Source organism: Sminthopsis crassicaudata, chromosome 4 (assembly GCF_048593235.1).
Source record: "Sminthopsis crassicaudata isolate SCR6 chromosome 4, ASM4859323v1, whole genome shotgun sequence".
Taxonomy (NCBI): domain Eukaryota; kingdom Metazoa; phylum Chordata; class Mammalia; order Dasyuromorphia; family Dasyuridae; genus Sminthopsis; species Sminthopsis crassicaudata.
In genome coordinates, this window is record NC_133620.1 from 167,995,936 (window position 1) to 168,068,024 (window position 72,089).

General features: G+C 35.1%; 1 long non-coding RNA gene across 1 annotated transcript; it reads right to left on the minus strand.

Annotated features, from left to right (window-relative positions):
• Positions 1 to 3,558: 3,558 nt before the first annotated feature.
• Positions 3,559 to 10,195, minus strand: LOC141541169 (uncharacterized). Its single transcript, XR_012481675.1, has 4 exons — positions 10,126 to 10,195; positions 8,139 to 8,245; positions 7,398 to 7,459; positions 3,559 to 3,675 (listed from the first exon to the last, which is right to left on the minus strand). It is a non-coding gene; the product is annotated as an uncharacterized LOC141541169 (long non-coding RNA).
• Between the last annotated feature and the right edge of the window lie 61,894 nt (positions 10,196 to 72,089).

Below are 72,089 nucleotides of genomic sequence, written 5' to 3' on the forward strand. Positions count from 1 at the left end.
CATCTTGATGATAAAGAACAAAGTACAGAGGTATTATAGTCTGCTTTGGTGGACATATAATATACCTATACTAATTAAGTAATGGGTCTTTATAGTTTGATTGTTTAATTCACTGGGGGGAAAATCCTTTTTAAAGATGAATACTACTTAGAGCTCAACTATATAGCAATTTTGTTAAAGAAATGTGATATCCATGGATCTATGAATCAATCCAGTAACATTTATTCCATTAGTGTATTTTACAATGAATTCCTTTTTTATTCTATACTACTTTTGTCTACATCGATACTCTATATAGGATCTAACTTGCCATCCAGAGGTCTTTGATCTACTTCATCATATTTTATAATCATCATTGTAGTAAAAAAAAGATGACACATTTGATGAAGTGTTGGATATATAGTCAAGGAGACCTGAGTTCAAATTCTGCTTTATGAGTTATGTGATCTTGGGCCCTGAAAATAGGGGTTTGTAAAGTCCCCTAGTTGTAAAATGAGTCTAGAACTTCTCTTGTCTCCCCCACACTACCTTCCTGGAACCCTCAGTAAAAGTATATGAGTGGATTGAATTGAAACTTTTTATTGAATTGGTCTAGTCTAGGCTCCAGGCTGGCCTTCCCAGAAAAAAATAACTACAACTTTTAAAAGTATACATCTAATTTTAAATATGCATTGGGAGAATCTGTAAGGATTGTATAAACATTTCATAAGGAACAGTCTTTCAATTCCAAATATACTCTTTTTTCTGCCTCATTGCTTCAATTAGCATAATTTACTAACACTAAAAATAATTTCTAGAACAAAAGTCCCTGAAAATAGATGCTAAGAGAGCATTTTCACTCTCCCCAACTCCCCAACTCTGTTATTTTTTTTTCTTCTCTAAGCTGCTTCTTTACTTTCTCTAGATAAACATAGGGTCTTGCTTAGAAAATATTTTAAAAGACACTACTTATGTGAGGACTCATGTAAGTATTAAAATGTATCTATTAATCAAATTCATTTTGAGATTCTGAAACATGTGACAAAATAAACAGTTATTTTTATTTTCTTTTTTTTCTGGTTCAACATTTTTATGATGGGCATATGGTATAATAACTGAAAATAGAATGATGCTATCAAGTAGTCTACTTTTAGAAATACTTAAAATAACTTCTCACTGGCTATTTCTTAGACTCAAAATGGAGAGACCAGGCAAAATTAATGCTGGCTAGTACCATGGACAGTGCAAGGGCCAAAGGATTTCAGGAACTAGTTTATTTTGACAATGGCAACTATGTTCTATGTCACAGAGCCTAAAAATAATAGATCTGGAGTAAAAGGACCCATGTAATAAGATATTTTGTAATCCAACTGTGTTAAATCATTGAACCTGAAAGAGACTTTTATAGTCATCTATTGCATTGCTCACATCTTATGGATGAGGAACTTAGAAAAGTGGCTTGCCCAAAGTCACAAAACAAGTTAGGGACAGAATGTGGAAAAAGACGTAAATCTTCTGACTACTGGGGTTGCCCATTGCTGTTAGTTCTATTTTATCTTTTACCACCAGACTACATTGTCTAAAAACTTTCAATCACGGCAGGCCAAAGATAAACTAATGGATAAGATGATAGTGTTGTAATGCTGTAGGGGCAGACTAGGGAACAGAATTAAATTAGCAAGCCTGCTTTCTATGTCCCAGAAACTATACTAAAGGTAAGCTAAAGGTTAAAACAGAGGTTTAAGCATATCTTATTGTATTCCCATATTCACTGCATTAGATATGAGCCTCGGTGTTTGCTCTGGAAAATAGAAATGATTATACTTCTCTGTCTTTCTCACAGAACTACAAGAAGTTACCAATGAAATTAATGAATACAAAAGTACTTTGAAAAAGTAAAACTATTTTACAAATATAAAAATCATCACCTTTATCTTTACATGTAATTGGAAAAAATAAAATATCATTTTAAAAGAGGGTCATTACTATGAAATAGTATTCAAGAAATATTCCAGTTTCTGAGAACTTGAAAATGAAATAATCTCCTAGGGAAAGCAAGGCTTTAAGATTGTATGCAACATGAAATATAGCATTTTCATGACCAGCAATTATGAGTGAAAAGAACCCTGGGATTTCAATGGGAAGACATGTGCTTTACTTACTGCTCTGCCACTAAATTGCTTTTTTCCTTTCCCTCTTTGGGCCTCCATTTTTTAATCTTCAAAATCGGAGTAATAGCACTTGTTAAGAAACTTGTACTCTATTTCACATGATTATTGGGGCGGGGAGAGGGAAAGTGCTTTGAAAAAGTGCTTAAAATATTATACAAATGTTTTTGGTTCTTTAATTTCAATTATGTTTGACTCTTCAAAAACATATTAAGAATGTACAAACATTTCCTCCTGAGAACTGAAGAATATACTCTCTCATACCAGTTCAGCCTGTAGGACAGTAGGCTCAAAACTTAGCAAGTTTTTACAAAGACTGGGACCTCCAAGTTCATGTCCAGACATGTGATAACTACTAGATGATTTTTTTCACTAAGCTCCAGTCCAAATGATCACCCCCCCAAAACATTTTTTGTTTCTTGGGCATTGGTGATGAAGTCAGATCAGATACCTATTGCAGGTTCCTGTGGTTCACTCTCTATGTCTTCACACCTTTCACTCTCTATGTCTTACTCCCATTCCCTGAACCTAGAATAGAAAAGAACAGACAAAAGATGAAGGATTTGGGCTCATTTCTCATATAGTCTCTTATTCATTGCTACTATACTATCAGAGTATTGCTGAAGACAATGAAATAAATGATAATAATAAGTAACATTTACATAGTGCTTACTATGTGCCAGGCACTATGCTAAGTGTTTTATATTTATTATTTTATTCTTACAAACATCCTGGGAAATAGGTACCTGTATTATCCCTATTATATATATGAAAAAACTGAGTCAAACAAAAGTTAAATGTCTAAGGCTGTATTTGAACTCTTCCTGACTTTAGGCCAAACACTATCCATTATGAACTAGCTGAAAATGACAGACCTTTTAAATACCACTCCTACATTATCAAACAGTCAGAACTATTTAATGTGTTCCAGTCTCTTCAAGATGCTTGCCATATATTCAACTTATTAGCACTCTCTTTGTGAGGTGACACTATCTATTCCCTAGAATGTTCATGTAGAGACACTATTAAGGCAAGTTGATGGGTCTGTGCATGTAGAGACCTCCATTGCAAGTGCCAACCTAGCACAGTAGATAGGGAACTGGCCTTAAAACTAAGAAGACCTTGGTGACTAAAATATTCGAGTCTGAGTAAGTCACTCCCCTGTATTTCAGACAACTTTTTGTATTGGCCTGCATTAGTAGAGGGAGCTTTCTCATCTGGGATTCAGAACAAATTGACATTTCTACATAAAATGTATTTTGACTTCCCTATAGAAACAGGAGATAAAAAGACCAGAAAATGCCTCTTTATTCTATAGCTTATCCAAAAATATAAAGGTATTTTAAGAATAGAGGAACATTTAAAAAGAAAAACAAAGGAAAAAAATCTGGAGGAAAAAAGGGAATCTAAAACTGTGCCAAATTTTTGAAGGAAAAAAGAATCCATATTGAAGATTTCAAACTTTCTCATCCTCATCCTCATCCTCATCCTCCTCATCTTTCCCCTTCTTAGCAGTAGCAGCAGCAACCTGTAGGAACAGTATGAAGAAATATTATAATATTTTGTATAAAGATAGGTATGAAGAGCATAAAGTGTATGAGTAGAAATAACAGATAATATACACTATCTCTTTACTGTAATATGTAGGGTGGATAGAAGTCAGTTATGAAGATTTTCAAATGCCAAACAGAAGAGGTTCTATTTGATTCTAGATGTAACAGATAGCCACTATTCATTGAGCAGGATACTGCCATGATCAGACCTGTGCTTTAGGAATATCATTCTGGTAGCAGTTATATGAATGATAAATTGGAGAGGGATAATATGATAAGGGCCTGAGCTTATGTGTATTAATGTGTATGGGGGGTAAGAAACAAGAGATGCTATAAAGTTAAAGTTGACAAGACTTGGTGACTACCACACCTATAGTATTATATTCAATTTGGGGTGTCAAAATTTAATCAGGCATTGACAAGCTGGAGCACAGCAGAAAAGAGGGTGATCAATGTTTATTGAAGGAATAAGAGTTGTTCATTTTAGAAAAAAATTGGGGAAAAGTATAATATCTATCTTTAAATAAAGGATTATTATTATATAGGATCAATTTCATTTGTTCATGATCCCAGAGGGCAGCATTTAGAAAGAAGTGATGAAATCTACTAAGAGACAGACTTTAGTTCAAAATGGGGAGAAAAATATGATCTTCCAAAAATTAAGCTGTCCAAAAGTGGAATCAGTCATTCTATGTGCCAGGCACTTTGATAGGTGCTGAGGTTATAAAGAAAGTTTAAAAAAATCATTATTGGAAGTTTTTAAGCAGAAGCTATATGATAACCTCTTAGGGATGTCCCACTTAGAAATGGGCTAAGTGAGATGATTTACATGGTCTCTTCCAACTCTGAAATTCGAAATCAAGCAAATTGGCACAAAGCAGAGTCATAAATGAGTATAAGCCTAGCACTGTTTTGTTAGAGAAATTTTATTTTACAATTTTGGTTAACTTAATTTCTATAAACTTAGGGAATATAAAGGACATTCATATTTTTATATTTAGGAAGCCACATTTCTTTAACATAACTATTTTGGCATTGGAAGAGGGAAAGGAGAAAGGTCCAGATGTATGATTCTATCATGTAAGAAACTCCCACCATGGAATCTTCTTCCATCAATGAAGATTAGCAACTCAGATTTGGTTTACAGTCTTAGAAAGATTTATAGTCTTAGAGGCACCTAGAGGTTGAGTGAATTCTCCAGAGTCATGTGATTAATTAGAATAGGTCTGAGACTTCAAGACCAGCTTTCTCTCTCTTATGCTACTATATTGTCTCTTACAAACATAACGTAGAATAATTACATAGAAGGCAGTGGGGTAGTACAACTGATAAAGTGATGGCCTTGGAATCATGAAGACTCTCTTTTCTGAGTTCAAATTTGACCTAGTCACTTTTTAAGCTATGTCACTTGACTCTGTTTGCCTCAGTTTCCTCATCTGTAAAATGAGCAGGAAAAGGAGTAGGAAATAGTTAGCTACTCCAGTATCTCTAAGAAAATCTCAAATGGGGTCATGAAGAGTCAGAAATGACTAACAACAATAAGTATTCAATCATGTATTTAATGTCAAAAATTTATGAATACTTTTATTTTAGGCATTTGATCAAATCTTTCTTTGACAATATGATGATGAGTCATCATTGCTTTTCTGACGTAGCAATGTGTAATCCATCAGGAACTCTTGGGAGATTGTAAAAATCATACTTGTATAGATACTTCCTCTGGATGAATCATAGTAATTCATAAAAACCATGGAGAGTTCTTGCCTGACAGTTTTAATGTGTTTTTTCTTTTCTTAGTCACTTGGTGTAAGATGCTAATTTGTAGCCTGCTCACTTGTTTAAAAAAAATTATTTACTGATTAGACATTCTCTCCCAGAATGTGCTGCTTTTTGACATGAAAATGACACTTTTACAGTTTTAGACCTGAAAAGGGCCTTAGAGACCATCTAGCCCCAAACTCTCCAGAATAATTTACCCATGGTCACATAGGTTGGAAGTAGAAGATTCAAAATTTGAACTCATATACTATCATTACAAGGACTGATACATGGCACAGTGGGTATAGTCTTGGAGTCAGGAAGATGAATCTTCCTGAGTTCAAATCTAGCCTAGATACAACCTATATGATCCTAGAAAAGTAATTTAGCCCTGTTTGCCTCAGTTTCCTCTTCCGTAAATGAGCTACAGAAGGAAATGGAAAAGCATTATAGCATCTTTGCCAAGAAAATCCCAAATTGGGTCACATAGAATTGGACACAACTGAAAAATAATTAAACAACAACAAAATTTATGAATATAAATTCATTGATTTTCCTTACATTGACCATGCTGCTTCACAGTAGCACCTGTGCTTTGAATGCTATTTTTTTTTTAGAAATAAGTGTAGATTGGCACATGTTAAGTGTCATCTGATGCCTTTTATGATATATGGCATGAGAAGTCTATAAATGTGAAACAGAGAAACTAACTAGATTCTACAGAGATAAACCCCTGATTCTATATTCATTAGCCTTATCCTCCAGTTTGTTGAACTTTGAGGGCACAGGAAACTTGGCTTAATAGAGGAGATTTTTTTTTTTTTACCATATTCCCCTAGGGTAAGAAGCTTAGTACTCACTATTCACTTTAGGTTAAAATATAAAGTGTTTGACACTTAAAGCCCTCCCTAAATGGGCTCCAGCCTACCTTTCCAGAATGAATACATCTTTTGGACAAATTTTCCATTTCAACGCAACTTGTCAATTTCCTGCTTTCTCTACATGGGATCAATCTCTTGTTTCATGACTTTGCATATACTCCCTCCTTGCTAGAATGTATTTTCTCTTATTCTCTGCTTAATAGAATCCCTAACTTTTCAAGCTACCTCCTATCTGAGCCCAATCCCATAGGTAGTAGTGTTGTTCAGATATTTCAATCACATCCAATTATTCATGAGTCCATTTGGTATTTTCTTGGCAAAAATACTGAAGTAGTTTGTCATTTTCTTCTCCCCATTATTTCACAGATAAGGAAATTGAGGCAAACTGGGTTAGTTGACTTCCCCAAGGTCACCTAGCAAGTAAGTGTCTCAAGTCACATTTGAACTCATATCTTTCTGACACCAGGCCCTGTGCTCCAGGGCATACTAGCTTCCCCTAGGCAGTAATATCCCCCAAATAATTTGTACCTAATTTGTATATATTTTATATTTTTCTTATATATATTTATTTTGTTGTTCTCCAGTAAAATATAAATTCCTTGAGGGCTAGATTTTTTTTTTTGTCTTTATATTTTCAACTCTTAGTATAAAACAACATAGTTCTTGTTTTATAAATGCTTGTAATATGAAGATTGGTTATCCCATCTTTCCTGTTATGGACTTCAGTGAAATAAAAGGGCAACAAAAGCTGTTATATATATACTTGGCTTAAACAACCAGATTTCTATTTATTAGCAAAAGATTCAGTTTTTAATGGAAAATCAAGTCATTCTTAATTACTCAAGACAATATTTTCTCCCAACTTCTTGGGAAAAAAGTATATTTTAATTGTCTTTTGTTATTGTTTCATATTAATTTCTGAACATATCTCTCTCTACCAGAAAGTAATTTATTGTAATAAAATTACATGAGATAGGAGAAAAATGACAATTCAACAAAACTAACATGACAAAAATGTGTGACATTAAATATAATAGTTTATACTCATGTTTTTTAACCTCTGCATTGAAGACGAGAGTAGATTCTTTTTTCAATTTTTCTCCACATTCAAGCTTTTTCACTGTAATTACATAGAGAAAAAGAAAGACAGATTGATAGATAGAAATATAAAACAACAAACTGACACACCAGGCCCAGTGCTAAGCAATAGGGAATCTAAATTCAAGACAATCTCTACCCACAAGAAATTTGCATTCAAATGAAGGAAATCAATATATAAAGAGGAGCTGAAAGACTGTGGATCAGAAGGCATACCTACTATATCACAAGGCTGTCAAGGATATAGAGAAGTCCAGAGAATGAGAAGTGAAGTCAGGAGCCAAAAGCATTCAGGTTTTTTTTTTTTTTTTTTTTTTTTTTTTTTTTTTTTACTGTGTCATTTTTTTTTAATTGTGCAATCATATTCCATTATTTCCAGTTAGCCATTCCCCAAACCAAATATCTTTGTTTCCAGTTTTTTGTTCACACACACACACACACACACACACACACACACACACACACACACTTGCTGTAATGGTGATGATACTTCTTAAGCATTTTCAATGTTTCATCTTTGTGGCTAAGTTGAAAAAGACTTAAAGATGGGGATTTGGGTGTTGGGGAAGATGTATTGGCTATGTTGCTTAAAATAAATTCTATAAGCTAATAATTGTAGTCATTGGGTAAACTAGATTTCCTAGATATGTGATATGAAAATACTGCAATTTGCTTCTGAATCATAGTGTACTTAGTTTTACCTTCCTTTTCCTCTTCCTCCTTCTCTTCCTCTTCCTTTTCTTCCTCTTCCTCCTCCTCCTTCTGTCTTCTGGTCCTGACAAATGAATTTTTCTTGAGTTGCACATGCCTTTTGGGAAGAAAACATAGACTTTCATTCACAGAAAACATTTAAGCTTTTGTTTTTGAACTAGAGGCCTTTCTTCAAGGTTCTTTGATGGCTAGAATAAATCTTGGGAGGTTTTCCTTTGAAGAGCAGGAGGATTGATTACATAGGATGCATATCAAAACCATTTTGTACTATGTTCTGCAACTCCCCAGATAAGACATGACAACCAATTACCAGAGTGGAAAATTTCTTAATAAATAGCTGCTTTTCAAGGGGGAAAAAAAAAGCACACATATCTTAATCATTTGGGAAGTCTATATGTGCAGCAATTTGACTCAGATTACTAGCTATTATGAAAAGTTGAGATGTAGAGTTTCATTTGAGGAAAGTTTTGTTTTCTTTTTAAATAGCAAAAAACAAACAAAAAACGCTCAACAAAACATTTAAATTAATTTAGGAATAAGAAAAAAAAAAGGAGTCCCAAAGATTTTAGTTAAAATTTGGGCCAGATAAGAATTTTGAGATGTCCACATCAAATTTTTGCTTTTGAGATCTTCTCTTATATTGCCAGGAAACATACTGGGGAGATTGTTCCTAAATTTTTCATGGCATTGCTCTTCTATGTAGTTATGTCCAGTAGCTTGTATTTTATAGAATCTTCCAATATGGAGAATTTATATCCTTTTTTTTCCTCTTTAAAGGAGTTAATTACACAGTGAATGAATGAATAAAGATATTTATTAACTACTTACTATGTACAAACCACATAATAATGTGAAGTGTTGAGAATGCAAATAGAAAAGCTTTTAGGGGTCTCTCATTCTAAGGAGAACAGCAAACAGGGAAAAGTTGATTGAATTTCCTAACAAATTTAGTTCATGTTATTCTGAAATTCTTTTTGACTAATGTTGTGCTTGGATTTTGTTTGTGTCTATTATTTGGGATGAGAGGTATTTTGCCTGGTTAGCTGGCCCAAAATTCATTGGATAATTGTATCCTCTTTATTTTGGCTGTACACTAGGGTTCTTTCTCTATTGCTGGGAAATGGTTTAGATATAAACCAAGTACCTCCCAAGTCACTTAGTCATTTTCCTGCCTTATCAAATGTATCTACAAAACTTCTTTGTTTCAGCAAAATATATTACATTAATGAGACTATCAAAAAATGCTTTACAACTATAAAGTGGTACATGAATATTAATTGATTTTATTATTTTCCTCTTTTGTATTTATTTTAAAGAGATGGGTATGCTTTATGAAATATAAAAAATATGTGAATAAATTTATGATATGGGCATATGAAAATGTGAATATATTATCTATTTATTTACAGAGCACAGATATATTAAAATATGTACACATGCATGGAGGAGAGAGAAAATCAATGAAAAAGTATTAATTAAATATATTAATAATATATTATTATTACTGTGTGCCAGTCACTGTACTAAGAGCTTGGCATACAAACAGAAAAATGTTTGCCCTCAAGGAGCTTACATTTTAATAAGGGAAATTAACATATGTGTGGAAGTGGTGGCTGGGGACTCAATTTGGTCTAAGGAGTCACAATGCTGGTGAGCTGATCCACTCCCTTTTAAAAACTCCCTCAGTTTCTCTCCCCTTCTCTCTCTTCTTCCTCTGTATATAGAGAATAGAATCATTGTGACATGGCAAGGATAATGGTAAGATAGTTGTGTAGACAAAAGGTGGGCTAAAAAAGAATGGCTAATTATTCTCTGTGCTAAGGGTTGTTTGTTTTTTTTGTTCTTGACATTCCAATAGTCTGATTACTAATTCAAAGTGAAGTGGAAATGGATGTGTGGTACTGTGTGTCAGATACTGTTCTGAATTCTGGGGTTATGGAGAAAAGCAAAGAGTACAGAGGCTATTTGTTGACTTACTCTAAATTTCCTCTTCTAGGATGAAGGCCCAGTTTTTCCTCTCTGGTTTCAACTTTGAGAGAGAATCAAGGGTAACATGAAATTAATACATAACCAATAACTGTATATTACTTAGATATATATATTTACTTCTATAGAAAAAAAGTTCTGCATCCCATTATTCTCCACTTTGTATAGTTCCATTAAGATGTCCTTTTAAGTAAAGTATTTTTATTAATAATTTTGTTTCAACTATTTCTTGATGCAAAGTAACAGGGAACCAATCTGTTTTTTTTTTTTTTTTTTTAACTTATCAAGACAAAGAGAATGGTTGCCTTAGCGATAAGATACATCAGAAAGCTCTCAGAAAGGCTTCTAACCTCTACAATTCTTTACCCCTTCCTTCCCCTCTTCCCTTCATTAGAAGCAGAGCTGAATATCTAGAGTGTGTATTTGGCAGTGCCTGCAGAGTATAATCAACTCCCATAAGCAGGGCTAGAAGCAAAGCTATGCAGCTGCTACTTGTTAGTGTAAACTATGCATAGATCCAAAGGAAAGGAAAAAAAAAAACCAGCTAGAAAAAGAGGGGAAAAAAGTCCCAGGAGGGGGGAAAGACAAACCAGTAGTATTCAGAAGTTAGGTCCATGTTAAGAATCGTGTGGCATTTAAGATATAAGCAATAAATACATATTGTGCTTCTAAAAACAACTATAATTTACTTTCTTACTTCAAAAGATTTCATCAGTGTGAGTACTCTCTCTCTACCAGCAAATTATCACTAATCCCAGATTTAGTAGGATTAGGGTTAAATTCTATCCCTGGGTAATTGCTGCTGGCCCATTTCAAAGATGAAAGATATCCCATTATATGAAGTGCTGAATAAAGAACTCTAAGTGAATATTAAGCTTTTCATGGTGCCATACATTTTAGCAGCTAGAGACTGACCCAGGAGAGTTAAGAGTTAAATCAGATTCCAGGTTGTGAATAAACTTTGGTATCTTTGTTTTTTTCAAGCTCATGATCACCTTGCAAAGGAGAGTTGCTGAGAGTATAGCCAAGGCCCTAAAAGATAGTCTTCTATCTCTATAAAAACTGACCTGAAGTTAGTCATGCAATGAATCAGAGTTTTTCTGTTTCTATTTCTTGCTCTTTTGATCAAAAATATATTTTTTAAAGTCCCCAAACCTATGTAATCTACATGTAGGGATATGGAGAGCAAAGTTAGTTGGCTAGTAGTCTCATCTTTGTATTCTCTTTTCCTTCTACTAAAAAAGAAGATCTGAATACTCTCAGACCATAACTATATCTGGTTGGCTTTGGGTAGAGCTGGATAGTTAAGTGGGTAGAGTGACAGGACTAGAGTCAGGAAGCCTCAGCTTTTTGAGTTCAAACCTGACCTGAAACAATTACTAGTTAGCTGTGTGACTCTCCCGCAAATCACTCTGTTTGCCTCACTTTGCTTATCTATAAAATGAGCTGAAGTCATAGATATTCTAGTATCTTTGCTAAGAAAACTGCAAAATAGGGTCAAGAAGAACTAGACATGACTGAAAAATGACTAAACAACAAAAAGTAGTGATTTCTCTCTGTGCATATCCCTTTCCTGCTTACCTTCTTTTTCTCTTGAGGGTTTGGGTGGGCAATAGAAATCGCCTATCCATAGGTACCTGTATTTAAAGCAAACTTGCTTTAACCAAATGAATGACTTGCTTAGCTCAGGGGCATAAAACAGCAACAACAACAACAACAACAACAACAACAACAACAACAACAACAACAACAACAACAACAACTCCAGTTTTGTCTTTATTCCACAGAGATATTTATAATTGAAATATCCAGCTGAGCGTTTTGAGCTCCAGACAGCGTCAATCAAGTCCCGGGAAAGTGAGCTGTCTACCTTGCCAATAGAGGGTGGGTGTTTATGTTACCTCATGAACAGTAAATCAGGAAGACTGAAATAGAGGCAAGAGCAATCAAACTATTGGAGTAGGTCTTTAGAGAGATGACATAATCAGTGGAGACAGCATCTTGATAAGATATTTCCATAGCTTGGGATGGGAGAGACATTCTGCTATTCTGAAACATAAGATCTTATCAAGTATTCTGATAAAGAGGCAGGAGGAGGTTTTGCAGAACTAAGAGGCAGGGAAACTGAGGCAGGACTGAGTCAGGATAATTAGGGAAACTGAGTCAGGACAATAAAACAAATAAACCAGACTAAAACTAGAAAATGCAAGGACTTGTAGCAAGGACCAGTTTCTCCCTGATAATCCCAGAATTATTAGCATCGAACAGCACTCCTCATGCAGGGAGACACACAAGCCTCCCTTTTTAAATCTCTGCAGTTGGGAGGCATCTCAGCCGGAGATGGACAGTCTTTAGGTCTGTGATCATTTGTGCATTTAACTCAGCCTCTGTTGAGTAGCAGTGCTCAAGGCAGTCCTGCTGCCCTAAGAGGGCACTTTACATCAGGAGCTCCAAGAAGGAAAAAAATGAGGTTGAGGGCTCCATTCTCTCTTTCTCTCTGGGACAGGACAGATTTGTGAGCAAATTATGCAATTAGATCAAGACAGGCCACCCCAAATCATTAGAGTTCTGATATCGAAATGCTGAAATAATAATTAAAGAACTGGGATAACAGGAGGGGAGAAACAGATCAGAGAGGCTGCCAGTCCTTGGACAGTGTCTGATTTTTGGTTGTTTCTAAAGAATAATCCCAAAGACTGAATAAGGGATTTCAAAGTTAAAACATAACCCAGCAAATCATAGTCTAGTAAATTTTAAGCAAGGAGTAAAATAGTTTCTAATTCAGACTAAACTTAATGAAATAATACATCAGTTTTTCCCAATTTCCTGACCAGCTGAAATCAGTTTTCCTTCCTCCCCTGTTTATCAGATTATACATAACAGACTAATAAATTTCCTGAATCAGCAATAGTCAGACAGTTTTATGCAGCAATAGTTAAACAGTTTTAGCAAGTCCCCTAGTTTTAATGAGTCTTTAAAAAATAGATCCATTACTTTGAAGGCGGACCTATCTCTGAGAACATTTTACAAAACCAAGCCTCTCTGCAAAAGGTAGGTGTGGAGAAATCCCACATGGGCCCTCCCTACTCTGTTAAAAGAAGCAGGGGGAGGGGGAGAAAGAGGGGAAGGCAGCTAGCATTTACCTCAAGCTAAGAGGTACTTAATGCAGAGAACTCACCCATCCTTTAGTGAGTAGGTTGTGGGGCATTTACCCTAATTGGAGATACATGACTCCTGAAAAGAAAGCTGGAGGTTGGGAGAGTAGAGAGAGATTGGAACTCTACATAGAATTCAAGTGTTAATTAAGTCATTCTCTAAAAGGCAGCTTGAGGGAGTATCTATTCTTGTTCTATATCCCTGGGCTTCCTGGACTGAAATGCCAGAGAAGTTGAGGCAAGAAAGAGACAGTTTAAAGAAACTAATTCAGTAAAAGAGAACTGTCAGAATAGAGAAAGATTCTAGAGAGGCGCCAAATTAAAAGTAGTTAAGGAGTGTTTTATTTAAATAGTTTCAATCTCTCTTTTAATTCACCTCCCATCTGCAGTTGGGATGAGAAAAAAAAAAAAGGAGAAAACAAAAGAAACTATTCTCACTCTCTTAACAATTAATTTTCCTTGATTTGGAATTTTATTCCCCAGCCATCATTCTAAAGATTTCTTTTTTTTCCAGTCTGGTCAGGACTGGGCTTAGAAATCTTTAATTGTTGGCAGGGGGCATAGAATGCCAATTGAAAAAAATAGGAGAGTGAGAGAGAGAGACATAGCTCAGTTCCAGGAGATAGTTAGGCTATTTATCTATCCAGGAGCAGGCGGCAAAGTACCATTTTAAAAGTTAGTGGGAAGCTTGAAAAGATTGAGTCCTCATTCTCCCCATTGTACTTCAAGAAGGGGACAGGATGGGAGCATTTACATGGCAGGTTGCCAAGCCACATGAGAGAGGTTCAAAAAGAGAGAGGATGGGGGAAGGGAGAGATGTTATCTTACCCAGTGCTTTACCGGTGGTGATGGTGAGGGCTCACACAGTCAGGTAGAGACACCTCTCCAAGTTCACCCCGATCCAGAGTTTTTCCTTGTGGCTACCACTATAGTAGAGTTTGAGAGGGGCTCAAACACAGATTAATCCCCCAGAAGAGATCAAGGAGACTGCTGGCTTGGGACCCCAGAAGGATGGGATCCTCAGAACAACCACGTGGTGGGGGGAGGAGTGAAGAAGAGACACTTTGTGTGTTGGAGTTCTGGCCTGAGGGTAGGCTTTCTGGTGAGATAAAGGGATTAGAAATGCCTTGGAAAAGAAGGTCTTTTGTCTCTGGAAGCAGCCTTCTCCAAATCTAGCATCTGCTAAGGAATGATTTTAGAGGCAGAGGTGTGTCTAGATTGTGTTTCTAGACAGGTAAAAATTTTTAGTTTTCCAAAATCTCGCAGCCTCTTTCTTATCTCTAGACAGAGAGTGAGACAAAAGGAGGCCTTTTTCCTGAAATGCAAGTCTCCACTGGAGACTTTTGCTCAAAGCCCAGGCCTGGTCTGGGTGCCCACTATGTTTTAGAGATAGACTGAGATGAGGGGAGGAACACAGATATTCTTCCCAGAAGCTGCTCGAACTGCTAAGGATAAAGATTGGCTCTGAGAGACCTGAAAAGGTTAAGGTTAGTTTTTGGGGTAACAATTTTTGGGGCCCCTGTATGTGGCCACCAAATGATGAGAGATAGGAAAGGGAGAACCCCATTGGTTGGTGCAAAGATAGTAAGATAGTCCCATGAGTTGCAGTGTCCCCTGTAAATGAATTTACAGGCCCGAAAACCTAGATTGATAAAAAGGTTTATTGTAGGGGTTTTAGAAGTAAAGTTTAGTTAGAAAGACACCAGGGCCAAAGGTGGCCACTGGGCAGGCAGGAACCCTTACATGGCCAGATACCATGTTTGGTGGGAAGGGCTCCTGCAAAGAGAGAGCTCCATCTTGGTTCTTTTATATCTAAAAGGGGCTTGTGGGTAATGCCCCAAGTTCTGGCAGGCTTTTCAATTAGCTCAGATCTGGTGAGGGCTGGGGAAAGCCTGAATATCATTGGAATTCAAAAGAGTGCTTTTTGATCAGGATTTGTGAATCAAAAGTCAGCCATGGGGGTTGGGAAATCAGAAAGGAATCTTAAAGGGACCTCAACCCCTATCAATAAGAACACCTGATAAAGACTTCTCATTAGGATTGTAATGTGCTGTTGTCCCCAGAGACTGCTGATTGCTCTCTGGGAGGAGATCTGCTGTGTCAACTCAAATCTCTAGGACAGATTCTTCTTCCTGTAGAGAGCCCTTGTCTCCAGATAGTTGCCTCCAACTCTGGTCCAGGGTAGAGAGTCTTCTTGCCACCTCAAGTCTGGCCCAGATAAGAGACTCTTCTTCTCTTGAGTGCCACCCCTCTTTTATCCTCCCAGAGAATGGGTGTGGGATAATGCAAGGGCTTTTGGGGAAAATTACTTCAACCAATGAACTTGCTCCTCCTAAGCATGCAAGCTCCTCCCCAGGAGTTCAAAGGGGTTAAACTCCTAGTAAAGACCAGAACTAGAGAATTGTTAAGTACCAACTTAGCACTTAGTAAGAACCTAATATCTCATTATCTCATTAGCACTTAGTAAGAACCTAACACAGGATAAGTTCTCCCTTTCTTACAAAGGTAAGACTAAATCCAGTCTCAACCCACAATCCTGATCACCTGAGCAATATTGTAGCTTTTCACTTGATTGTAATTTATGTTGTTTTTCTTCTTCTTACTCAATGCATTCTAAAAGCTACTTATTATGTTACCCATTCTATCAAAGTTTACTGCTCAGGATAGGAAAACTGTTCTTTAATACATTGGGCTACAAATCCCAAGATCTTTAGCTAGCTCCTGGTGACTCTTCTTTCATCTGCAAATGAATCCACCCATTTGGAATTGGGTTTATGAATAGGTGTGGAATGATTTTTAAGGTTTCTGGAAAAGGCTGGGTCTGAAATACTTTGGTTCCTCACAAATGAGTTCCAGAGCCTTGGAGACTGAGGGAAACTGATATGCCATTATTTTTCTATACAAAATGAAAAGCTGAGAAACCTCATATATGGTCAACCGCTATTTTCTTCTACAGGAGCAGCTGGATATAACAGTTGCTAATCAGTGGGACAGCTTCCAGTCCAGCTCAAAATGCAAAGTCTAGGAAACCAGGCTGTCTCCTAAAAAAAAGTAGGCAAAACTACCCCTTGCAAACACAAGGGACTTCTGTGCTCAAAGCCAAGGCTCAGAGCTGCACAGGAAGCTTATACCAGGTGCAGAGTTCAACCATAAAAGTAAAAAAAAGAAAAGGAAAGAAAATGAACAAGAAACAGAAAAGAACCTTGACTATAGAAAACTACTATGCTGACAGGGCAGACCAAAGCACAAACTCAGATGAGGAAACAATGTTCACAGAAGAAATCTCAAAGAGTGATACAAACTGATCTTATATCCATAAAAATGCCCACAAAATACTTTAAAAGGCAAATAAGAGAGGTAGAAGAGAAAAAATGAGAACGGAAATGAGAGGTATGTATGAGAGAGTCAACAGCTTGGAACAGGAAGGAAAAAAAAGTATCTGAAGAAAACAACAGTAGAATAAGCCAAATAGAAAAAAATATACAGAAGCTAACTGAAGAAAATCACACATTAAAACTAAAACAGGAAAAATGGAAGTTAATGACTTTGTGAGATAGCAAAAATCAGTCAAATAAACTAAAAAGATGAAAAACAGGAAGAAAATGTGAAATATCTCATTGAAAAAACAGCCAACCTGGAAAATAGATCCAGAAGAGACCTTTTAAAAATATTGGTTTACCTGTAGACCATGAGCCCCACCCCACCCCCCAAAAAAAGAAAAGAAAAAAAATGCCTCAATAGCATTGTACAAACAATCATTAAGGAAGATTGCCCCAATGTTCTAAAAACAGAAGAAGAAATACTGATTGAAAGAATCCATCTATCACCTTCAGAAGGAGATCCCACAAGGAAAACCCCAAGGGACATTGTTGTGAAACTCTAAAACTACAATCCCAAGGAAAAAATACTGCAAGCTGCAAGACAAAAATAATTCAAGTATTAAGGAGCAATTACGATGACCCAGAATCTGGCAACTGCTACAATAAAAGATCAGAGGGTATAGAATACCATATTCTGGAAGGCAAAGGACCTAGAGTTACAGCCAAGTATTAACTACCCAGTGAGATTCAGCATCAATTTTCAGGGGAGGCAATGGAACTTCAATGAAGTAAGAAACTTTCAATCATTTCTATTGAAAAAACCAGAACTAAGTAGAAATAGGAGATAAGTTAGTGGGTGGGGTGGACAAAAAACCAACAACAACAACCAAAAAAAACAAAAAACAAAAAACACTCCCACCAAGGACCAGGTGGAAAGAGAGGATAAAAGTGATATACAAAGGAGAAAGGAGGGAAATACAACTTTATGGCAACAAGTCTGATAATCTAACTGAAATAGATGAACATTTACAAAAATATAAGTTGCCCAGTTTAACAGAAAAGGAAATAAAATTACTTCAACAGTCCCATTTTAAAATAAAGAAATCGAACAAGTCTTTAACAAACTCCCTAAGAAAAAAATCTCCATGGCCAGATGAATTCACAAGTGAATTCTACAAAACATTTAAAGAGCAATTAATTCCAATACAATGTAAACCTATTTGGAAAAATAGGTAAAGAAGGAATACTGCCAAATTTCTTCTATGACACAAATATGATACTGATACCTAAAACAGGAAGAGTCAAAACAGAGAAAGAAAATTACAGACCAATCTCCCTAATGAATGCAAAAAAATTTTTTTAATAATATATTAGCAAAAAGTTTACAGCAATTTATCAGCAGGATAATATATGATGACCAAGTGGGATTTATAACAGGGATGCAGGGCTGGTTCAATATCAGGAAAACTATTATAATAATCAAACATATCAATAACAAAACCAACAGAAATCATATGACAATTTCAACAAATAAATACAGAAAAAGCTTTTGACAAAATATAGAACCTGTTCCTATTAAAAAAAACACACTAAAGAGCATAGGGATAAAGGGAGTTTCCTTAAAATAATATACAGTGTCTATCTAAAACCTACAGTAAGCATTATTTATAATGGAGAGAAGCTAGACACATTCCCAGTAAGATCAGGTGTGAAACAAAAATGCCCATTATCACGACTGTTATTCAACATTGTACTAAAAATGTTGGCTTTAGCAATAAGAAAAGAAAAAGAAATTAAAGAAATTAAAATAGGTAATGAGGAAATAAAACTATCACTCTTTAAAGATGATACAATGATATATTTAGAGATTCCTAGAAAATCATCCAAAAACCTACTGGAAACAATTCACAGCTTTAGCAAAGTTGCAGGATATGAAATAAACCCATACTAATCATCAGCATTTCTATATATTACTGACAAAGTCCATCTGCAAGAGATAAAAGGAGAAATTCCATTTAAAATTATTGTAGACAAAAGAAAATATTTAGGGTTCTACCTGCCAAGATAAACCCAAGAGCTACATGAACACTAATTGTTCATGGCTAAACTGAGTTTATATAATAAAAATGACAATTCTGCCTAAATTGGTGTACTTGTTCAGTGTCATATCAATCAAACTGCTATAACATTATTATGTAGAACTAGAAAAAATAATAACAAAGTTCATCTGGAAGAACAAAAGATCAAGAATATTAAGGGAATTAATGAAAAAAGTTATAAAGGCTTAGCAGTACCAAACCTAAAACTATATTATAAAGAAGCATACATCAAAACCATTGGGTACTGGTTAAGAAATAGAGCAGTGGATCAGCGGAATAGAATAGATATACATAACACAATAATCAAGACTTATAGAGATCTAATATTTGATAATCCCTCAAACTCTAGCTTCAGGAATAAGAACTCAGTATTTGACAAAAATTGCTGAGGGAAATGGAAAATAATATGTCAGAAACTCTGCATAGACCTACATTTCACACCCCATACCAAAATAAGATCAAAATGGATACACATGATTTGGGCATAAAGGATGATACCATAAACAAATGAGGAGAACAAAGGATTGTTTACCTATCCTATCTTTGGAGAAAAGAAGAGTTTATGATCAAAGATGAACTAGAGAAGATTATGAAAGGTAAAATGGACAACTTTGATTACATAAAATTTAAAAGATTCCCCCCCCCTCAGGAAATTGGGGTTAAGTGACTTGCCCAAGACCACACAGCCAGAACGTGTTAAATGTCTGAGGCCACATTTGAACTCAGGTCCTCCTGACTTCAGGGCTGATGCTCTATCCACTTTATCAACTAACTGTCCCCAAAAGATTTTGCACAAACAGAATTAGCAGAACAAGATTAAAAGGGAAGTACAAAGCTAAGAAAAATATCTTTACACCCAGTATTTCTGATAAAGGTCTCATTTCTAAAATATATTAAAAACTGGATCAAATTTATAGAATATAAGTCATTCTGCAACTGATAAATGGTCAAAGGATATGAATAATCAATTTTCAGATAATATAATTAAAGCCATTTATAGATATATAAAAAATGCTCTAGATCACTATTGATCAGAGACATGCAAATTAAAACAATTCTGAGATACTACTCATACATACTATTCAGATTGACTAAGATAACAGGAAACGATAATGATAAATGTTAAAGAGAATGTGGGGAAACTGGGACACTAATGCATTATTGATGGAGTTGTGAAATGATCCAACCAGTCTGAAGAGCAATCTGGAACTATGCCTAAAAAGTTATAAAACTGGCATACCTTTTGACCCAGAAGTGCCATTACTGGATCTGTATCCCAAGGAAATCATAAAGGAGGAAAAAGGATCAATAAGTACAAAAATTTTTTTTTTGTAGCAGCTCTTTTTGTGGTAGCAAATAATAATGATTAGATGTTTATCAATTGGGTAATGGCTAAACAAGTTCTGGCATATGAAGATAATGGAATATTATTGTTCTATAAAAATGATGAACAAGCAGATTTTAGAAAAGTCTGGAAAGATTTACATGAACTGATACTGAGTGAAACAAACAAAACCAGGTATCATTGTACACAATAGCAGCAAAAATATGTAATAATAAACCATGAAAGATTTGGTTCTTCTCATCCAACTCACTTCCAGTTGATCAATGATGGACAGAGGTAGATACACCCAGAGAAGAAACACTGGGAGGGGAATGTAAATTGTTAGCACTAATATCTGTCTGCCCAGGTTGCATGTACCTTCGGATTCTAATGTTTATTGTGCAACAAGAAAATGATATTCACACACATGTATTGTACTTAGACTATATTGTAACACATGTAAAATGTATGGTATTGCCTGTCGTCGGGGGGGAGGGAATAAGGGAGGGGGGGAAATTTGGAAAAATGAATACAAGGGATAATATTATAAAATATATATATATATATAATAAAAAAAATTTAAAAAAAAAAGTAATAAAATGGATAATATTACATTTTAAAACTAAATCAATAGGGAAATATGTATAGAAGAATTGCGCATGTTTAATATATATTGGATTACTTGCTGTCTAGGGAAGGGGTGGGGAGAAGGGAGGGAAAATGAATGTTGAAAATTATTTGTGCATGTATTTTGAAAATAAAAAGCTATTGTTAAAAAATTAAAAAAAAAAAAAAAAAAAAAAGATTTGGTTCTTCTCAATGATTCAGTGATTCAAAGCAATCCTAATAGAAGATGGACAGAAAATGTCATCTGCATCCAGAAAAAGAACTAAAGAGACACTGTAAATTAGAATCATGCTATGTTCATTTCTTTTTTCTGGTTTTTTTTTAATCTCTCTGATGATTTTTCCCTTTTTGTTCTGATTTACCTCTAATAACAAGATTCATAAATCAATGTGTTAGAAATAAAGTAAAAAAGAATAAAATTTTTCAAAAGTTTCTCTAATCTTAGCTAAATTGAGCAAAGTCTCTCTAGTCTAATGCTAGTGTTCCACTAATTCAATGCACTCATTTTATAGAGGTGAAAGCTGGCTCTAGAAAAGGAAAATAGCTAGTTTAAAGTCATATAGATAAGTAGAGAATCAAACCAACATTCTTTGAATTTTCATTAAAAATCTTTCAGCTGCACTTTGAAGACAGTCAGTCATACAGCATTTCACCAGGCTTATACTGAAAGCCTTATCAGGATATCAGAATAGAGGCTTTGAGGGCATCACTTTTAAGAACAGAGAGTCATTTTGGTGCTTCAGTGAGGCATAAGGATGGAACTTTGAGCAATGACATAGTAAACTCAGTAATTTATAAATCATACTGTTTTTCTTGTAAATGTAAAGAAATGATATCATCAATTGCCTCTCCAATATTTAGTTAGTCATGGTAGGTAAAATTTCCATCTGAAAGAAGGTTCTGAGTAATGTTCCAGGAGCATAAAAGATATTTAAATGTTTTCAGGTATTTACTTAGGACAGACAGGAAATAGCAATGGCAAGTAAAAATGCAAAAAAGGATGAAGAAAAAAAAAACCTAACCTTTCAGAAACTTCAGAAAACTATGTATATTTTATTTTGAAAAAGAGCAGTCAAGAGGCAGAGTTTTCCCCAAAATGGTATCAACAAACATAACCTTTAAATTTTAATTTTCCAAATAGCTACCGGGGACTAAAGAAAAGGTGAAAGGACACAGAAAGAATCAAGAAAGCTATGGGAAGCAAGGCTTCCATGGTGCACTTTGTGGCAAGCCTGAGAAATGTGATCATTTTTCCATTGCCATTTTAGGCCTTGTCAGTAATGAACAACAGTGTTCTTTGGCTGAATTTTTAAAGTAAAATGTTTTCATTTCAAATCTGTAATTTAAAAATATTTCCAATTGGTTGTCTTCCTTTTCATAATTTTCTTGATTTTCCTGAATTGTTTTTTCTTTCCCCTACCCCCACCTAATTTTTCCCAGAACTCTCTTATTTGATTTTCAGAATCCTTTTAAAGTTCTTCCTAAAACTTTTTGGGCTTAGGATCATTTGAAATTTCTCATTGAAAAAGAAGTGACTTTTTTTTTTTTTTTTTTTTTTTTTTTTAAGCTCCTCTATCTTCCTCTGAATAAGACCTTCTCCATTCCCATGGTAGCTGACTATGGTTGGGTTCTTTCTTTTTAACTTACTCACTTTTCTTTTTATTTTCTTTTTATCAGTTATTAATATAATCAAGTTCTATTCCTGAGGTATAGGAAATGATACCCCAAGACTCTACTGTTATTTTCTGAACTTTGTTCCCACCTTGGACAAGTTTATCTACTTCTATGTCTTAGTTGAGGACCCCGGCCACACTGTGGGAATAATGTCCTTGATCTGTGTGGTCCCACCCCAAAGCCCTCCAGTGTGTTGCAAACTATACCTGACCTCTCTGCCCTGGAACTGAAACCAGGGACTCTACTCTCCTACAAGTGACCAAGCAGAATCCCCATCCCTCTGCTACTGTACTCATCAGGGATATGCTAGTTTCTTCTCTGTAGACACAGCTTGGGACTACATCAGGTGCTTAGTATCTGTGGACAATAGAAAATTCTATCTTCTTCTACTCATTTATCTGACCTCTGCACTGCTCTCCCAACTTTAGCTGTCACACATCTGTAGAGGTGGCCAGGAGGTGTTTACACTCCCTGAAGCTAAACTTCTGTCCTTGGAAGCCTAGTATTTCCTGGGGTCTTCTCAGGTTGTCTAAGGAGGATAATTACTCTACCCCAATTTCTGTTTATTTCTTCTACTCTGTTTCCTTGAGAAGTTGTTTTGTATTTTTTGTGAAAGAAATCTGGAGGGCCAAAACTTTTCTAACTTACTCCTCCTTCTTCCCAGAATTCTCAAGACTATAAAAGATAAATCAAAGGCAAATTGTTGGCAACATAAGAAACATCATTTGATACTAATAAATCCAGGTATCAAGGTTCCAAGTATTTCTATCCATTCATTTTATAGAATCATAGAATCTCAGGATTGGAAAGGATCTTAGAGGCCAATCTTTTTTTGAACATGATTCTCTCTGGAATATACTTAGCAAGTGATCATACAATCTCTATTTTAAGAGTTGTAGGGGGCACTGTAGATAGTACACCAGCCCTGGAATCAGGAGGATCTATGTTCAAATCTGATCTCAGACATTTAACACTTTCTAGCTGTGTGTCCCTGGGCAAGTCATTTAACTCCAATTGCCTTGCAAAGAAAAGAAGGAAGAAAGAAGCCTTGTAGGAAAAAAAAAAAAAAAAGACTAGATTCCTACCCAGTCAATTCCATCTTTGTATGGTTCTAGTTATGAAATTCTTTTTTATATTGAAGTAAGGGTGTATAGAAAATAATTGTTCTCAATAACTCAAATATTAAAGCAGTAGTATTTTGATTTTTGATAACTAGAAAGCCTGCTTACTTAGGGTATATGTATAGAATGATATGTGTTTAGAATGTTAATCCTATAACAAAGAGATACTACTGCTTGCCACTGAGCCAACACTTCCACTCATAGTCTTGGTTATTCCCTCTGCTACCCCTATAATTGAAAGTCACCAACTACAATCCTTTCAATAAGGTGAACCTAACTATCCTCCCTGCTATTGCATCCTTATCAACTTCCCTTTTATTATACCTTTCAGACACAGGACAAACCAATGCATCCCCAGGTCCATGGGCTTTGCTATTTACTTTGCTGCTGAACTGTCTTTTTTACATGTTATCTCCCCCTAATTAGAATGTGAGCTGCTTGAGAAGAGGGATTGCTTTGCTTTTCTATATGTATCTCTGATGCATAGCACAGTCATTGGTACATAGTAATGCTTAATAATTGGTTTTACATTCATTCATTTTCACTGAAAAACACTTTACATATTTGAACTGTCCCCTTCCTTCCCCATGGACTGTCCATGTTTTTTTTATATTTTAAAATAATTCTAATAGGACAAAGTTTCTAGTGCTTGTTTCCATCTGGTTATTTTGTTCTGGATATGATCCAGCTCCTTAATATCCTTTCTAAAATAGGTCACCCAAAATAAAACACAATACTCTAGATGTGGTCTCAATAGAGCAAAGTCTGGAAAGCCATACTTTTGACAGACAGTGTCTATGTTTTAGACTCTGTTTCTATCATTGAAAGTAAAGTTCATATTCCTCCACTAAAGTCTTCATTTGATGACGTTTAGCATTGAAGTAACTCTGAGTTCCTTAAAACTTCCCAGTTAGAAATAAACTTTAGTAGGTTCTAAAAAGCTATTTAGGCTTTGTGTGTGTGTGTGTGTGTGTGTGTGTGTGTGTGTGTGTGTGTGTGCGTGTGTCTTCATTATATATATTATATATAAAGTGGGCTGATCTAGTTTAGTCTTCATAGGTTTATCAGTAGAAATTTGGCATTTAAAGGATGGTATTTTTGATTATAATAACTCATGAAGATCATCAATTAAGACCTAAGGTTTGCATTCCCTAGAGGAGGCACCAATACTGAAGAACTGTAGTATATTGAAATAAGATTAAATTAGCTTTTTTTAATTGCCATGTCATATTCTCCATTTTAGCACTTGTATTCTAGAAAAACTATAGTTTTCCCCTCCACACACAAATCGGGACTTTTTCTGAGGAAAGAAAGAAACATTTATCAAATGCCAACCATAAGGATATTCTTTCTCAGTTCACTCCCTCCCCCCAGTGGGCAAAGTAAGCTGGGTTCTTTTTGCCTCATCTCTTACTTAGCCTTAATCACTGAATGGATATTACCTCAGACAAACTGAGGTTTGGTGAAGACCTTAGTTTAAAAAGGCTAAAATCTCCCACTGCATCTAGGGACTATCTCTAGTCATTCTGATCTATGTCTTGCCACTAGTCTCAGATGATAAGGGTGAAGATAATGAGGTTGATGACTTTACATATCTTCATCTCACTTAATCCAATTCACTTGTAAGTCAAAACATCACCTTCCTGATGTCATTGAACCTCTTCAAGAATGAAGAACAAACAATAATCAGTGAGTAGAAGTAGCTGCCCCACTGGGGACAAGTGTCCCCATTCCAATTGGGTAATACTTTTTCCTTCCTTCCTTCCTTCCTTCCTTCCTTCCTTCCTTCCTTCCTTCCTTCCTTCCTTCCTTCCTTCCTTCCTTCCTTCCTTCCTTCCTTCCTTCCTTCCTTCCTTCCTTCCTTCCTTCCTTCCTTCCTTCCTTCCTTCCTTCCTTCCTTCCTTCCTTCCTTCCTTCCTTCCTTCCCTTCCTTCCTTTCCTTCTTTTCTTTCCTTCCTCCCTACTTTCCCTCTGTCCACATGAGGAATCATACCTTTACCTGTGGGTGCTCTGCTAAAGGAATATAAATTTTGATAACTAAAGCCTCATGAGATATCTTGAGACTTATGGGTTAGATTTTTTTTTCTATCCTTTTGCCTAATTATCTACTTTATCATTAAACACACACACACACACACACACACACGTACCTGGACAATTAACTCTTTTATGCCATGTAGTTTGATTTATGATTTCTTGAAATACAGATCTGGGAAATCAAACTTTGATAAACCACCTTGGGAATCAAATGGAGCTACTTGACTATGTGTTAAACCCAAATTATTTTGGTTTTCACTCTTTGGCCAACAATAGGTCTTAGCTCTAACCTTACTTGTTCATCAACCCCATGTGGGTTTTTATGGTTCAGAGTGAGTGTAAATAGCAATTATTTCTGTTCTGGTCAGAAACTCTGAGAAACTTCTCCTCCTAGTTAGATTTTTTTTTTTTTTCTTATAGGCAAAATAGGCTACTTTTTGCCTCATTTATTACTTAGTCTTAAATCACTGAATGGGTGTGTCCTCAGACAAAACGAGACTTGAGAAAGACTTTAGCTTAAAAAAGGCCAAGGTTTTCCAGTATGATTAGTTAGGGTTATCTCCAGTGGTCCTCATCTATATCTTGCCACTGAACTCGGATAACACTGGAAAAGTGAATGAGGTCTGCCTAATTTAAATCCAACTCACTTACTCTGGGACAGGGAGGAGGAAGAGATATATGAGAGAAAACATGATGACATATAAAATAAGACATCTCTGAAAACATGAAAACAAAATTTAAAACATATTTTTAGCTCTTAAAAAACAATAAAACTCTTCCTTCATCTTTTCAGGCATTCTGGTTACATTTATATTCAAGCTGTGTTTTTCTTTGAAGTTTAGTTTGTAGATGTTTGGGAGTCATTCCCTTTTTCTGGATTTAGGCCTTAAGAATTACTGTTCCTATAATAGCTCTTTATAATTCTTTTTTTTTTTTTTTTTTTTTTTTTTGCTTGTTTCTTTTTTTCAGATTATTTTTGGACTTTATGTTAAGGCTGGATTTTGTGCACTTCTGGGAGAAATATCTAAAGCTTTGTCTTCTTATGTCCTTGGGCTGCTTTGGGGGCTATTTAATGTTATGTTATTCCAGCTTCTCATGAACATCTCAAACTGAGAATCTGCTTGCTTTTTTATGCTCTCAAAGTGATCTGATCCAGGGCAATATCTAGTCACTTGCTTCCTGGTTTGAACTCTAGAGATTTCTGACCTATGTTTGAGTCTGTGTAACACTTCTGTTGTCTTACTCTTGTTTGGAAATTTTCAGTAGACTGTTGCTGGATTTAGTCACAATCAGCTAGCTGGGAAGTCTGTAAGTTCAGAGTAACAGAACTTTAGGATCCCATTTGGTCTTGGATTCCTGCCCTACTTATTCCATTGTAGATTTCAGCCTGGGCTGGAGGCTGGAACTAAGATACTTTTCTGTTTCTGGGACCAAAGCCACCACAGTTTCTGAAATTTGCTTCTGAAATTATTCCTAGCTCAGTTTTCACAGTACCACCAAAGACATTTCATCCTAGAACATCCTTCCTAGGTGTAGGTTTCCTCCTTCATCTGTTCTAGATCTGTGGCCTGAAATAAGATACCAAATAATAGATTTCAATTAGCACCTATTCCCACACCCTGAACAAGGTAACAATGCCCCATAAGGATCAAGGACCTTTTCTCTATCTTGGGAACAGCTTTGTTCTTTCACTTACTGAAATGCTTTGTGCGGTATGTTCCTAACTAGACCATGTATCCACAGACCTTAAAAACTGGATCCCAATGCTGATTTGTCCTAGAAAACTTACTATGTTTTGTTTTGTTTTTTCCTTGAATTTTCCAACCAGTGCCCATTCTGATATGTTTCCTAGATCTTGCTCCTACTCTATCTTGGCTATTCCTCCTCTTTTCTGTCTTCTTACACTTTAACCATGCATATTCTCTGTCCTTTAATGACTGACTTCCTATCTTTCCCTTTCAGAAGGGATCAAGCATTTTCACTGTGTGTTCTTCATGCCTGGAGTTTACTCCCTCCTCATCTCTGTCTCCTTACTTCTCTGACTTCCTTCAAGTCTCAGATAACAACTTATCTTTTTCAAGGAACTTTTCTCTTTTGGCCTTAATCTTAATTCCTTCCTTCTATTAGTTAGCTCTAATTTATTTTGTATGGGTCTCATTTCTATCTACTTGTTTGCATGTTATATCCCTGAATAGAATGCAACTTCCTTCAGATTAGAGACTGTCTTACCTTCCCTGATGTTTGCTTGAAGAAAAATAAGTGCTTAATAAATGCTTTGTTATAATACTGCTGCTGTTGATAAATCATGATTTTCTAGAAATTTGCAGAAAAGTGATCTGAGGATTTCAACTGGCAATAAATTTAGTACAAGTTAATGGGCAGTAATGTATCTGCTTAAATAATAACAAAATAAATGTAATTTTAGGCTACATTAATAGGATTACATGAATCTTTTTTGTTGCAAGTGATGACCAGACAATGTATCTGTTTATCTTGGCATTCCACTCAGGAAAACATAAAGTCATACCATAGTTTTGTTGGAATTGGTCCTTTGTAACCTAGTGGTTGCTAGTTGTGTAAGGCCTGGCTACATTGCTGTATAGTTGTAAAAACATACATTTAGATCTAGAAGATATTTCATAGGCTATTTGGCTTAATCCCTCATTTTATAATTAGGAAACTGGGGCCCATAGAGGTCACAAAGATAATGAATAACAGAGATAGAATTGAACTCAGTTCCTCTAGTATTACCCTGATTACATTTAATCTCTCTGTGACCCAATTTCCTCATGTATAAAATAGGCAGAGGTTGGAGAAAATAACCTCCAAATTCTCTAATAAATTTTTGCCTATGATACTATTATCCTCTCACAATAGAAAAAAGAGCCAGTGATCTGTCCACAGTAAAAGGAAAGCTCCATTAACATGTCTGAGTATTTTAATTTTTGTCATTGTTCTGTCTTTTCATTCATGCCCAACTCTTCTTGACTCCATTTGAAGTTTTCTTGGAAAAGATATTGAAGTCGGTTTCTTTTTCCAATTCATTTTATATATGAGTCAAACAGAGTTAAATGATCTGCTGAAGGTCCCACAGCTAGTAAGTATCTGAGGCTGAATTTGAACTTAGATCTTTCTAAGCCCGGTGCTCTATCCATGGTACCATTTAGTTGTTTTACCATTTGACAGATGTAAAGCAGCCATGTTATGTGTTAAACTCCTCCCAGTGAAGATCAGCAACTACTCCTAAATTTGAATTCATCGAGATTGCAGAGACCCTGAGAAGTTAAATCACTTGATGGGGGCCATACAGTCCATGTGTCAGAATTAGGACTACAAGGCCTTGCAGTCTCTTGATGGTAGATTCTAATAATACAAGTATAATATACAGACCCCTGGGAGGTGATTGTATGTTGTGTATGCAAGTTAGTAGAGCTGGGAAAACAACACTTCTATCTCAAGTTTTTATTTAGTTCTGGTTATCACTTTTTAAGAAGGACCTTTATAAATTAGAGTGAGTACAAAAGAGACTGAGCACATTGAATGAATAAATAAAACATTTATTAAGCACTTTCCATGTGAAAAACACTCTGCTAAGTGCTGAAGATACAAATAGAAAAGTAGGTCTGTGTTCTCAAAGAGCTCACATTTCATGGTGGAGATAACACATATAGAAATCAGTGGAAGAGAAGAATGAGAAGTGTGGGTATTGATATTAAGGAGATAGGGAAGGGACAAGATAGATGTCCTAAAATATCTAAAAGTCTTTACATATAAAAATTAATAAAATTGGTTTATATGATTCCAGAGGAAATATCTAGGTCCAATGAGTAGAAGTTGCAGGGATAGAGAGCTTGACTCAATTAAAAAAAAAAAAAACAATAACAACTAAAACAGTAAAACTGTGCTTCAAATCACCAATAAAAAGAAATTAAAAACAACTTTGAGATTTTATCTCATACCCAGAAAATTGGCAAAGAAGACAAAAAATAGGAATAGTAATGTTTGCTATATTGTAGAAAAAAAAGTATAATAACACATTGCTAGTAGAACTGTGAATTAATACAACCATTTTGGAAAGCAGTTAGAAAATAGACAAATAAAGTGACTGTGGTGTCCATGCTTTGACCTAGAGAGATTCCAAAGGTATATGCTCAAAGACTGTTGTGGACAAAAATAAAGTTTCCATATATACGAACATATTTATAGCATCACTTTTTTTTTTTTTGCATGTGGGAAAACATACAGTTGAAAGCAAATAGGGAATGCTTTAAATAATCTGTAGCATATGAATGTAGTGGACTATTTCTGAGGAATAGTACTAACATTACTATAATATTAAGATATTCATTTGACCCTACAATTTCTGCCCATTAGATCTAGTTTTCTTCTGGAACAATATGAGCCAAAAATATTTATGTATACAGTCCTTCAGATATTTGAAGGCATCTATCTTGTCTCTTCCCAATTCCCTTAATATAAGTCCCCACCCATTTACTGAATTTTCTCCTCCATTGGCTTCCATATGTATTCTTGCCACTATTACAATGTGAGCTCCTTGAAAATACAAACCAACTTTTCTATTTGTATCCCCAATACTTAATGAAATAATGAACATAAGAAATATAGAGAAATATGGAAAGACATGAACTGAAGAAAGCTAAATAAGTAAAGATAATACATGCAATGATTATAATATGAAATGGAAAGAATAACCACAATCACAATGAATAGTGGGAAACCATAGGGAATAAGCTTGGTTTTAAAGAAGAGAAGAAAATACCTTTCATTGCTTTGCAGATATGAATGCCTATAAGTATAGAACATTGCATATGTCAGATTTTTAAAAAAACTTTCTATCTTCTTCTTTTTTAAAATTCTTCTTATAAGGGATAGTTCTCTGGAAGGGCAAAGAGAAAGGCTACTGAGGGAAATGTAGGTGATACAAAAACAAAAATTTTCAACAAAAACATATTTTTTTTTAAATCAAGTAAAATGCCCTAAATGAAAGCATGTTGCCATGACTTCTGTATTAGTGCAAGTATTCAAGTAATTGTGGAATATATACTGTCTAGTCTTCTGTACTTGGATGGAAAGTTGAACTAGTTAATCTCTAATTCAGCTCTAGGACTTGTCTTTCCAATCTCAGGAGTTTTCTGATTTTAAGTCCCAATAGTCCAATTTGTGTAAACCTGTCTTAAGGTCATGGAGCTGACCCTTGCCTCTAATTTCTACTAATTAAAGAGGAAGTGTAATGTATTGGAAAGAGCACTACTTCTTGGTTCAAAGCCTAGCTCTACTACTAATTGCCCAAGTATCCTTGGGGAAGCCTCACACTCTCAAGATCTGTTTTGTCATCAAATCATGAGGTCGGATTAAATAATATCTATAGTTCTTTCTATCCTTTTATATATATCTATATAATTTGTTTATTTATTTTTCCAGTTACTGATGAAACAATAATATTAAAAAAAAAAACTTTGTTCTAGATTCTCTCCCTTTCTTCTTCCCCCCCCCCCATCTTTCAATCTTTTAAATTTAACTATTTAATTTCACTTAAGTTTAAATATTTAAACATATATCATCAGAATGAGTAGCTAGGTGGCATAGTGAATAGATTCTGAGGTCAGGAAATTTCATCTTCTTGAGTTCAAATGTGGCCTCAAACACTAGTTGTATCAACATGGGCAAGTCATTTAATTCTATTTGTCTCATAAGTGACATGAATGGAAGAAGGCAATGGCAAATTTCTCCAGTATCTTTGCCAAGAAACCCTAAATGAATTCAGAAAGAGTCAAACAAGACTGAAGCAACTGCACAACAAATTATATATCATCACTTTAATGACATGAAAAATCTAGTACTGTATTCTTGGTTTTAAATTTTCTAGTTGCATGTCAGTTCCCAGATTAAATATATGCACATGCACATAGATATAAGCACAAGTAACTTCATTTTGGACATGTCATCTATATAGCACTAAGCTTTTATTACCTGTGCATTCACTCACTTCATATATATATATATATATATATATATATATATATATATATATATATATATATATATATATATATATATACTAAATCTTCTAGATCTGGTCTTTGAGTTTGTGTACAATTTAAAGATGACCACCTAATAGTAATAGTTCATTTCCTTATACAAAGTGATTTGTAGACATTTCATTACTTGGTTATATGACACAATCTACTTGTAAATTGTGCAAGTATTATGAATTCCTGTTTTACATATTGTTAATTTACCAAAGCCCCACAGTTGCTGAGTTATGACTAAGAGCTGGAAAGGATCTTGTAGAACTCCTAGTCCAAATTCTTCATTTATAGCTTAGAAAAGTGAGGTCCAAAGAATTATGTTTTCTTGAAAGTTACACAATAATTAGTACAGTTGGAATTTGAAGTGAGGGTCTTTCTCCTCACCTAGTGATCTTACATTTACATCATGCTGCCTCTTATCTGTGGTTAATTTCTCACCAAATAGTTAAAACTGACCCTTTTAAAGTATTTTGGCTATCAGTATTTCCCTAAGAAGAAGCCTCTTTATCTCTGTGTTTTACTTCAGAGTTCAGTGAAGACCTACTTATAAATACAATAAGTAATTCTGTTGTAAATGCAAAAAATATTGGGGAATCTGTGTATATGCAGACTGCCTTAATGGATGTTATTTAATGTACCGCAATATCTATTCTTTTTTATCTTCAAAGAAGTAAGGAATTAGCTTGTGGAAGTCATATCATTTGGCAGATATCACTAACCAAAGAGGTTTTACTTTTGCAATTCTATAATCATTTTTGCTTATTTTTTCTTTTTAAATTATATGCCTGCCCTCCTATAATTCAAAGTTAACTATGTATTTCTGCAGAAAAAAGTCTGAGAAGATATATTATTCCCAAATATATTGGTACACTTGTAAATTTTTTTTTTCATGGAAAGTTGCTTGTCTGTGTAAACTGTGCAAATATTCCTGTCAACAAAAAAATTCCTGTCAACAAAAGGAAAGAGTTTCATTTTCCCCTAGAGCCCTGGTTTCAGTTATTCAAAAATTCATTATGAATATATATATATATATATATATATATATATATATATATATATATATATATATATATACATGAGGTTGATATTTCTCTGATCAAACCTCTAAATAACTAATGATACCCCAAGAAAGCACATTTTGTGAGGTCTCAAATAAGGAATGATTATACTTGCCTATGCAAAGAGTAACTGTGGTCTTGTTGACGTGTGATTTTCCTCTATTAAATTTGTTCCATTCAACATTATGAGTTTTTGACAAATGAGATAATGACTGCCCTGGGGAAGAATTGATATGCCCTAGAATGAATGCAGTTATTAGAATAATGGGAAAGAATATATAGTTTGAATTTACAAGAATGGAAACTATTTGAATTGAGTTTAATACTGATAACTATGTTATAGAATACCTGGGGAAATGAATTACATATCATTTAGAATAGGCAGACCAAATCCTAATGATAGAAGAATCATTGAAATGGAAAAATTCTCTGGGATTGTGGCCAAAAAATCAACCCCCCCAATTAAACATAATCCTGAATGAGAAAAGATGGATTTTCAATGAATTGCCAGATTTTTAGGATTTTGTTGCAAAAGACTAAGTTCCATTAACTTAGTAGAAAATTTGACATACAAGATCCAAGAAAAATATAAGGTAAACAAAAGACAATGTCTCTCTCTCTCTGTCTCTGCTCTGTCTCTGTCTCTCTCTTTCTCTCTCTCTCTCTCTCTCTCTCTCTCTCTCTCTCTCTCTCTTCTCTCTATATATATGTATACATATATATATATATATTTATGGAAATATAAAGCATATTATATGGAAATATAAAGCAAGTTTAAGATTGCTGTCAGTAATTGGATAGTTCAAAAGAAAGATTGGGCTGAGCTGTGTATGATGTGATTCTAAAAAGCAAAACTTGTAAGAAAAGGTAAAAAAAAATAATTATCTTATACTAATGAGATGAGAAAGAAAGAACTCAAACAGAGGAGTTGTATGAGAGGGAAATGATGATAGGAACCCTACTTGCCTTGGGAATAGGTTAAAGAGGAAACAATAAATGTATTGAAGAGTATAAAATTCTTTTAAATTCAAAAATATGTAAAAGGATAAGAGGATGATGAGGGGGAGAAGATAAGGGAGGGATTTTGGAGAGAACCTTATTTAGATCAATCTGGGTTAAATAGAGAACAACATTTATACATTTAGAAGGGAATAGAAATGTAAATTTATTAAGATATAAGACCCTGAGGAAATAAGTTGGAGGGTATAGAATGGTGTATAGATTAATAAGATGGGATAAAATGTGTAGATTAATGGGAATGGGATAAAGATGGAATGAGATATTTATTTGGAAGGCTAATTCAGATAGAAATAAGAGAGCAAGGGGAAAAGGTAAGGGAAGGAGAGGATAAGGAAGGGATCCTGGGAGGGAATAGGTTAAGTAATACACAGTCAAGGCACCAAGTAGAAATAAAGCAGAGAAGTCAGGAATGATAGGAAATGAGACGCACAAAAACATAAAATAAAGATCAGGAGTATAATTTATTATGGAAAAAAATCAGGATTAATAGTTATGATCTCAACACTATTAAAGCTAAAATAGTTTTAATCAAAAAAAGAAAATAGGGAAACTATACTACATGTCATCCATATTAATCAATATTGTTCTAGACAAGTTAAAATAACTATACAGTATAAAGTTGAATTCCAGTTGTGGTGTTGGAAATGATGATTTGGTGGAGTTAGAAAAATACGGAACGACTTGGATTTATGAAGGAAGATAATATCCACCTTCAGAAAAACAGAGGACAAACAAGTATAGTATAGTCTTAGACATATATGAATGTATATGTATATAATTATAGATTTACATATATGCATGTATATACTGGTAAGGTAAAAAAAAAAAAAAAGAGATAGTCTAAGATAAAAATAATTAACAGGAAATTCTTGTCTGAGGAGAGGTTAAAGGAGATAATTTGAGATACAAATGATTAAGAGAAATTCCTGTCTTATTTACAAATATCTCCAGAACCTCTTGGATAACATCTCTGTGCAAACGTTGTTTTGATGACCCTAGTTATGTATAAAAGGAAGTTCTGAAAAATGGAATCCTTGCACTCGATCTACACCAGCCTTGTGCCCGCCAACTGGCATCCCCTTGCCAGGCAGTTTGGCCTTCCTGGAGGCCAAATGTCTGTCTATCCCTTTACTATCAATAAAGACTTTGTTTTGATACAACATTGAGTAGCGAATTCATTTGCTACCAAACCCGCCCTTGGTTACTTTGGGGAAGGAGAGAGGTTAATCAGACCCAGGAGGAGAAGAGCTGATCCATCTCTGCTTAGAGCCCCAGTTTACTCCTCATCATATACATGCTTACATGTTTGTGTATGTATGTGTATATCTATATATCCTTACTTAATTATAACCTTCTTGTGGGTGAGGGGAAGAAAGGGGAAAAAAGAATAAAGAAAAAATTCCACAGCAGATAACAAAAAAATTCCTAAAAGGAAGCAAAGAAAAGATGAATAGCTCTGAACATAATGTGGAGTATTTATTATATAGGCTTTTTTTGAAATGGAAATGAAAATGAATTCTCTCATACTTTATCATGCATATGATAATTTCTTTTCTTTTTCTCTGTTGTATTTATTAAAGTAATTAATTAATTAGAAGAAGAAATAGAAAAATCCATAGGAAAGGCATTCAGGAAACCATTCTTAGGGTATTCAGATAATCAATTCAATTTATAATTCAAATCGATCAGAAATGGCACACTGGATTTTACAATTAAAGGTCAAAATTTGAATCTTGGCTCTCTCACTTGCCACTTCTGTGAACTTGTCTAAGTCAATCATTCTCTGGACCTTAGTTTCCTCATTTATGAGAAGATGATGCTGAACTAGATAAGCTTTTCATATTCCTTCCAACTCTAAAGCTAGAAGATCTGAATTTAAAAAGCTGTCATTCAGTATCTACTAGATGCCAAGCACCATGGTAGTCCCTAAGGATACAAAGACAAATGCAAAACTGTTCCTGTGTTCAAAGATACAAAAGAACATATATAGAGATAAATAAATAGGTAGCTAGGTTCCACAGAGCATAGAGAAGTAGGTCTGATGTCAGGAAAACCTAAGTTCAAATCCAGTCTTGGACATTTACTTACTGTGGAATTTTGGGAAAGCCAGTGAGCCTAGTCTATCTCCATTTATTCAACTGTAAAATAGGTTTGATAATAATAGGACCTATTCCCCAGAGTAGTTCTGAGGATCAACTGAGATAATATTTGTAAAGTTCTTGGCCCCATTTCTGGGATAAAGTAGGTATTATCTAAATGCTTCTCTCTCTCTTTTCCCAATGTGAAATACTCTGTATATACAGAATAAATAGGAAGTAATTCTAATTGTCAGGAAGAACTCTAACAATGTGTATAAGAGAAATAAGGAAAGGCCACATTTTGAGGTAGAACTTAAGCTGAGTTCTGAAGTTACCTATAGCATTCTCATCATGGGAGATCACATATATGAAGACAGGAAGTCTGAGAATTGGATGCTGGACATAAGGAACTGAAGAAAGAAATGTCAAATCACTATCTTTGCAAACAACAACAACAAAAAAAAAAAACTCCCCACAACAATCCAAATGGGGTCATGAAGGACATGTCTACCTACTGAACAACAACAAATGTGAGGAACCATAAATAGGCCACTTTAGCTGGAGTTCAACTGTAAAGGACTGTTCTGTAAAATCAGTCTAAAAAGATGAGCTAAGTTGTATTTGCATTTTGGCCTTTATGAATTTGGCAGTCATGTGGAAGATGGATTAGAAAGGGGAGAGAGAAAAATTAGAGAGAACAAATAAGAGGGCATAAATAAGGACCTAAACATTTTTGTTTAAATAATATAAAATTGTTTTGATGCAATAATGAAACTAACCAAAAAAATCATACCTTATTAAAATTGTGATTATACTCTGTCAGATTTCACAATCTAAGTATGTTATAATACAATAGATTTATTTCACTTTGCCTTACGCAAATTGATTTTTAGAAATCTTTGGATTTTACACAACACTGAAGCAAGATTTTGGTTTAGATGTCACCTTATGAACTCATACTTTTCTATTTTGTCACTTGATTGTCTTAGATTTTTTCCTCCTGGTAGATTTCATTTCTGTTGAAATCAACCCCAAGTTATTCATCATAAAGTTTCATGATTTCTCCTTATATTTTTTTCTTTCAAACAAATTTAAAAATTTTTGACATCACAATTATTTTCAAAGAGCTTTCCCTTATAACAGAATAGAAAAGAAAAAAATACCACAAAGATCATAGCTGAAATCATATGTAGTATTCCTTATCTATAGTGCCTCAATCTTTCCAGTGAAATTAAGGGATACATTTTCTCATCTCTTTACTGGGGACAGTATTAGTCAATGTTTAGCTTCATTTTGTTCTTTTTTATTTATGTTTTTGTAGTCATTGAATGAATTATTTTTCTAGTACTGCTTACTTCCATCTTTATCAGTTCACACAAATCTTATCATTTTAAATTTCATATTTTCATTGTTTTATAAATATATATATATATACATATATATATATATACATATATATATATACCATTACATTCATTTGTTTTGCCATTCCTCAAATAATGAGCACCTGTTTTATTTTGAGAATTTCATGACCACAAATATTATTCCTATGAATGTATTGGTTCATGTAAAATTTTTGTTTTATTCTTGACTTTCTTGTTCTAGTAGAGGAATCTTTCAATCCAAGAATAATAGTATTTCAATTTCTCCCTTAAACTATCCTCCCTTTTATCAAACACATCTGCCTCTTTTTTCCCTTTGCCCTCATATTTCCCTGCTGAGTAAAATAGTTCTATACCCAACCCAAACCAAACTCATTGAACAACTAAGTGTATATATATTTTTCTCTCTTTTGAATCAATCCCAATGAGAGTGATGTTTAAGTGTTCCCAATGCCACCCATATCCCATTGTAGAGGGCTGAAATTCCAAAAAGGTATGTTACAAATTGTTTAACAAAATAAATAGATCAATTCATGACTCCATCAATAATGCATTAGTGTTAGGGTAGAGCAAAGATGACAGAGAGAGAGAGGTAGTAATTCAATCAAACTCTCCCAATATTCCTCTCCCCAAATCCCTTAAAATAATGCCTATCATAAAATTCTGGAGCAATAGAACCAACAAAAGGTCAAGGTGAAACATTTTTCCAGCTTAAGACAATTTAGAAGATTAGCTAAAAAGATTTGTGATAGATACTGAGTTGGCCTAGAGGACATAAAGTGGAAATTATAGGGGGGTGTCTTAGAGGTGGTTGTAATATGTGTAGCAAGAGTTCCAGGAGCTCTCAGCACAGAGATTGCAAGTTCTGACAACTAGTTATATGATATAAGGGACTCTCTCTGGTTCTGGATAGGACCTGGCATTATTGGATAATTCTACTGTCCATGAACATTCCTTGGTCACATTTTCAGGGTAGAGAGGAGCAGGTGTGATCAATCACATAAGAACCAGGCCTTTAGGTGCAGTTCCAAGACAGGAGCAAAGGAAAACAGGAGATCTGGTCATAGTTCCATGGCCAAGAAGAGTCCTAGCACTTTTGGATGTGGAAGATCAATATCCTTTCAGGATAAAGATCAAAGCACAGATCTATTTGGGAAGATGATCCGTGTAACTCCTAAGAACTTTATCATTATTAGGATAGTTAGAAGAATCTACATAAACAGAAGGCATGAGTATGAGATGATTATGTTGAGATGATTTCAAGAAAATGAAAAGGTGAGAGAGATCTATTGGTGGAAAGGGGAAAAGGAGAGGAACAGTGGGGAAAATTATCTCACATAATGCAGGTATGCAAAGAAGAGTTTTTACAATAGAGGGGAATATTGGATGGAAAGTATGGGCAAACTCCCTGAAGGGCCTTGGGGTCAGCCAGAGTCAGGATAAATTAAAGTCCTTGGTCTTTAGGGGGAGAAGTGAAGGAGGCAAGCAAACTGCCACAAGGCTTGCCAAAGATGCATCCTGGATCCTGGAGTTCAGAGTCACCAGCCTCTCTCCTCTTGGACCTGCTGCCAAGTGACTCTGCCCTCTCTCCGTCCACCCTCCAATCCTTGCCTATGATTATCTTAACACCAAACATTCAGCAAGCACCAACTGTGAGAAGAGCCATTTATCCAAATATATGCTAACAGAGTCATGATCTCACATTGAATAAGTAATTAGCCATAAGTGCTCAGTTGTCTGATTCAAGCATACCTTTTTGGAATTTCAGCCCGCTACAATGGGATATGGCTGGCATAGGGAACACTTAAACATCGCTCTCATTGGGATTGATTCAAAAGAGAGAAAAATATATATACACTTAGTTGTACAATGAATTTGGATTGGATTGGGTATAGAACTATTTTACTCAGCAGGGAAATATGAGGGCAAAGGGAAAAAAGAGGCAGATGTGTTTGATAAAAGGGAGGACAGTTGAAGGAAGACAATGGTAAGAAACAAAATAGACTTTTGATGAAAAACAGGATAAAAAGAGAAAGATAAATAGAAGAAAATATTAAGGTAAGTACACAGTAATCATAACTGTGATTCATTAGTGTAAATGAGATTAACTCACACATAAAATGAAAGTAGATAGCAAAATGGATTAGAAACCAGAATCCAACAATATCTTGTTTGCAAGATACACATTTGAAACAGAAAGCCACACAGAGTTAAAATAAGGGCCTGGGGCAAAATCTATTATGCTTCAGGTGAAAAAAGCAGGGGAAGCAATCATGATCCCAGTGAAAGCAAAAATAGATTCAATTAAAAAGAGATAATCAGAAAAACTACATTTTGCTAAAAGTTATATAACCAATGAAGTGATATCAAACATTTTTAGAATTTCTTTTCATTTTTCAAATCTATAGGAACTAAGTAAAATTTATAAAAATAGCAGCCATTTACCAATTAATAAATGGTTCAAAGATATGAACAAGTAGTTTTCAGAAGAAAAAATCAAAATTATCTATAGACATTTGAAAAAAGGGTCTAAATCATTATTGATTAGAGAAATGCAAGTTAAAATAACTCTAAAGTACCATCTCACATTTATCAGAAATGGAAAATTCTGGAAGGGATATGGAAAAATAGGTATACTAATGAATTGTTGGTGTATTACTCTGGATAACAATTTAGAACTATGCCTTAAGGGCGATGAAGCTGTGTGTGCCTTTTGATATAGCGGCACCATTATAGATCTATGGCCCCAAAGAAATCAAAGAAAAAGGGAAAGTACCTCTAATATTTATAGCAGGTTTTTTCTTTGTATGGTGGGGGGGGAATGAAAATTGAAAGTGTCATCAATTGAGGAATGTTTGACCAAGTTTATTAAAATCTTGTGATAGAATATTCTGGGGCTATAAGAAATGATCTGGGAGAATGGCTTCAAAAATACCTGGGAAGACCTATATGAACTGACACAAAGAGAAGTGAGCAGAATCAGAATTCATTGTACAAAATTATAGCAATATTGTAATTATGATCAACTGTGAAAGACTTATTCTGATCAATGCAATGATCCATGTTGAAAAAATGGTATCCAAACCAGAGAGAGAACTGATGAATTCTGAATACAAATTAAATATAATTTTTTTTACTTTTTTTCTCATTACATAGTTAATATAGAAATATATTTTGCATGATTTCACATGTGTAAATGATATCATATTGCTTGGTTTTTCAGTGGGTGGGAGAAGGGATGAAGAGAGGGAGAGAATTTAGAAAACAATTTTTAAAAATTTAAAAATAAATAATAGTTTTTAAATGAACAGTGTATTAGAGTGTTATTATATCAACTATTTCCAAATTTGTTATCTTTATCGACTTACTGGCAAAAGAAACCTATATTTGTTATTAATAATTTAATAATAACTTGCATTTGTATAAGTTCTTTAAGATTTATAAAGTATTCTACATGCCACTTTTTCATACATCTATTAAGTTTATGAAATTTTTTTATAACTGTTTGTTTATACATTTTGGCTATTCATCTTTTGAGGAATGGTTTCTGGGCTTATGTATTTTGGTAAATTCCTTATATTTTTCATTTATTGGCCCTTTATCAGAGATGTATGATATGAATATTTTCCCCCGTTGACAATTTCTTTTAGTTATATTGATTTTTATTGAAATAATTAAATTAAATTAAAAATATCTGTTTTATCTATTCTATCTCCTGCTTAGTTAAGAAAGCCTAGCCATCCCATTTCTCCTTCCTGTTGGGAGTGTCTTAAATCTGTGCATATAGTCACTTTCTGAGACTTCTTGAACTTCCTATAGAAGTTGCACTTGGCACTAAAAGCCAGATCACTCAGGGTAAACAACTTATGTCCTGCTTGTTCACTTCTGATAACCATGGCTCACTATACCTTTTAGAGGTAGCAGGTACATGAGGAAGTGTGTGTGTGTGTGTGTGTGTGTGTGTGTGTGTGTGTGTGTGTGTGAGAGAGAGAGAGAGAGAGAGAGAGAGAGAGAGAGAGAGAGAGAGAGAGAGAGAGAGAGGGAGGGAGGGAGGGAGGGAGGGAGGGAGGGAGAGAGAGAGAGAGAGAGAGAGAGAGAGAGAGAGAGAGAGAGAGAGAGAGAGAGAGAGAGAGAGAAGCTGACTAAAAGTGACTGAGGTCTGTTGTCCCAGTCTTCTACCTCCTACTATGAGGGAGCTACCAAGTATACAAATTATTCTCCATATCCTTGCAAAAAAAAAATAATCCCATATTCTTATTAACTATAGGTCTGTGTGTGTCCTAGAGAACTCTCAACTTCATTAATGCTGGTATGAGGACTACGTCATCCTGGGCAGCTACGGGCAAAATCCTTCTCTTCAATCAGTGCTGTGGAGCTTAGTTGTTTATCCTGACCTAGTTTTAAATGACAAATATCTTTTCAGATGCCAAAGTTCAACTACTGCGCTAGAAAAATGAGGACATAGTATTATCTATTCTATTTCAAATACATGGCAGCCCCTGATACATAATACATATTTTACTTGTAAGGCTTACCTGAAAAATCATTGTAAACAATCATAGATCTCAGGGTAATTTAGAGAGTACTCTGGTACAACAGTAATTTAGTAGACATGCTTTCATTAGCTTATTCCCAATATCATAGACCAGAACCCTCCCTTGCCATCTTATCATTATATATGATTTTTGTCCAAGTTTTCCCACAAATTCTGGTGGAAGTAGGGATGAGTATTTAACAACGTGCTGGTATCTTCTCTCTTGGTAAATACATACATATATAAATATATATAATATATATATATATATATATTTGATTTTTAGTATCTGGGGAACATGGACGCTAATTGATACACCTAGCTGTTTTCCTTTCTTCATGTCTCTCAGCCCTCTAATCTATCCTTGACACAGCTACCAAACTGATATTACCAAAGCCTAGATATGACTATGCCATTCCCTTGCTCAATAAACTCCGATTACTGTCTATTTCTTTTAGTATCAAATACACATTTTTCTGTGTAGTATTTAAAGTCCATCATGATCTGGCTCAGTGTGATATGGTGAAAAGAGTCCTGAATTTGAAATCAAAGAACTTAAGTTCATACCCCATCTCTGCCTTTTGTTATCTCTATGACCATGGTAAATCATTTAATCTCTCTGGGAATTCAGCTTCCTTATTTATAAACTGAAAGAATTGGACCAGAAACCCTCTAAGTTTCTTTCTGAATCTAAATTGATGGTTCTAGGATCCTACGCATTGTATATGATAGTGATAATCTTCTCTTTCCAGTCTCATTATACATTATTCCCCATTCAGACAGTTTCATCCAACCAAACCAATCTTCATGTTGTTCCTCACATATTACTTTCCAACTTTCAATTCTGAGCTTTTCATAGACTGTCCCCCGGACTTGAGATGTACTTCCTCCTCATTTCTTAGTTTTAGAAACTGCTGGTTTTCTTCAAAGGAACTATGAACAAGAACTAAAGTAGGGATAGCTAGCTGTATTGTTTGGATTTAGGATAGATTTGAGTTCAAATATGGCCTCAGATATCCCTTAACAGTATGATGCTGGGTAAGTCACTTCACCTCTATTTGTCCTAATTTCCTCAACTGTAAAATGGGTATAACAGTAGCACCTATATACAAGTGAGGATAAAGTGCAATAATTTGTAAAGTGTTTTGTGAAACTTAAAGCACTATATATTGGGAAAATGCTTTATATGTTTGTATATATACAATCTATGTCACATTGCTTACCATTTCAAGGAAAAAGTAGAGGATAAAGAGAATTTGGAACTGAAAAATTTTAAAAAGTTAAAAATTTTGTTTATATGTAATTGGGAAATATTAAAAACCTTATGAAGGCTAATTATTCTTGTTAATAATAATAACTATTATCAGTTGGCCAAATAGATGAGTTATAATAAAAAAAAGAAAAGGCACATTTATATAGCTTTTAGTTTAATGTATTTAAACTATAATATGGACAATATATCGAGGTTAAGATGTCATTAATGAATTGTGGGAGTAAAGAGGCACTAAATTGGAGTAGTTGCTATGTGAAAGGATAAAAAGAATAGAAACAGAAAAGACAGAATACCTGGATTTATTTCTGCCTCTAATAGTAATTATTTTATGAGCTTGAAAAAGTCCCTTCATGATGACATTCCCCTCCTCATCTATAAAATGAAGGGCTTTGTGGTTGTTAAACAGTTAAAAATGACAAGAATAGAAAAAGGAGATGTGAGCAACTTAGACAGAAGTTGCTAATCCTAGCATAGGCCTCTAAAGTTTTAGAAATAATCAGGAGTGTGTTTGTAATGTTTAAATCAGGTCACACTTTTGAAAGAAATAATAATTAGTAATAGGGGATCCAGGATTTTTTTCTATTTCTATTTCCTCATTCTCTTCTATGTTAAAGCAGCCTTTGAAGGAAGGGGCTAATAATGAGAATGGGTTAATATTCTTCCTTAGTCTTGAGTGAGATACCACAGGATTGGAACAAAAGTGGCTTGGGTGGGGGTAGATACTTTTGTCTAGATTGCCCAATGCAGGGGTAATTTGGGACGGATGAATAAGAGTATCTTACTCAAAGTCACATCCTCCAGCCCTTCATTAAAATAAGTCCATTTTATTATAACATTCATTCTCTCATTAACAAATCAGATTTGCCTTCCACCTGTTGGAACTTCTGCTCTTTTAAGGGTATTTAATCTCTTAGCAGCCTCAAAATTTGTCTTTGGCTCCCAAGAGTGCCACTGACCTCATTTATATTAATTATTTGCTAGCCATAATTAATAAATTAAATACTAATTACCCAAAAGTATGTCTCTTGGACTTTTCATTTATCTCACTTTTACATTTAATCACATTATGAATAGTGTCTTTTTTACTGTCTTGAGTCTAGATGATCAGCAAAACTTCAAATAACAAAAAAATAAAGAGCAAAACATCAAAAAACACATTAAACCCTGATTTATATTTGCTGATTTCTGAGGTATAAATACTCACACTGAAAATTTAAGAATTAACTCTTTATCTGAGTATATAAACCCCTAGAAATAACTACTTTAATTCCTGTGACATCATGTAAAAAAAATAGGCACTCATTATTCCCTTCTAGCATTTATCTTAATGAATATGGAGGCAGAAAAGATAGAAGAGTACAACCTGAAAAAGAGGCACTTGGAAGGTCACATGAAAGCTAGACTATCAGGGTCTAAAGTAGGATACCACTGCAAGGAACTACTGAAAATACAGTAAGATGAAGCTAGCCTTTAAAAGTTTTATAAGACCCTATCAGTGATGTTATTGCCTGGGTAAGCAACAAAAGAGGAAGGGCTATGTGTGCTTGAGTCACATTTCAGGAGGGATGACAGATGAATGATGTCTTTCAGTTTCTGACAATAGGAAGAAAGATAAGATTTAGTGAACATAAAAGCCTGTATTTTGGGAGAGGAAGGGAAATTCTATCTATGTGGTGTACTTCATGATTGTTCTCCATATCTGATAATTGAACTATATAGACCAATAAGACACCTATATACATTCAGATTTCCATTATGGTATTCTAGACTATTGAAATTCTTTATATATGGCTAGGAATAAGAAATGGGTTGAATTTTCAAGTTTAATACCTTATATGTATACCTAACCCTTGTTAACAATTCCAGGGAATTTTTCTTAAGTGAGTTTTATTCTCACAATAGAAGTAACCAAAAATGTTTCTTAAGGGAAAAAAAAAAACAGTTAAAAAGGGGGATGAAGGTAGGGTAGAAACTAAAGTGCAGAGGGCAGTCCCAGGATAGTTCCCCTGAAAAATAAGTAGTCAGTCCTCTTGAGAATCCTTAGATATGGTTGCCCAGAGAGATATCAACTTGAGCCAGTGGAAGATTAGGAGGTGAATTTTAGATATAGAACTTTTCTGGGAGGCAAGTATATAGAGATGGATCCATCTCTTTCTTTTGGATATTGTTTTTCTGTGACAAAGCCTTATTTGTCATTTGCTAATTATGACTAATGCTTGCTATGGTCTAACTGAACATCAGAACTCCTAATATTTTTTCCCCTTGATTTTCTATATGAAAGTATTTCTAAAGTAGGCAATTTCTGAGATGAATACTAACTAGTTTTTAATGAAAACATGAAACACATTCTTTAAGCAGAAGTTTGTTGTTTTGTCTCAGGCAAAATAATAGTCTGAGTGAATTAATATTTTTAATTGGAGTAGGGCCATATTTCACTGTCAGTATAACTCTCTTAGTTTGGACTTTCTTCTCTGGGTTAAGGGCCTGATCTAACTGAACAATATTAGAGATTAAGTCAATCACCAAGTGAATGGGGTTTCAAAACTCCCTTTGAGTTTAAATCCTGAATACTGCCATCCCCCCCCATGCTTCAATCATTTCAATACCAGCCATTGTGTCTAATGAACCTTCTGAAGCTAGCAGAACCTAGCTTCTCATCCTTGACAAGAATGAATATATCAAATAGAAAATGTTACTGAATCAATGAAGAGACCCCTAGAGAGAGAGAAAGCATGCTGAGCCTTAGATAGCTGAGCAGATGAACTTGTCGGCTGATCAGTGAGTTAATCAATCTGAGAGAGTCCTTGAAATGCTGATCGGTATCAGCCCTACCTCACATTACTGGTTTGTGGAGATTCTGGGAATTGGTAGGCCAATGATGAGAACCAAAAGGATTACAGGATAAATTAATTTCCCTTGTACACTCTAAAAACATTTGGAAATGGGAAGTTAGGGAGTTGACACCAAAGGAAGATAAAATTAGAGAAACTGTTAAAATGAAAACTAGAAGCCATTGTATTTTGATCAGTTGTCCAAAAATAGGTAAAAGTGGACCCAATATTCACTTTGTCATTGAGCACCAAATAAGCCTGTTATTTGATTACTGACTGCAGATGTTCTGAATTACTTTGCTAAAGAGAAAGAGAGAGATGGACAAAATGAGATGGAAACAAAGGAAACATAGAGAAAGGCCCAGATATAGAGACAGGGACAGAGAAACGGGGAGGTAGAAGTGAGAGACAGGGTCAAAGATACAGGACAATAGAAGACAGAAGTCTTTTTCCCTAGTTCTGACTCTGCAAATACTTGCTTGATTTTAGGCAAATCAATTTACCAGGCCTCAGTTTCTTATCTCCAAAATGAAGATTTTTGGTAACATGACCTCTGATGGTTTTTTTAGTTCTAAAATTCTGTTAACTAGAAGAGTTGCTCCATTCTTAGATATCAATCAGGTTGGCTTTTTGACTATAATGGTTTCCCCACCAAAGTAGTTATCTCAGTAAATCTGTGTTTTTAGTGCATAGTAAAAGCATCCTCCTTCTTCTGATCATCTCCATTTCAGTTTATTGTAGAAGAGCTTTTTGGAAAGCCTTTTGGCTCTCATTCTCCTTACCAATCCAGATACTCATATGGTTAGTTGCCATGAAAATTGATTTGAGTTACATTAAATTGGCTAAGTTCTAGGAGGGAATTATTTGTCCTGGCATATGATAATAGACCATGGGAAAGGTACTACAGGTTTATATAAGATGTCAGGGAGTGCAAAGGTCTGGTCTAGCTCCTCTGAAAGGCTCAGAATAAGTCCTTATTAAATATGAAGGTCTGGGCTAGCTCCTCTGAAGGGTTCAGAATAAGTCCTTGTCAGGATAAGCAAAAGTCTTTACCCCACGTTGTGGGTGCCAGAATGTGATGTTCTGTTGTCTCTCTAAAATTGCGATTTTTCTCTGGGGACAGATTTCTTGGGGAGCTTCTGGAGAGGCAGCCTTGGCTTTAGTTCTGTATTGTGTTTTTCAAAGTCTTGAATCTTTTCCTGTCAGAATCTCTCCAGCCAGCTTCAGTCTCTAGCTCCCTCTGAATCCAAAGCCTCCAGTCAGCACCAAGGTAGAGTCTCGAATCCTCTTCTTCCTGGATCCTGGCTCTGAATCTCCTCCAGTTTCCCTGAAGTTCTCCCAGGAAGTCCTTCTTTTGACTCACTCCAGGCTGACCCTTTCAAACTTCTTCCTGACTGCCTCTTCCCACTGAGTGTTGGCTCCTTTTATCCTCCCAGAGAATAGGCATATGAGAACTCAATGGGGCATTGGGAAATACTTCCATCAATGAACTTCTCCTTTTAGAATTCCTAAGGTGTAAACTCCCTTTAAAGGCCCGAGCCAAAGGTCTGAGCCAGAGAACTGTCAAGTCAACCTGAGTTCTCATCTTGTCACTGTCCAGACAACCTGAGTTCTCACCTTGTAATCCTAACAAGGGAGAGACACTTAGACTTGTTAAATTTATCTTGTTTTTCAAATCATCCCTCTAACTCTAATTTGAATCTTTATGCACTTTCTAAGTTGGAAAGAGAATAGTTTCCCTGATGAGATTACTTGTAGAATTTTCTCCCATAAATAAATATTAATTGAAAGTCTTATATGCAAGAGAACAAGTTGTCTACTTTGGGGAATGTCAAGATACCTAAGATAAGATCATTACCATCAAAGAGCTTACAAAAAACATTAAAAACTAACACAAGACAACAGTACAATAGAGGTCACATTTTTTTTTTCTTTTCACCACTTCTAATTCCCTTTGTCTTTCTATCTTCACAGATTTCCTATTCACTGAAAGGGAAAAACAAAAAACACCTTAAAATAACAGAATTTCAGAGATGTGAGTTCAGTTGCCATCTAACTGACCCCATACCTAAAAGAAAATTTACTCTATACATATATTAATGTGTAGTTCTCTAGCCTTTGCTTAAAGACCGCCAATGAAGAGAATTGACTAGGCCCCACCAAGAGGCAAGTAATTTCTGGCTATGGTTGTGGTCATGGTCATTACTAGCAAACATTTAATAAGCATTTGCTATGTGCCAGATGTGACAAATTCAGTAAAGGTAAACTGAGTTACTTACTGTGAACATAATCAGTGTATCAACACACATATGTATAATTCTTAACAAAAGTGGTGGTTGTTAGACTTGTCATATCAGTAAAGCTGACAATCTCAATGAAAGAGACACAACTTTATTGAATTTATTGAATGCAAGAAAGAAAGAGTCTGAATTGACTACACCAGGGAAGGTTGGTTGATATTCAGATGTGGCCAATCAAGCCCCTCTCTGACATTAAGGAATGTTAATTGTTTTATGGCACACATTTGTCTTTTGTTATCTTGGCTAGGAGACCATAGTTATCAAGTTGGTTGTCTCATTAGGTAAGATCAAACTTCTCCTAATTATACCAGGACAGACAAGGACAGATGATTTGTCTTTTGTGATGATGGTATCAGATTAAGCTGGTTGGAGCTTACAGAAAACAACATGTTCCAGTGACAACCTTCCTTTGGAATAACACTTTGGCATATTCTTCAGAAGTTCTAATGATATAACTAACATGCCTATAGTGCTGTAAGGTTTGTAAAGTAGTTTACATATATTCTTTCTTTTGAGCACTCCCAATTCAAAAGTGATTTTTTTTTTGGTATGTGATTACCTGCTATTTTGTTTTCTGGAAGACATTTATAATATTTTAATTTTCACTATAATTAATTAAGTAACAAGCATTTGTTAAGTTTCTGGCACATAGTAAGCAATTAACAAATGCTTTATAAATATTATCTTATTTGATTCCCATTTTACAGTTTAAAATATTGACATAAACAAGGTTTGAGTGACTAGTCTAAGTTCATATCACTAGTTAGTAGATCCGAACAAATTTGAACTCAGGTCTTTTGACTCCAAGTCTAGCATTCTATCCAATGCACTGTCTAGCTGCCTCATATTTGTCTGTGTGTATGTATAAAAGATTGATCATACTTATGAGTTCCTTGAGAGCAGGGGCCATTCATATGATTTTTGTAGGAGAGTACATAGAACTGGACACATTGGAAAATGGCACATTGAAACGATCACAGCCTCTTGTTAGAGAACCTTGTTTTAAGTCTCATCTCTAACATTTCTTACCTTGATAATACTTGGCATAGCAACTTCTCTGGGATTTAGTTGTATCAACTGTAAGAGAAGAGAGATGGACTTTATGACCTCTTTGGTTCACTTTTAGATCTGTTTCCACAAATCTAGGTTACAAAGAAACAAATTTATGCTACATGTCAGAGGAAAAGATAACAACTTCCTAATAGATATGATGGGGGAACCCTGATATTGTCCTGATTGGGGGGGACCATGAGGTAAAGCACTTGAAAAACTCTCTGAAGGGGAGGAATTCTTCTTGAACTCTTGCCCCTGTGAGGGACCCTCCAGAGAATCAAAATAAGTAGTTTCATTCTATTATCCTGGAGGAGACCCACACCTTTGCCCAATAATAACACTTACTTCTGATTATGTCCTCTATTGAGTTGAAGATTAGTCTAGGATTACTCATTCAATTGGAAAATTTCTATTTAATTCAAAGATCTTGGTCTGATTTTGGCTCAAGCTGCCCCCAGCTCCCAGCCCCTAGCCTCCAGCTCCTAGCCCCCAGCCTCCAGCTCCCAGCCAAGATAAAGTAACCATCTGCTCTCTCAATTCTTTGCAGAGGGCCAAAGCAAGACAATGCCTTGTCAAGGAACCGCCCCCCCCGCTCCTTGGCATAGCTGTCTGTAAGGACCTCCCTGACTGCTGAGAAGACATTCTCTTTTCAGCATTAACCCCTCTTTAATCTTTCTGCCAGGATTTCTCTGCAAGGAACTTTATCTCTCTCTGACTTCTCAATGCCAATAAACTTCTTTTTGCCATTCTAACAGATATTGCTATCTAGAAGCTCCTTAGGAGCTAGTGAATTCTCCATCTTTGTATGTCTCTAAGCAAAGACTAAGACATCAGGATATGTAAAAGAAAAGATTCCTTTAAATATGAATTAGACTACATGACCATTTTCCAACTCTTAGATTCTATGAGTTTCTGATCTTTGTAGTATTCAATGTCACATTTAAGTGTATAAATATTGCTGAGTAAATCATGATTATCTTATTATCTACAAGAATCTCTGGATCCAAGTCAATTGGCACTTGTACATTGCCAGTTCATTTTCTATATCTTCCACATCTTCCCAATGTAGTTATGGATGTGTCATGTGAATAGAACTGAAAGAATGGACAAAATCAGGTCAGATTCATTTATTGTTTCCATCATTTTGTCAGCTCTGTCATTCCGACATGACAAGAAATCACTTAGGCAGCAATAATATATCATTAACAAAGGCTTTCTAGTTTATGATGGACTCCTCAAAAATTTGCAAAATCAGTTTATATCCATGGCTTACAAATATATTATATATTGTTTCTGAAACTGCATCATAAAACAGTTATTGGTAAAAAATATATGTTTCTATTGATTTTCAGGTATATCTTCTGACAGAAAATATCTTAATACTAAGACTTGAATGATAAAAATTTCACTTAGGAATTCCAAATTTAATACTCACTTTTAGAAATTTTCTCATTTTTTCTTTGTGTAAGCTATATGAATTCATTGCTTTAATGGAAAATGGACAAATGGACAATTGTTATATCACATGACTAATTCCAAATTCATCAGTAGCTCTCACCTACACCCACTAGCTCAGTCAGGCAAAAAGCATTTATCAAGCACTCACCTCTATGCCAGCTAGGATATTATTCTAAGTGCTTTGAAGAATCATGTAACTGGAAGGCAGATGGTTTTCAGATTGACCAAGCAATTAAAGTAGGGCAATTGTTAATGTCTCTTCAAGGTGAGTTCAACCTTAAAGCATTATATATGATATATTATTATTGAGAAAAATGTTTTAAATTTACAAAGGGAAACAGTATGATGACAAATGTAAAGCATTTTTTATTTAATGTTATTATTCTATTAAAAATTGAAAAAAAAGTGAAGTTCAGAAATTAATGCATTTACTAGGAACTATGTAGTAGGCTCTGTCCTAGGTGCTGAACATACAAAGATATTAAGGAAAAAGGATTAAGGAAAATATATTAAGTTTTGCCCTTCAAGGAGCATAGTCTATCAGGAAAAACATAAGCATGTGAATAAGTGCAATCTGTATTCAAAATAAAAACAAGGTAATTTATGAGTGAGGTATTAATATTTGGGGGCATCAGGGAAAACCTGACATAAGAGGTAGTGTTTAAACAGAATTCTGAAAAGAATTAGGATTTCTGTGGGGCAAAAATGTGGAGAGTACATCTCAGGTATGAGAGACAGCCTGTTCAAAGGCACAAGGGAAGTGATGGATTGTCATATGTGAAGAATAACAAAAAAATGTATGTTAAATAAGTTAAATATGTTAAGAAAAGTAGTCTTCAGCTTTGACTTCACTGAGAATGGACTTTAAATAACACCCAGTGAAGTGTGTATCCTATTTTAGTGAGCAGCTGGAGCTTTATGAGCAGGAGAATAGCAAGCTGAAATATGGGTTTTAGAAATATGTGCTTTAGAAAGGCTAAGAAATTTCTTGAAGTCACCTAGCTATTAGGGATAGGTAACAAAATTGGGTTTTCTGACACTAAAACCAGTGTAGTAAGTTTTTGCTATATCATAATGCTTAATAAAATATGTAGCATAATGGAAAGAGGGCTCAAAATAGAATCCTAGTTCTATTACTTAATAGTTCTATAGCAACAATTTCTGTGACAAAAGTTCTTTGTAAACCTAAGTTTCCCAGGAGTTAGAAGTAGAAGTGATTATAGAGGTCACCTAGTTCTATATCCCCTCATTTTACAAATGAGGAAATTGAGGCTCAGGGATTTTAAGGTCATATTGCTAAAATTCTAAGGAATTATGACATGCTATTATTATTATCATTATAATTGTTATGGGCCAGAAGAATACTTGAAATAAGGTGCTTAACTAAGTGGAATTAATAAGACAATGGTTATCTAGTTTAGCATGGTGATTGATAGTTCTCTAGTTTAGTACAAGTACTTAGTACTTAATATAGTTCTACAAGATTAACAACTACAATTATGTAATTATAATAGAGTATATAACAGCCAGCAGAGACTCAGAGACAGATTCATTCATCTCACACCACCTGGCTGGCCTCCTGCACATCCCCCACTGAGACCAAGGCCAGTCTGAAAGGCTCTCCAGAAAGCTATCCAGCCCCAGGCAAGGAGACAATAAAGAATTTGGACTTTATCCTTGGCTCTTCTCCTGGTAATTATTCAACTGAATAAGGCTGGTCCAGACACCTCCAGAAAACCAACAAGAACATTACAATAATTATATAATAAAGAGATAGGTCATATATATATATGTATATATATATATATATATATATATATATATATATAATAAGCTTATATCACTGTAAAATTCAAATCTAATGAATGAATTAAAACCTATTCTAAGTGAATATATTCAATAGAAGACTTTGGATTTAGAGCTAGTATCATTCAACTCATTTTACAAATATCTTTACTGAGATCCAGAGAGCTTAAATAACTATCCTACAATTACATAGATGATAAACATTATAGTTGGAACTTGAACTAAAAACAATATAATTGGAGGAGCTTACTCAAGTCTTGATTATGACACTATTGTCTACATGGCTTCGGCAAAAATCTCTTGACTTTATTGGACCTCAGTTTGGAAGGGCTTGAATTAAATGATTTTGTTGGATATTTAAAGCATGGCACAATGTAGAAAAGTTCCTGGTTCTTTCGTCAAAGGGCTTAGGTTTAATTGCTGTTTCTGTCACTTATTCTCTGATGAGCTTGGCCAAGTTACAGCCTCCCTTGGCCTCAGTTTCTCAACTGTAAGAAAATAGCATTGGACCAAATAGTTGATATTTAAGATTTCTTTCAGTATCAGAACCATGACTCTTTCATAGCCTGACTCCAATCTCTATTTCTTGGTTGATTATACAGGATTCCTCATTCATCAAGATAATACAATTAAGAAATTTTTGAGACTGAATTTGAACTTAGGTCTTCCTGCCTTCCAGCCCTGCAGTCTATCCATTGCACCACCTGGTAGCTTGAAACTTTTCATTACCTCAGGTAATGTTTTAGATTATAAATTACATAACAATTGCAGTTCTGCTTTGGTAGAGAAAGGGTCCTCACCAGGAGTTTCTTATACTAATGAAATTGCAAATGTGGACCAAAAAGAAAAATATATATATATATTTATTTATCTGTGTGCATGTGACATCATCCCAGCAAAATACATTGAACACAGTAGGTGTTTAATAAATACATATTGAATTGAATCTAAAGTTCCTTTGAAGTCTCAAACCTATGATTAGCACCATCTTCTGATTCCAGATCTACTATTCTTTGCTCCATACTCTAAAGTATAGAAGCTAAGTTTATCAGTCTATAATCGTCAGAAAATACATTTTCACTATCTAAAACTGGAAGCATTGTGTTTTACTTCTTTTTCTCTTATCTTTGCTAAATTTTCTCTTCCCACCTGGTCCCCCAATGATAACCAATAGAAGCCTAATAATGATTCGGGTAAATGCTTTTAATAATGAAGGATGCAAAGCATACTGAAGATTTAAATATATCTGACTAATTTAATCATTTACATCTAGTTTTATCCTTTGGCTTTTTTCTTTCCTATTCTCTGGGCTGCTTGTTTTAAGTTTTAATCAGAATGATTTGCTGAAACATAGTTATTTTCATGGTTCACTTTGGGAGACTAAGATTATTCCTAAAACACCAGAATAAAAGAATGACTTTAGCAACATGGGATCAGAAAAGAAAATGATAATTTCTTTGCCTAGAGTAGACCAGGAGATATTTTAATGTTAAAAAATTCTCTAATGAATCCTTGATATTTGAAGGACTTTCTGTTACTGGGATTTTTGTCTTGGTTTTATTTTGAAAAAAAAATCTTACTAGTTTCTCTGTGAGATCAATAGAAAATGAAATATATTTTGCTCTCAAAGTGATTCCATTCTAAGATAGAAAATAATATATATGTAAATATTATGTGAGTACAACATGAAAGGCAGCATGATATATCAGATACAGTTCGATATGGAGGCACAAAGGAGTAGAGTTCTGTGTAAGACTTGTCCCTAGTTGTCTATTTTTAAAATGAACTGGTGAGATTAGATGAGCTTCAAGATCTTTCTAGGTCTTCCTATTTGGTCCTATGATAAGAATATCCAAAACAAATTCAAGGTAATAAAGGAAAGAGGTGATATTATTTATGAGTTAAGTATTTCCTATAAGCTGAATCACTTTTTCAAAGCAAAGGCTTATAATCACAATTAAATGTTAAATATTTGGGGATTGCCACTTGAATTATAATGTCTTTTTTATATACTTCTGTCTACTGAGACATTATAGAACAGCATTTCTGTGCAGGAAATCAACTGACATTTACTTTGCACATCTTGATTTGACGCATTATCACATAGTGCATAGAGACTGGAATCACATATTGGAAAGAGAATGGAGTCACATAGCATATTAAAGACTGGAAAACCCAGCATCATAGTTCAGCCTCTAATACACACCGCCTGTGTGAATCTAGGGAAGTCACTTAGTTTTTAAATGATTTTCAAGATTGCAAATATGAATTGACAAAGGAAGCATTATAAACAAAAGTTTGAAGTTAATGGTATTCATCAGGTTTTTTAAAAATAAAATTACTTCATCACAGTTCCTTTCTAGATTGATGAATCTCTCCATGGTGTTTTTTGAAAAGTGCATTCGTGATTATTTAAGCAGGTACTGAAAGACTGCCAAGTTTGGAAAATTACCAAAGGAAACATATTTGTTCGTGAACAATCTTTACTGAAAATGACTTGATACCAGGCTTCACAATGACGTCAGTCCACTTTCTTTTGAGCTGACTTAGGCAGCATTCCTAAATTCCCTTCTACCAAGTTCACATTTTAACAACAGGCATAGATTTCATTATTCTGTCATTTTCACTCAGACCTCCCTGCTTCTGGTTGTCTTTTTAACATCTGGATAGGTTGAGTCCCCAATGCAGTGGGAACAAAACAGATCAGCTTTCGTTGATGAAACTTGAAGCCATTAGCTATTTCGTTATCCTTTGAGATAGCCTTATTTTTTCTTACGTAGTGCTATGATCATCTACCCAAAAAAGCAAAATGTTTTAAGGGAGCACAACAATCAAAACCAAATTTCATAACTGGCTAGAAAGGCATATACGTAAAGATGTGCATGAATGTATAGAAAATACCAGAAATATTCAGAAATTTGAGACTTTACTTGAGATATGTAACTGTCCTTTTTGTGTGGCATCTTGCCTTTTAAAAATAACACCATTACTTGATTTAGAACATATACCCTATTTCTTAAGTGCCCACTTTTCTCAGACAGTTAAGTAGCATCTTTGTTGTATAACTGACCTTAGAAACATTTGATGTCAAAACCTTTTTCAGACATTGATTAGCTTTGTGATTCTGGGTAAGTCATTTAACCTCTGTCTGCTTCAGTTTCTTCATAGGTAAAATGGGAATAATAATAGTCCCTATCTCCCAGAATTATGTGGATAACATGAGAAAATATATGTAAAAATCTTTGTAAATTTTAAAGTACTTTATAAATACTAGTTATTGCTGTATCATCTTTATCATTTTCATATTAAAGTATTTATTTTAGGCAACTGTGTCCTAAAGAAGTGAAAAATCTGAGATAGAGACAAAAAAAAGCAGATAAAGAAACAATAATATAGAGATATTGGCAAGAGCTAAAGGGTAACTAGGAAGGCGCCTTCCCAAATTTGAATTCAAAGAGGCTTGATAGGGTAAAGGTTGTATATAGTAGAGTTTTATTAGACAGTGATGGTGATTGGTTAAATTTATAGATGTGATGGGGAGTCTAAATGTGATCTGGAGTACACTTTGAAATCATTGTAATACTTAGAAAAAAGAAATAAAAATAATTCTTATGATCATAAATCTTTAGAACTGAAAGGAACCTTGTACCCTTTCCCTTTGGCAGTGATGAAAGCGCTTACCTCAAGAGATGATGTGACTACTAAATTCACTCAGTTATTAAGTGATAGAACTATCACTCAAACCTAAGCATTGTAATTCAAAGATCAAGGCAATTTCTCTTACACTCTGCTGACAAAATGTGAAGATTGCTATTGCTTTATATGTTTAGTAAAGAAAATACACCAGAAGTAGGGATGCTAATAAGGAAGCAATGAATAGATTAAATACAAAGTGACACAAATCAGGCACAAATCAGAAGCATATCTGGGGAAAATAACAAAGAAGGAACTAGAATTCTCTAGCAGATCAAAAATGAAGGTCATCACTGGGTCTAGGAAATGAATCCTAGAATGAGATATATAACTTTAAACATAAGCATTAGCGTGCAAAAATTGTTTTGTTTGTTTGATTATACTTTTATGACAGGAGCAGAGTATTGTTTGGTAAGAGAAGAACTTAAGAGGTTGAAAAGGAAGGTAGTAACAGTGATGCAAAAATAAGTAGAAATAAAGAAAAAATGTTAATTTAAAAAAAAAACTTTAAAAATATGCAGAGATTAGGGAAGCATTCAGTATGAAGACAGAAAGGGACAATACTGACACTACTATATTAAATGAAAAGTAACAAACTCAAGTGTGAGTGTGTGTGTGTGTGTGTGTGTGTGTGTGTGTGTGTGTGTGAGAGAGAGAGAGAGAGAGAGAGAGAGAGAGAGAGAGAGAGAGAGAGAGAGAGAGAGAGAGGCACATAGAGACAGACAGAGAGATAGAAAGACAGAGAGAGACAGACATACAGAGAGACATACACAGAGACAGAGAGGGACTGAGACCGAGATTGAGATAGACACAGAGACAGAGACCAAGACAGAGAAGAGGAGAGAAGAGAGATGAGATAGAGGGAAGATAGAAATAGAGACAGAAAGAAAGGGAGGGAGGGAGGGAGAGAGGGAAGGAAGGAAAGAGAGAGAGGCAGGGAGGGAGGCAAGAAAGGAGAGAGGGAGGGAGGGAAAGAGGGAGCAAGAGAGAGAGAGGAAGGGAGAGAGGGAGGGAGGAAAGGAGGAAGGGACAGGGTAAAGAAGGGAGGGAGGGAGACAAGGAAGGAGAGGGAAAGAGAGAGGGAAGGAGAGAGGGAGATCAAAGAATTCTTTCAAAAGTAACAAAAAATTAGTGAATTTAAGAGACTCAAATATTGATCAGTGATTGTAGCATTTTGTAAATGCTGATAAAAAGGTGAAGGTTTAATTTAAAAAAATGAATAATGAGTCCAGGAAGAAGAGAGATTTGTCTACAGCTTGTTGCAAAGGCAGTGTTGTCCATTTTAAAAAAGCAGCACATGGATTATATATAAATGTCATTTCCTGGAATAACTGAACCACATCAGTCTCATCATTGCATCCTGAATAATACATATGAGCAGTGTGGAACTAAGTACCAAGAGTCCCCCCCTCATTGGCAGCAAATAATAGAGACACATTTCCATGTCAACTGGATGCCTCATAGAAGAAGCAGACAGGGAAGATTGCTTTCAAAAGCTGGCTGATAATCTAATTAGGAAAACTTTAAACTAGATTGAGAAGAGATTGATAAGCAAATGCTGGGGATTAGTGAACCATATTTATTCATGTAATTTTCTAAAATATGTTCATTCTTAAAATCAAAGATTATTAGACATGGAAGAAGAAATGATTTATCCTAGCCTCACAATTTTACAGATTGGAAAACTGTGGCCCAGGAAGGATTGTAAAATTGAAATGTGGCCAGAATAAGTTTATCATCCTGATTCACCATTATCCTTACCAATCTTGGCTAATTTTGGTCCTTCTCATATCCTTTTAGTAGAGAACAATGATTTACCCAATATATACAGTAGTCAGTGACATATTTCATTGCAGTGTAGGAATCTAATCCCATTTCTCTACCTATGTCTTAGCTATATTGACAGTTTTAAGAAAAAAATTACCATAGAGCCTGCATAACATTGTGCTATGAGAAACAGAATGAAGCCAAGTCAACAAACATTTATTAAATAATTACCATATGTTAGTCATTAGGCTAAAATCTAGAAATCTAAAGGACAATATTAGACTTGTTTTTTTTAAAGGATTTAAATATTAAAATATCAAAAGGATATTCTATTCTAGTGAGTGATGTAATATTCAAGCACTTAACATACATACAAAATATGTAGAATAAATTGAAAGTAAAATAATTTAAATTTAGAAGGCAATGTAAAGAATAATTTCTCTAGCAGATGAAGAAACTAAGGCCAGAGATGGGGAAAATGGCTTGCTTAAGATCACACAGATACCTGGAAACAGAATCAGAGTTCAAACTACCTCTTTTCAGAGACTGAAAGGTGGCATTTTATGTTTGGGATATCCTTTTTCTTTCACATATTATGCTGGAGGCTTAAACTCCATTGCAGTAGATATGGATAATTACTGTGATATATATATACTTGACAACATGTTTAAAACTCAAAAAAAAATTACATTTGATGATAAGATGGTATGATAATAGGTCCAGAGCTGGTAGGATCACTGATAGCCTTAGAGGTCACTTTGTCTAACTATTTTATTTTACAGATGAGTAAACTGAGGGTGAAAAAAGGCTAAGGGACTTGCTCAAGGTAACACAAATAGGAAGTGCCAGAAATAGGATGGAAGTCAGAGTCTGTTAGGATTACTAGGTGAGAACTCAGGTTGTCTGGATAGTGACAAGATGAGAATTCAGGTTGGACAATTACAAGGTGAGAACTCAGGTTGACTTGATAGAAGGAGCAAGCTCATTGGCTGAAGTGGTTCTTCCCAGAAGTCCTTGCATTATCCCACGCCCATTCTCTGGGAGAATAAAAGAGAGGACATCCAGCGATAGACGAAGACTCTGCATTGCATCAGGCTTGACGAGGCTCTCTGCAGGAAGGGAAGTCACTTCTCTGGACAAGAGTTAACAGCAACTGCCTGGAGGCAAAGGATCCATAGGCTCAACAGGAACAGATTTCACTTCTCCAGGGAGTATCTCGGTAGTCTCTACTGCACACAACTCTATTTTTCCTAATTTCAATCCCTTTCTTCCATCTGATTGCCTTTTGGCTGATTGATCATGTCTTAAAATTCTCTGGATGTAACCTCGGCTGCCATCATGCCCCACTTGGGGGGCTGAAGCTGGGCCCCACCTGTCATTTCCCTGGGTCAATCTACATTCGGAGGCCCAGTGGAGGCCCTTGTGACATTTTGGACATGGAGTTTTAGGTCTTCTCTCACCCTGTCTTCTCACTGTATCTCCATATTTACACTGAGCTCTTAGATGCCCAATTTTTCCACATTGAAAACATCGCCAAGTTTCTCTAGAAGGCCCTTGCCAGGAGGGACCCTGTCTTTCCACATTCATCATTGTCCGGGTGTAAAAAGCATTTGTTCCCACTGTAGCACAGTGTCTTATGATCTCCTCTAAAGGAGCATCTTTGTCTAATCCCCATATAATTCTTTTGCAAATCTCATTGGCATTTTCCTTAGCCAGATGTCTGGTCATTATTTCTGTAGCTGAATTTTCTCCAATAGTTCTTTTGACAGCAGTTTGCAAACGTCCAACAAAATCTGCAAAAGGTTCATTGGGACCTTGCTGTATTTTAGTGAAAGCCTCTCCACGATCTTTCTGTCCAGGAAGGACACCCCAAGCTTTTATTGCAGCCTTAGCAATTTGTTCATATATTGTCATGGTATAATTAATCTGTTCCGAATTCTCTCCATACTGACCTTCACCAGCTAAGTGCTCAAAAGTGAATTGTGTGTTAACTCCTATTTCCAAATTGCATCTGACTTGAATTTTACATAATTCATGAAATTCTGCAAGTCATAATAAATTTTCTTCAGGTTCCAGACATGTCCTTGCTATGGATTTCCAATCATTCGGGGTTAGGACTTCATAAGACAAACCATCTAGTAACATTTTGACATAAGCTGATGTAGCCCCATAAAGGGTACAACCTTTTTTCAAATCCTTAATTTTATTCAAATCTAAAGGTGCATATCTTCTCCTTTTTTTTACCTACAGAGTCAATCTCTTCAATCACAGGATATGCATGTATAAAATCACTTATATCCTGTCCTTCTCTCTTAGCTTTAACCAATGCTTTTTCTAATCTTGTCATAGGCTTAGGCTTCTTCACAGGCAATTCTGTTTGTGTTTCTGCCTCTTCCCCTCTTTCTTCCTCCATCTCTGAAGGTGGGGTTGATGTGGGCCTGTCAATAATCTGTTCTCTAGGCAGGGTTGAAGCTTCTTCAAGAGAATCATACCATAATTCCTCATTTAAATCCTCTTGGTCTAGGGAAAGATCTTGATCTTTCCTTTTTTCCCCACACTTCCTCCTCTGTTCATTTTTAGAACTTTTCCTTCTCCTACAACTTGCTTGATAGTTTAAGGCTAATTGAACTATGTTGTAGATATAAAATACTTCTGCAGAAATTGAACGAGGCCCATTTTTTGCTTGAAATTCTTTCATTTTATATCCCATTAGCTTCAATTTATCTACATTTATCTTTTCTTCCTCTAAGAACCAAGGGGATGTGCGTCTTAATGCAGCCAAGAGTTTAGCAATCTGTACCCAGGTTACAAGTAAACTCTGCTCCTCAATTATCTTGATTATACTCTCTATAGTACCACTCCTGAATGGGGGTGGAGCTGAGGTTGCTTCTGGGGCTGGGGTTGAGTCGCCTGAGGTCCAGGGATTGAATTTAGCTAACATGTGCCCCATTTCAGCTATAAGAGATTCCTGGTTTAGCCCTTAACAAGTTAAGTTCCTTATTTATCTATTAGCACGCTCACTTAATCTTTAACAAAGTTTCCTTGTTACTCACGGTTCTGGGTCAGAGAGACTGAGATCTAGATCGGAAGCTTTTCCACTGGAATCAGGACCGTGTCTGTCCCTGTTCGGGCGCCAAATTGCGAAGGTCTGGTCTAGCTCCTCTTGTCAGGATAAGCAAAAGTCCTTGCCCCACGTGTGGACGCCAATTGTACATCCAGGCAAGATTTATATCTTGCATGTCCACTCACATAGTGGACTTCCAGGTCCCATTTTTGATGGAAATTCAAAGGCAGATAGCCTTCTAACCATGTTAGCCAGTAGTCCTTTATTTCAGGAAGCACAAGAATCTCATTCTAAATATCATCAGGCTGCTCGAGCTTTGCGTTTACAATTTGGAATCACAAGAGAGGAAGCTAGGAGCATAGTAAAAAGCTGTACAGCTTGTCTTCCTTTCCACGCTCCTACACTCCCTCCAGGGAAGAATCCTCGTGGTTTGAGACCCAATGAAATCTGGCAAATGGATGTGACCCATTATAAATCTTTTGGTCGTCTATCTTTTATTCATGTTGTGGTAGACACCTTTTCAGGATTCACATTTGCAATGCCAGCAGCAAAAGAGACAGCCTGAGTGGTCACTGAATTCCTTATACAAGCTTTTGCAATTATGGGTGTGCCACAAGCAATAAAAACAGACAATGGACCTGCATATACGTCCAAAAATTTTACACACTTTTGTGCACAGTATAAGATTTTACATACCACGGGCATACCCTTTAATCCTCAAGGGCAGGCAATAGTAGAGAGAAGAAACAGAGATATTAAGACACTCCTCCAAAAACAAAAGAAAGGGGGAGCCACAGGTAGCCCTAGGGAACTTCTAAATTTAGTTCTCTATACCATTAATTTTCTAATTTTTGACAAAGATGCACTGGCTCCGGCAGACAGGTTTTATAACCCACCAGAAGGGCAGTGTCCAGTGCGAGCATCTCCATTGTCCTTAGATAATCGCCAGGTGATGTGGAGAGATCCAGAAAGTGGTGAATGGAAGGGACCAGATAGGTTAACTGCCTGGGGGAGAGGGTTTGCTTGTATTTCTTCAGCAGGAGAAGGAATCAGATGGGTGCCAACGAGTCATATTCGCCTTGTCCATCAGAGAGAGACAGAAAAAGAGAAAGACCTCAAAATAAAGGAGAAGATCTAAGAAACATCTGACACTGAAAGAGCATGGATAATAAGAAGACTGTTAAAGAACTTTAAAAACCAGCAGGAATCATTGGACTTCCTCACACAAGATGAGACTAATGGACAATGGACTTATGGACATTTATAAATTTTCAATTTATGATTATTTGATTATGTTATTTGTCATATACTTCTAGCATGTATTATGTTACTATGTTACTATGTGCTTATGTAATTTATGTAATTATGTGTAATACTTCCCATATTGATGGATTTATGTTTCAAGATCATGACTGTCCTATGTTCTAAATCAAAAGAAAGGGGGAGATGTTAGGATTACTAGGTGAGAACTCAGGTTGTCTGGATAGTGACAAGATGAGAATTCAGGTTGGACAATTACAAGGTGAGAACTCAGGTTGACTTGATAGAAGGAGCAAGCTCATTGGCTGAAGTGGTTCTTCCCAGAAGCCCTTGCATTATCCCACACCCATTCTCTGGGAGAATAAAAGAGAGGACATCCAGAGATAGAAGAAGACTCTGCATTGCATCAGGCTTGACAGGGCTCTCTGCAGGAAGGGAAGTCACTTCTCTGGACAAGAGTTAACAGCAAGAGTCAGTACTCTTTCAACTCTGTAGAATATTGAAACACTTTTGAACTGAGATTTGAGAAACCTGGATGGTAGTTTTTGCCCTATTACTTGCCAAGACATTATCTTGAACAAAGCATTTGATAATGAAAGAGAGAAGGGAAAGAGTTCAAGAGGAAGTAAAAGACAGGAGAAGGAAGAAGATAGACAGGAAAGAGAAAAGAAGCTAGTGAGTTCATGAGAAGAGATTAGAACAAGTGCTTCCTGACATCAATTGCACTATTTTTTATCCATCAGACCAGTGATTTCTCTATTTTCCTAATTATTCACTTTTATAACTAAAAGAAAAAAATCATGCTTCTCCTACATTTCCTTATTTCTTACATATATGTATATATATATGATATATAGATTATTTTATGTATCTTATTTATAAAAGATTTATAAAAGCATATACTATGCTTATAGGTATTCATAATAGACAAGTAAAATAGAAACTTAAAAGGGGTGAGACAAAAATGAAATAATTGATCCTAGCACTAAACAGAAACAATAGAGATAAATAATATTAGAGCTTATTGAGTAGGGAAGTAAGACTGGGGTTTTAGAAAGATCACTTTGGCCACCATATGGCCAATGGATTAGAGAGATGAGAGATTTGTAGGAAGGAAAAATAAGTAGACGCTATTGAAATAATCTGCAAGAGAGGTGATGAGTACTGAAATCATGGTGCTGGCTATGTAAGTAAAGAAAAGATGTTTGGTTTGGGATGATGTTATGGAGGTTGAAATAAAATTTGTCAGCTGATTAATTATGTAGAGGGAAAGAAAGTTTGTAGTTGAGAATGATAACAAGGTTGGCAACCTAGAAACTGGAAGGATAGTGGTCCTTATTATAGTATTAAGGGGATTAGAAAAGAGATTTGGGGGGGGGGTCAGGGTGAAAAAAGATTAATCTTAGTCCTACAAAAATAAATTGGATTGGTCCTAAAGCTATAGATTGATAATCCTTGTTCCAAAAAGTTAGCTAGGAAGTGATCTGGGGGCAAGTAATAGATATTTTCTTTTATATAATAATTCATAATGAACACATTTACTTATTGTCTTTCAATAGCTCTTGTTACCTGGCTTGTAAAGCAGTTTTTTCCCTTTAGATTAAACATTCCCCCAATATTTATACTACCCCTGTGCTTTTTCTTAGAGCATGGATAAAATTCAGCTCAACCTGATTTTTGATTAGTGGGACTATGTTAAAGGATTTTAATTTGGAAAGAGACATAAAAATATTGCCTTAGCAGGGATTCCCAATCTGAGGTCTGGGAATTTTAAAAACTATTTTGATAACTATATTTCAATATAAATGGTTTCTTTCATAATCCTATATATTTTATTTCATTTTATACATTATTTTGAGAAGGGGCTCCATATATTTCACCAAACTGCCAGAGGGGTCCATGACATACATACACATTTAAGAACTCCTGCTTTAATGGGAATTTTTAATGGGGAATATGTTCTTGCTCATCTGAGAGCTTTTTTGATGATTAAATATGAAGTTGTGGGAGAAAACATTTTACTTCTTGGGCCCATACTGATTATTACTTGGACAAATCATCTCTGGCCATTCATTCTCCATTTTCTTCTACAACTCTTAGAAAGCAAAACTGACAGGATTTGTGACAAAACAAGAATTTGATGAATGGCACAAATTATGCTACCTGTAGTTGACTTTGATACCAGTTCTATCACTGCCAGCACCTCAGGATGGGAATTTTCCAGTGGCATCTATACAACTATTGGTGGTGCCTAGTGGTAGTTAGTCTATAGCTTCCTTGAGGGGCCAATGGCAGGCTCAGAATCAAGAAGTAAGCAGGTTGCACAATAGAGTTGGGGAAGAGAGTGAAAGAATGTTGGCACTTGAGAGGTAGCATGGTTGTGTTAGAGGCAAGTCCCCTGACTGGCTGTTGAGGGGAGGATAGGAAGTTACCTATCTTCCCATCCTTTGATTGGTTATCATATACTAATTGGAGTTAGGTCCCAGTCCCAGTTTTGGAGATGCCATGGACAATTTAAGCTATTTTTCCTATCTTTTTTTTTTCTACAGAGACAAGAATAAAGCACATTTCTTTAATTGAATCAATTCAAATCAAACGAGTAATCTGTACTAGAATGTTTTATACCTCATCCTCCCCTCCAGTTTATGCCAGTTATAGATTATAAAAAGTATCTGTGTAGGGAATTATGCAGTGAAAACATTTTCTTTAAAGTGGATAGAAGAGAAAATATGTAGTTAATTACATTAATCTGGGGGACAGACTCGGGGTTCCATTAGTTCCAAGTTATTTACTATAAAGTTGCTTCCAGCCAAAGCACAAACTCAACAAATTCTCTAATTTTCGATAATCACAGGTAATCTTTCTCTGGCAACAGGTATTGATTAAATCCCTTTTGCCTGATATGAGCTCTGATTTGCCTTTCTCTCATAATGAGTTGACTACTTTGTTACTGAGCTCAACAATTGAATTTTTTGCTGATGCAGAAGAGACCCTTCCTGAATTTTGAGTCAAAAAAGACTTGAGATTTAATCCTGCCCACATGCTTGGCAAGTCACTTGATCTCAATGGATCTCATTTTCCTCATTTATAAATTGAAGGAATTGGATTTGATGGTCTATCTTCTCTGATAATGTTCTCTTAAGACCATGTCTAAAATCACTGATCTTTATTCAGATGTTGGTTATATCAGCTAGACTGAATTGACTCCAGATTCAACACCAAGAAACAGTATCTTGTTAACCTTCTAAGAAGTCATGTGGCTCTTTGAAAAAGAGTTAACCTGAAGATGATCCAGTAGGAACAGAAAATTCTTGACAGATTTTATTTCTTTGTTGGCTACCTAGAGACCCAATGCATTTAGTTATGGGTCTTTTTAAATGCATAGATATATTTATTGACACCTATTATATATGACACATAAAAGTTTTCAAGTGATATGCAAAAAAGGCTATCCCTAATCTTATGAGGTATACAAAGGAAATTCACTAGGAAGACTAACTGAATTATATGACTATTAGTAGCCAACAATAGTTAGTATTTATAGGTTTACAAAGATATCATCTATGTTTTTTTATTTGATACTTACACCAATCTTATGAGATAGATCTAATTGCCTTCACTTTAGAGATGTGAAAACTCAGACTGAGACAAGATTGGGGACTTGCCCAGGATCAATTTGTATCTGATACTGGACTTGAACTCAGGTCTTGAAAAACTGCAATTATAAGCTGAAGAAGTAGGCAGAGGGGTTTGAAAAATGTAAATTTTGCTGTCCTCACTTGATAATTTAAGTATTAAGTATTGAAGCAAGTGGAAAAAGGGAGTATGCATGTGAGTTTGGGGCAAAGGGTGGAACATTATGAGTTAAACAAAATATTCTGATTTTTTTTAAAACTTTGAGTGGAAGAATGAAGAAGCGACTTAAAATGAGAATCTCACAGATCTTGAGGTAGAAGGGAACTTAGTTTAGCTTGTCCAACTTTTTCATGTTACAAATAAAGAAACAGGTTCAGAGAGATTAAATTACTAAGGGCTATGGGTTATTGGATGGCACATGTGATTAAACTCAAATCCTGTGATCCCAAATTCAGTGTTCTTTTCATTCCACCAGGATTGCAGAGTATTAAACTTTTTTGCTCAATATGTAATTTTGTGTCTAAATGTGAGTTTAAGAGTAATTTTGTGGGCTAAAAGTTCCTTTGCAAATGAGTTATTTAGGACTTAGTATCCATTTTTGTATCAAAATAATGTTATCAAATTTCAGATTTTGGTTAGGTTTCCAGGCTAGTCCACAAGCTTATTTAAAACCCTACAATAGAGGAGAACTAACACAATTTTGCAAAATGGTTTAAAAATGATAGTGTAGTTACTTTTATTTTTTAAGCATCACAAAGCATATTTAAATATAGAGAGGTTATCAAAGGATTCTCTCCCCTAGCTGTAATAGTGTTTTTTAAAACCCACTGTAGTACTAGTATTTGAATAATAGTGACAATCAAAGCCATTTGAATTAGGGAGAGGAGGAAAAAAGCATCTTCATGGGCAGCATTGAAGAGGGAGAGAAGCTCCAGTGGAAGGAAAATGGAATCCTTTCTCTGAGTCCTCTTTTAGCCAGTCATTCTTTGTGACAATGATATCTCTAAATTTGGTGATCATCAGTTAGGCATTTGGGATGTTAAAGGTGTTGGATCTTAAATTGAGAAAACTCCCTCTCCCTACTAATGGAGATAGGCTGCTCTTTAACATGGAGTCCTAGTTGTCAGGAGCATCAATAGGTTAAGTGGATTTTTTTTTTTGTTTGATGTCCCCCCAAGGGACAGGCAGCCAATTTGTATCAGAGAATGAACTTAAACCCTGAATCTTTCTGACTGGAAGGCCACACTAGATAATTCCCCAGGATACTTCTCACCTCTATGTCAATATCTATGTCTATGTATCTATCTATATCTATACTATATATCTCTAACTAGTTAATCAATATAAAGAATTTGCATTAGAACTCTGTTTTGTTTGATGACCTCCTTTGAGGGCATTAAACAATATTTAAGAATACATTAACAAAGAACATTATTTAAGAATAACATTCTAATAAGTAGTTTTATTAAACAATTAACAGTAATTGAAAGTTGAACTGGGCATGTAAACTCTGGAAAGTCAGAAAAATGGAATTATCACCAGAATTTCTCTGAGGAAAGTGTTATTTTTAGAGATGGAATACTTGATGTAGGCAGGTTTAATGATGCTACATAAGCATTAGTGTCTATTAGAAGTAATATTGAGTCTAATGCTCCTGCAGTTACCTAAGGTTAATGATGCTGATTATCACTACCAAATAAAATGTATTGAATACTCATGGGGTATGTGGAATACCATTAGAAGCTATAAGCATTGCACATTAGTATATATCTGTGATCTCTGCCCTAAGGAGCTTATCATCAAATGTAACACTTGGCTAACTTTTAGTAGCAGTCCTAAGTCATTGGTTTTCTATATCTTGATGAAATGCAATGAACTTTTCTTGAGTCTCCTCAAGATTCATGGTGTGATGAGGAGTACAAAACAGTAAAACCCTAGGCACCTCAAAGAGCTTGCAGTCTAGTTTGCTAAGTTTTCATTCCCTTTACAACATAGTTGTCCTTATTTCATGGTCTTTTATTTACTCAGAGAGTTATTTTAATCTGTTTCATTGCATTTGAATAGTACTTCTAAAATACCTGTAGATATTTTAGAGGCCTTGTACACATGAGATAGAAGCCCATTCATAAACTTTTTGGGACCATGCTGGCTACGACATCATCAGAGCCTGTGTTAGAGAGGAAGAAGTTCTGAGAATAGCAGAAGAGTATATAAAATATGCTTCACTGAAAATGCCAACAAATTCTCTATTTCTCCCTGATCCAACCTTCCCAGACTCCCCTCCACCTCCATGTACACCACCTGCTTCCCCAACTTTGTTCATACCCTCGTTCTCAAACTTTAAAATTTAAGAAATTACTACGAATTATAAGGAACCTTGCAACTCCACACTAAAATAATAAATTTAGTAAATTTATTTTTAAGAAAAAAATCTCTACTTAGGGAACTAAAATATGCTGGTGGTGCTCCTTGCCCAGACCCAATTTACACATGCATTCTGGCACTGAGCACATGGCCTGGTTTCAGGGGAAATATGCCCATGGTAATTTTGTGAGCTAATGTTAGCTTGTGCATCAGCACTGGGTCTTCTGAGGGGAAGTAGCATAGCTGGCTAGAAGACTGGGCTGTGACTCAGAAAACCCTCATTTTTTATTTTAAGCTCTGCCACTGACTTCCTTTGTATCCTCAGTCATTTATTCTGTTTGCCTCAGTGTCCTCATTTGTAATAGCAAAAGAGATGACAATCGCTTCTCTATCTCATTATCATGGCTATGACAGAAAAGCATTTTGTGTTTACAATTTGTGTTTTATAATTACAATATAGTATTATTTATGTTCAATCAATGTTCTTTTACTCGTCAATAAGCATTTATAAATGCCTACTTTGACCAGATACTGTGCTAAGTGCACAGTGAGATAGTCCTTCCCCAGAAGGAGCATATACTGCTTAGTAATGTACCTGAGCAGACAACTGTTTCAGGAGAAAATGAGAAAAAAGGGAAAGGTTAAAATTATCTCAGTTGTCACTTGCTATATATATATAACCAATATCATTATTAATCATAATAGTTTTCCTGGTGATATGCCAGTGCTTTACAAGGAAAATGCCATTATTTTAATTGTGTCCAATCAACTTTTTATTCACAACAACAACAAAATGAAAAATGTGTAACTTTCTAAAAGAGTGTTTTGGAGAAGAAAGAGTTATTTGGGGAAATGTATCACATCCTTGTGAGATCAAGTCCTTGGAAAAATTAGGAAGGAGACTTGAGAAGGGCAAAGGATGAGGTTAATCTATTCATCTTGAAGTCCAGATTCCAACTGATTCAGTGTCTTTCCTTTCCAAGTCAATGAGTAATAGCACAGAGAGAGGATGATTGGCTCTATAATGAGCCTGCACTTTGATCTTCCTGGCTGGATGTTTTCATATCAACCCACCTACTTACATAGATCACCTGGGAAAGCTCTTAATTCCTCCATGGCAGCTTAGATATGGATTAAATTATTTTTTATTTTTTCCTTCATTGTATCTCACTTCTAAACATAGCATTAAGCCATTAATGCTTCAAAAGAAAGCCTTTAAAAATAAAAATAAGTACATACCAACTGCAGACATACCATTCAACCTGTGTCAGAACATGTGCTTTTGCTTTTCGAGGAGTAGGAGGGGATGGATTTAAGGAGACTTGAGAGGAATACTAGATTCAGAATACCTGTGTTCTACAATTCCAGTTCTAGATTTATCCTTAATTTACTGTGTGATATTGGATGAGTAATTTCAGATTTTCTGTCTTAACTTTTTTCATTAAAAAAAAAGTGTATATTGGGGGGAGAGAAGGAAGGTTGAACCAGGTGGTTTCTATAGGTTGTTCTGGCTTAAAGACTATGGATCTCTGTGTTTTCCCACATATTTTCTTATTTGTCCTCCTCCTTGTTACTAACTGTCATACTTGTGAAGTGGCTTGCCAGAGTTCAGGGTGGAAGAGGGAAGTAGCCTATGGTCATGGTGTGAAGAAAACCAAACTTGCTAGCCTTTTAAGTACCCAGACTTCATTAGCGCCATGTTCTATGAGCAGAGTCATAGATAACAGGTCTTTAATAATAACAGACATTTATACAGCACTTTAAGGTTTACCAAATATTCAGAATCAGAAGCAGAAGTATCTAGAGCTAGCAATCAGAATGCTATAGATATAAAATCAACCTTAGAGGTGATAGAGTCTAATCCCTTCATTTTGTGAATGAAGAAATTGATCCTTGAGCAATTAAATGTTTTGTCTAAGTTCATAAAGTGGCAAACTCAGGATTTGAATTCAGTTCATCTGATTCTAAACTATCACTCTTTCCATTACATTACACTCCCTCTCAAGTCATTGAAGCCAACCCTTTCAATTTATAGATGAGAAAACTGAGGCTTAGAAAGAAGTGATCTACCCATAGTCACATAGCTAATGAAGCTCTAGGCTAAATGTTCTAACCACTAGACTAGACTTCTCTGCTCTTTTTATGTCCATTATCTCATATGACCATCATAATAGCCCAGTAATGTAGTCATTGCAAGTTATTATAAATTGAAATCTATCCATGCCTGCCAATCCTGTGTAGTTTTCATTTCCTACCATAAACTTACTAAATATATTGAGGAGGGAATATTGTTGGGGACTTGGTTGCTTTCTTTTAATGTTGTATGAACACCCAGATAATAGACACACATGCACACAGAAATGCACATGCACACATTCACATACTATCCTTGGTTATTCCTTGTACTCACCACATAACCAACTCATCTTTTTGTTGTAGTTTTGTTTTGATCATGCATTTTTATGACATTCTTTTTTTTAACCATTCGTAGTTTATAACTGATTCATCTAGTGTACATTCACTATTTGCTTCTCCATTTCCCTTCAGATGATCCTTAATATGACTTATTCAGAGATTATAGTGTTTTACTACTTGCAAATGTCTAATACCTATAAATTGAATTTTTTGTCAGCTAACCAGCACACTTAAAAAGAACAACAATTCAGTTTATAAATAATGGAGGTGAAATGGTCTGTATGGATTCAATGAGGAGAGATTCAATTTGCACTCACAGGGAGCCAATATAGTTGTAACTTTATGATAGCAAAACAAAGGTACAGCCAAGTAAGATCTATCCCATTTTCTGATTAACCCATATTTTTGTTCTTCTCTTGGGAAACCAAGGCCCCCAAAGAGTTAAGTTTCCTGCTCAGGACTACATAGATAGTAACAAAACTCTGACTCCAGATCCAAAATTCTTTTAAAAAATTTTATCTATCTTTTTCCTCCAAACAATTGCACATTAAAATAAATTCTCGATTTTATCATACTATCTCTCCTATAACTGATGTCTATTTGGAAAATAAGTAGCAGGATTGGGACACTAAGATTTGGTCAGCTATCAGTGCACAGTCCTATCTGAGATCTGAGTGATGCCTGAAGTCTAAAAACAGTATAATACACTGAAAAACAAAAGGATAGGGTACCCTTTGCAAATGCAGCAATCTAGGGCAAGCAGGTACTTTTGAATACAATAACAATGAGTTAGCTATAGAAAAATTTGCCTAGGGATTGGTAAAATTCCTTAGGTATTCAGGTTATATTTTTGGACTCATCAGTCACTAGCTGTTTCTCTCTAACCTTCCTTCTCTGCTCCTCCCTTTGTGAGAAGGAATGTTGTCAAGAACAGAATGTCTCAGGATTTTATAACTTTGAAGGATAATTTTTAATTTGGTATATATATTTGAATATTTTTGCTATACTTTACTAAATTTATCATTTAAATTTTATTAGGATTTTTTCCTGAAAGTATAATTTTGTCAGGCAAGCAAAAATCTCCTTTATTGATACATTTTAAACACAAATTCACCTAATTTGAATAGTATATCTGAAAATATAAAAGAAAGCCTGAACAATCTACTTATAGATCTAGAATTCAAAGAGACTTTTAAGGTTACAGAGTCCAAAATTGAGGCCTGTAGAGGTCAATTGATTTGCCCATGATGATACAGCTCATAAACTGAAGCAGGATTTGAGCCCATAGTTTCCTGACTTCAAATCCAATGTTGGAATTATTCTCCACCATGTTTCCTCCACTGGGCCTCCCCATTTTACATAATAAAAATTTACATGATATAATAATGAAACTGATAAAGTGTGAGGATTGACTTTTCCAGCCAGTTAGTGGCAAAGTCATGATTAGACTTCAGGTTTTTAAATTTCAAGCTGAGGGTTCTTTCTACATTGATAGTCTCCCTCACAAGTAACTACATTTATATGAGTTATGAATCACTTTTTGGAAGAAGTTGTAA